General features: G+C 38.3%; 6 protein-coding genes, 1 long non-coding RNA gene and 2 pseudogenes across 8 annotated transcripts in view; 7 read left to right on the top strand and 2 right to left on the bottom strand.

The window, feature by feature from the left end:
* Positions 1–432, top strand: part of LOC103433990 (protein transport protein SEC23 G-like) — a 3,503-nt gene extending 3,071 nt beyond the window's left edge. The window contains exon 2 of the mRNA XM_070820862.1: positions 1–432. This exon is cut by the window's left edge and continues 1,482 nt beyond it. Within this exon, the coding sequence (XP_070676963.1) occupies positions 1–177 (177 nt within the window). The 3' untranslated portion in view covers positions 178–432.
* Positions 433–7,427: 6,995 nt separating this feature from the next.
* Positions 7,428–9,437, bottom strand: LOC139195203 (probable LRR receptor-like serine/threonine-protein kinase RKF3). The gene has a single exon (XM_070820349.1). It carries the CDS (start codon positions 9,387–9,389, stop codon positions 7,584–7,586), a length of 1,806 nt encoding a protein of 601 aa, XP_070676450.1. The 5' UTR covers positions 9,390–9,437; the 3' UTR covers positions 7,428–7,583.
* Positions 9,438–23,403: 13,966 nt separating this feature from the next.
* Positions 23,404–27,644, top strand: LOC103433992 (receptor-like cytosolic serine/threonine-protein kinase RBK2). The gene is made up of 10 exons (XM_070820863.1): positions 23,404–23,620; positions 23,715–23,812; positions 24,485–24,591; positions 24,670–25,053; positions 25,197–25,448; positions 25,538–25,695; positions 26,511–26,590; positions 26,673–26,808; positions 26,904–27,053; positions 27,226–27,644. Exons 2-10 carry the CDS (start codon positions 23,775–23,777, stop codon positions 27,394–27,396), a joined length of 1,476 nt encoding a protein of 491 aa, XP_070676964.1. The 5' UTR covers positions 23,404–23,620; positions 23,715–23,774; the 3' UTR covers positions 27,397–27,644.
* An 844-nt stretch (positions 27,645–28,488) lies between these two features.
* On the top strand, positions 28,489–29,709 carry LOC139195372 (uncharacterized). The gene is made up of 2 exons (XR_011580217.1): positions 28,489–29,377; positions 29,501–29,709. It is a non-coding gene; the product is annotated as an uncharacterized lncRNA (long non-coding RNA).
* Positions 29,710–36,140: 6,431 nt separating this feature from the next.
* On the top strand, positions 36,141–47,087 carry LOC139195097 (uncharacterized; annotated as a pseudogene).
* A 2,178-nt stretch (positions 47,088–49,265) lies between these two features.
* On the top strand, positions 49,266–51,053 carry LOC139195204 (peroxidase 9-like). Its single transcript, XM_070820350.1, has 4 exons — positions 49,266–49,540; positions 49,621–49,812; positions 49,916–50,081; positions 50,589–51,053. The coding sequence occupies exons 1-4, from the start codon at positions 49,286–49,288 to the stop codon at positions 50,936–50,938; spliced, it is 963 nt and encodes a 320-aa protein (XP_070676451.1). The 5' UTR covers positions 49,266–49,285; the 3' UTR covers positions 50,939–51,053.
* A 2,859-nt stretch (positions 51,054–53,912) lies between these two features.
* On the top strand, positions 53,913–60,549 carry LOC103433993 (autophagy-related protein 18h-like). Of its 2 annotated transcripts, XM_070820864.1 has the most exons (10): positions 54,009–54,466; positions 55,123–55,247; positions 55,492–55,944; positions 56,266–56,706; positions 56,980–57,225; positions 57,319–58,107; positions 58,192–58,367; positions 58,680–58,816; positions 58,912–59,427; positions 60,167–60,549. In XM_070820864.1, exons 2-10 carry the CDS (start codon positions 55,242–55,244, stop codon positions 60,169–60,171), a joined length of 2,769 nt encoding a protein of 922 aa, XP_070676965.1. In that variant the 5' UTR covers positions 54,009–54,466; positions 55,123–55,241; the 3' UTR covers positions 60,172–60,549. The 2 variants fall into 2 exon arrangements, with proteins under 2 accessions (XP_008370528.3, XP_070676965.1); XM_008372306.4 differs by lacking the exon at positions 55,123–55,247 and having other exon boundaries at positions 53,913–54,466.
* Positions 60,550–65,536: 4,987 nt separating this feature from the next.
* On the top strand, positions 65,537–67,563 carry LOC103433995 (histidine-containing phosphotransfer protein 1). The gene is made up of 6 exons (XM_008372307.4): positions 65,537–65,922; positions 66,060–66,190; positions 66,333–66,401; positions 66,925–66,996; positions 67,107–67,179; positions 67,276–67,563. Exons 1-6 carry the CDS (start codon positions 65,830–65,832, stop codon positions 67,318–67,320), a joined length of 483 nt encoding a protein of 160 aa, XP_008370529.1. The 5' UTR covers positions 65,537–65,829; the 3' UTR covers positions 67,321–67,563.
* A 1,785-nt stretch (positions 67,564–69,348) lies between these two features.
* LOC103434110 (nucleoside hydrolase 3-like) overlaps positions 69,349–71,002 on the bottom strand; it is a 3,281-nt pseudogene continuing 1,627 nt past the window's right edge.

The raw sequence follows: 71,002 nt of genomic DNA on the forward strand, positions 1-71,002 counted from the left end.
CCAAAGTTTATTAAATGTGATCAGCATGGTAGCCAGGCAAGGTTTCTTCTTGCAAAGTTGAATCCATCTGTTACTCAGAATTCAACATACACTGACAGCTCGGATATTATTTTCACTGATGATCTGAGCTTGCAAGTATTTTTAGATCACTTGAAGGTCCTTGCAGTGCAAGGCTGATGTAGAGGGGCACTGTAAATAGATTTTCGATTTTCTGATGTGGTAGGTCTCGGGTTCGAGACTTGGGAGCAGCCTCTCCATAAATGGGGGTAAGGCTAGCCGACATTCACCTCTCCCAGACCCTGCGTAAAGCGGGAGCCTTGTGCACTGGGTACGACCTTTTATACAAAAGGAAGTTTTGTGTATAGTTTTGAAGAGAAAAAGGCGTACTTTTGATAAGAGTATATCAATACATGATCGACATTATCGACAAAATGGCACATTCAAATGACTAGAAATTCTACTGATATTTAAACGAAATGGGCAATTGATGCTTGTATTTCTTCTACGGTTCTCTCCTTGGTCTCCGGCACCAGCTTTGGGTAGAAGAAAAACGTTCCTGAAATCGTTTGAACAATTATAAGAATACCGAAAGGGCAGGGAAGAGAGGAAGGATGCCGAGCTCCAATCCATCATAAAACTGGAGGTGTATGTTGTTACCTAAGGACAAGACCGGTACACCAAACTTAACAGGCTTCTGGCCGAACCTTTAGTGTTTACTGGGAATATCTGAAAAGAAACTCATCGAATCTTCGTTATAAAAATCGATTTTTTGTCAAGTTTCGGATAATAAATCGATAGAGATATACCTCTGACATAATAACCCATGATAGTCCTGACATTGCGATCAAGTATGTTGAACCATAACCCTGAATGCAGCACCAATCAGTTCAAAAACTACGCAAATAACTTCTTACAAGCATAACCATCTTATACATTAGTCTGCTAAATTTCTAACTCAAAAGACATGGACAAGTCCTCGTAAAAACTGGCTTTTTTGGTTGCACTCATGGTTATTGCATCTGGTAAAATATTATATCTCATGATCCTCTCATTATTTATTTGGGAATGCGTACATTTGTTAAAATATAAATTACAAATAAATAAACTGTTTGGCATGCAGGTCTGGAGCTATGTGCTGAAGCAAGGAACGTACAGGATCCTTACTGCAAACCAAATCAAGTCTGCTTAAATTGGTGACAAATGTGCAGAACTTGCCGGTGCTTGAAAATGTTTTTGCTTCGAATCCGAGTCCAAGCAGCTGATCCCAATTTCTTTAATTATGGCCGGGACTGAAAGTTCGGACGACATGTGTTGTCTTCTAATTCTTTTGCCGGATTTAAGACTTGATTTTTAATCCACTTTGTGAAGACAACAATGATTGTCTTCGAGGATTTCATTGACCGTAAGCGACGTCGAGTCGTATGTCATAGAAAGTTAAGGTTACACTATAAAATCAATTGACAATATGAAGAGTAGTTTAACCTCTTATAAGCCTTACATTGTTTGGTCTCTCATCGATGTGAGACTTTTGTCTTCATATTCTCACACGCCCCTCATGTTTGCTTTTAGTTTTTACTCTGTACTAGATGACTTTCTCCTTTCCTTCCAATAATAGAATATTGATTTTTGCTTAGAATACCTAGTTAGACAATCTTTAATCACGCTCTTTATTTTATAACAAAGCGTTAGCTAAAACTATCAAAAAGTGAGCTCTTCAAAAAGTTTTTACTCTAATCCTTCTTCCGACTTTAGAGAGTTATAATGACTACGAGTCAATAATTAATCAATGTGTTAAATAATTACTTATTTAAAATAACATTAAAATGTTAGCATTAATATAGGGAATTTTAACGAAAAGCTCCCGGTACTGTTCACTTTAACGATAAACCACATTTTTACACTAAAAAGTCAATCATTGTACTATTCACTTTACCCTTTATTTTGTCCTTATCATTAAAACTCAAAGTTTTCAAGCCATTTTCATTAGTTTTCCTTTAATTATAAATAGTCACTATAGAGAAGAAATATAACTATATACACAATATATAACATGATAGGAGTGATAAATTATAAGCATCTTTTATTATAAACAAAATAGATTTTTCAGTCAAAATGATTTCTAAGATTAGCATAAATTATCATTTTGGTCATTTGTGAAAAATTATGCGAATTAAGGACCAAAAAAGAAAAAAACATACCCTCAGTTTAACAAACAATGAGCCAAAATGATTTGATAAAAATATAGACTATTTCGTCATTTTATCCGTATTTAATTTTCACAGATAGACTACAATGATTGATGGTGGACAAACTTAAAGACCACTTTTATCAATTTCAAATCTCAGAAACCAAAGTGAGAAATTATAAACATCTTTTTATTACAAAAAAATAAAAATTACGTGAAAAATACATATGGAAATCAATTGAATGCATAAATCAAATGGAGTTTTAACGAAACACTTCCAGTACTGTTCAATTTAACGAAAAATAACATTTTTACTTTTTCTTGGTACTATTCATTACACCTTTAATTGTCATTTTTTATTAGAACTAAATTTTTTTGGACTTTTCATTAGTTTTCCTTCAATCAAACTAGCAAATGAGCATGTGGAAACAATTTCATTTTATTTTTTGTTTTTTATTAAGGAGTGTGATTAGTTTTTTAAATTTTAAAAAGAGTATGAAATAATAATGATGTGACCGTTTCTTTTAATAAGTGTGTTGGTACCGTATATTGGGCCTCGTCTTTAGGCCTCGTCTTTGGGCCTCATCCCTAAGCCCATGATTTATGTAAAAGGGGAGGGAGCCCTTATTCTATAAAAGGGACTCTACCTCACCCTCATTAGGAGAGCCTGACCTTCACAGAGAAACAAGGTCTCACATCCAGAGAGCCTTACATCCCTCACAACAATAGAGGGCAATACCCTCTCAGCCAAACAGAGAGCAAAATGGCAAGGGCTGCATCCACAGAGAGTTCTCTTGCCGATCTATTGTAATCTATACATTCATACAGTGAAATGGAATCAACATCAGTGTGGACGTAGCCCAAACATTGAAGTGAATCACGATACATCTTTGTGTTCTTGTGCGTTTGTGTGATCCACGGCCGGATTTACGTTGGTCCAAAATCTTCCGGATTTTGTGCATCAACATTTGGCGCCGTCTGTGGAAAACGACACGAAAAGCTATGTCTGCTCTCTTTCATTTTTTCATCTCACCACCGTGAAACCTCACCACAATATCCACCGTGAATCCGCACAACCCAAGAACTTAGAACCTCCCTCTTTGGGGCTTTTCCAGAAAACCTTCGCGGACTCTGTGCAGTTTAAAAAAAAACCTCCAAAAACCTACTTTTCTCTCTCTCAAATCTTCCGCCCCATTTTTCTCCCAAAAACTGCCCAATTTAAAGACAAAGACTCATCGCCTTCACTATCATCTGCAACTTTGGCAACAACACAGCTACCACCATGTTTGTCGGCCATCTCGGAAACCTCCAGCTCTCTGCCATTTCCATCTCTCTCTCCGTCATCTGCATCTTCTCATTCGGCTTCATGTCGCGTCTTTTCATGTCTCTAACTCCATATCTTACTTTTTCTCTCTCTCGATATGTGCCGCAGGGATCGGATCTGCTTTGCCTCTAAAGTTTCTCTCTCATACAAAATTACAAAACGATTGCCACGGAAGGGAAGAAGAAGAAGACTGTCAGTCGCTGGGTTCCCTTTTATTTTCCATTAGGGTTTTTGATGACATGATCAAGTTATGAGGGCATAATGCTTTCCCTTTTTCGATTCTCTGCAACAATTTACTTAAATTTATCGCATCATCAATCTCATCACGGGCAGATGACAATGGCAGCTCTCCTCCATGAACAACGAGCTCTGCAACCCCACCCTGTGGCCCACCGCAGAAGGCAAACGAAGGATCTTCGTGGCCATCGACGAAGGCGATGAGAGCATGTATGCGCTGTCGTGGTGCCTGAAGAACATTGTTGCGCAAAATTCCAAATATACCCTTATCCTACTCTACGCCAAGTCCCCGTGAGCAGTGTTCACCTCTCTGGACGGCACATGGTATTTGATTTCGTCTGAGACTTGGACGACAATGGAGAAGTACGTTGTTGATGTGGCGGACTGCGTGATGGAGATACCAAGAAAAGCAAATGGGTGGTGTCGGAAAGGTTTTCATTTTGGCTTAAGTCTTCAAGCACTCATGAATAAAATAATAAATGGTGCAAAGTTCCCATTACACTGCACCAAGGTTCCCCATCTCCACTTTCTGTTGGACCAGAAGATGCCCACCAACAATGAAACTTTCATCATGAAAAGGCTTTTCTGAAAAAGCCACGGGAACAGCAAGATAAGATTCTTTTTTTTTATTATTTTATTACTTTATTATTATTTTGATAAGATCCTTTTGCTTTACATCTGTGTGTATATTCTTTAACATAAGGCCACATCATTTCTATCACACCTATATAGTGCGTTCTCGATTTGATTTGCTTTACAATGTGCATATGCTTTACAAACGTTTGTCTGCAATCTTCCTTACAATTATTTTATTAATTAATATTTTATTATTGCATCTTTAATCATTCCTAACTTCATTATTTAAAGTGGTAGGGTAAAACTTTATTATACAATATTTATTGGCCTAGAGTATTGTGACTGCCATTAAACTATGTCACTTATACAACATGTGATTTACCACATGATTGAATAAATTATTTATTTATAGAAGGCACATAGCACAATATTTTGCCTCGACAAACTTTGTCAATTTGATTTATTCATTATACAGTCATACTTATACTGTCATTTATTGTCAGGAATTATTGAGCAACTAGATCCACTGATCAACATTGTTGCTGATTAAAGAAGTCTACTAACTTATAGACTAATGAGCCACGTGCTCATGGTAACAAAGATTTAGTCCGAACAATGATCTCTTGTCTAACCTGACAAGCGGACCCGAGTCATGTCGAGAATCAACTCATACTGAGTGCATGTCGACAAAAAGTAGATACTTGTAATGAGGAATACCACGAGCCGAGCCGCCTCGCAGCGAGCATAGCCTCTAGCCGAGCAGCCTCGCAACGAGCATCGCCTTCAACCGAGCCACCGCCTCGCCGCGAGCATAGCCTCTAGTCGAGCAGCCTCGCAACGAGCATCGCCTCCAGCCGAGCAGTCTCGTAACGTGTGATACCTCTAGCCGAGTATTGCTTTAGCTTGAACATTGTCTTGTGTGGAGTACCAGTTCTGGACGACATCTAGTCACTTCGGCCTGTACATGGATTGGATTTGAAGTCTCCAGCCAAAATATTCTCTTGACTGAAGACTTGGGGGACCCCTGTTGGTACCATATATTGGGCCTCATCTTTAGGCCTCGTCTTTGGGCCTCATCCTGAAGCCCATGATTTATGTAAAAGGGGAGGGAGCCCTTATTCTATAAAAAGGGACTCTCCCTCACCCTCATTAGGAGAGCCTGACATTCACAGAGAAATAAGGTCTCACATCCAGAGAGCCTCACATCCCTCACAACAATACAGGGCAATACCCTCTCAGCCAAACAGAGAGCAAAATGGCAAGGGCTGTATCCACAAAGAGCTCCATTGCCGATCTATTGTAATCCATACATTCATGCAGTGAAATGGAATCAACATCAGTATGGACGTAGCCCAAACATTGGAATGAACCACGATACATCTTTGTGTTCTTGTGTGTTTGTGTGATTCACGGCCGGATTTACGTTGGTCCAAGATCTTCCGGATTTTGTGCATCAACAAAGTGCATATTTTTTCTTAATATTACATAATTAATGTTTTGTCTTCCTTATCTAAATATTGTGTATCAAAAGTTAGGGTAAAATAGGAAAAATAGTAATATAATTGTCATTAAAAAAAAAGGTAAAATAGGGATATGGTTGTCATTTTGTCAAAAGATACAAAACTACTATTTTGTCCTCCTCATGTCAACATTGTGTATTCAAAAGTGAGGGAAAAATTGAAAAAAAAAATGGGGGCAAAAAGTTGACAAATTCTCTTCTCGTAATAGAATAGATGAGGGATATTGTGAGTAATGACCATGACAAGTGTTTACTACATAAGTCGATTTGTCACCCTACGTTGCATCCTAATTAGCATTTCCCGAAAAAAATGTAATTAAAGAGAATGACAAGTGTTTACTATAAAAGTTGAGACGGACAAGACATTGTTCACGCATGGGAAATTTTAACGAAAAATTTCCGGTATTGTTCACTTTAACGAAAAATTATATTTTTATACTAAAAAGTCAATCATGGTACTATTCATTTTACCTTTTATTTTGTCCTTATCGTTAAAACTTAAAGTTTTCAAGACTTTTTCATTAGTTTTCCTTTATATATATTGATGCATGCTTCACCGTATAAATATACGCTACAGGGTTTAGGGTTCCAAGTGTTTCAGTGCAGCAGCAAACACCACGGCCATCTTTCGACATTCCTGGTACCTAATTACAAAGTCAAAAAGATAAGGACAAGTCTTCATCCAAAATGGCTTTTTTGGTGATTGTGCTCGTGATTATGGCATCTGATAAATTATTATTTTTCTCAAAAATTTTATTGTGCTTCAGAGTAAATCTTTTATATTTTGAAGTTATTGATGGATATATTTTGATCATTGCATCTTTGACTAAGCGTCTGACAGACGAGAACCCTATAGCATATATAAGATACCATGCACAAATGACAAAGCCTACTACATAATCCCTAGTATTTAATTTGGAACAGCACTGTAAACTTTCTATTTGTTAACAGTAAATAAATTGTTGGCAGGTCTGCAGCAATATGCTGAAGCAAATTAAGAAGTTCTTACCCTATTGCAATAATGATTAATGATCATGACTGCATGCTTATTTGCCCTATATGCAAATCATGTCAGTGCACACCGGAGAAGCAGTGTCGCTACGCTGCGTCCACCCCAGCTCTAATAAGCCAATTCTTTTTGGGGTTTGGCTAGAACTGAAATTTCAGACATGTTGTCGCTCTTGTTCAATAAAATTGTTAACCCTTATCAATAAAACTGTTGTTGTTTGTTGCCCTAACCATGGTCAAGATTTGACCCTTTCTCTTATTAATTTGTTTAGAATCTATTCTTCTAAAACAAAAATTAAAACTGAAGGCTTTTGAAACATTTCTCTAAGTTGTTTTGTTTATAAATATATTGACACTAAGAGAGGATGGAGGTTTGGGCTAAATTATACAATGGGATATCCATAATAATTTGATTTGAATTTATCTTTGACGAGAATCGGATCTAAAACATGTCACTTATAAGAAAGAAGTCATTAGACTGTTGTACTAAGTAGCGAAACATTTCTCTAAGTAAAAAGCATCATTCATGAATAAATTAAACAATTTCTTACTCACCGTCACAACGATATGACAGCATATCAAGCCAATCACATGCTACTACAATATCATTCTGGTTGAGGAAGTGCTATTACAAATGGATGTATAAAATAAAATGTACATTCTTGGTCAGCCGGGTTTGATTTGTAAACACACACTATTGAAGCTCATTCATCTCTCTGCATCATCAGATTATGCTACAAGAGCAATGGACGATCGGGGATGGTTGGAATTGGGATATCATTTTCCAGAATTTTTACAATCTGGTCCATTGATGGCCTAGCATTTACAACTGGATGAGAAGCAAGCACAGCAACCAAAGCATACTTCTCCATTACTTCCGGCGGGCCTAATTCCGGCATGCATTCATCAATGACATCCAAAACTCTGCCTTCCCTGACTTGTGACCATGCCCAATCTGACAACAACAAAGGCCTATTCTCGTCGTTGAATTCTATAACTGCTTTTTTCCCACTTAAAAGCTCAAGCAGTACAACCCCGAAACTGTACACATCGATCTTTTGAGATATTTGGCCATACAAAGCGTACTCAGGAGCAACATAACCTAGCGTGCCGGCAACCCTAGTGCTCACATGTGTCTGCCCCTCTGGTGTGAACTTTGCAAGGCCAAAATCTGCCAGTTTAGCTTCAAATGCTTCATCTAAAAGCACGTTGCTCACTTTGATGTCACGCTGAATGATAGCAGGCTGTACGCCGTGGTGTAAATAAGCCAACCCACGAGCCACTCCAAGCGCAATCTTTTGGCGAATTGACCAGCTAAGCTTCTTGAATTTCGGTTGGAACAGATGGTCATAGAGGCTTCCATTTTGCACCAATTCACAAGCTAGAATTCTCCGGTGGTCTCCTTTATACACGGTCGCAATACAATAGCCTCTCAAGGACACAAGATTCACATGCCTTACGCTTGCGATCACCTCCACTTCGTGTGCGAAAACTTGGTCTCCGGCTGCAGAGCAGTTCTTGAACCTTTTCAATGCAACTTCAGAGCCATCTTGCAACATCCCCTTGTAAACATTCCCATATCCTCCCATACCAATTATGTTCTCCCTTGCGAAATTCCTCGTAGCCTTTTGTATTTCCTCGAAGCTGAACTTTATTGAAGAAGTACTAATTCGACCACTAATTTCCATCTCCCCACTCGAAACTTCTTCAATTTGAGCCAAATTTTCCTTGTTCTTCCTCTTCCATTTCTTGTTCCATATCCAAAGAAACCAAACCACAACCAATGCCCCTATAAATCCATAAAAAGAACCCGTCACAATCCCCCACATCACCGGCTTGGGATCTCCGGACTTTTTATTAGACGGTGAGAAATCAAGCAGAAACAAACACTTGGCAGTCCCCATATCTGTTGGTCCGAACCTGTTGGAAAATGCCGCAGCATATATAAACGGGTAGCCATTGCAATCAGAAACATTGCCATCATTTGAGACTCTGAAATAAGATGTGCGAACTCTTGACAAGCGATCCACGCAGGAATTACAACCAGAATTCTTCTTCAAAGACTGATCACAAGAGCCCTTCATTTGTTGCAACTCATCTCCAGAAACTAAGGTTTCAAAATCAGACTTTGTTGTGATGTTCTTACAAGTTTGTGACATGAAATTGGTCTTCAAGCCACATTTGGACTTAATATCAAACCTGGGAATGAATCGATCAACTAGATTCACATACGAAACCCAGCAGGCATCCAGAACATCTGGAGACAATGAAAACAATCCGGTGGTCCGAAGATAGTCTGATCGAAGGAGACGGATTCCTTGTAGCACGTACTGGCACTTGGTAGCAATATCTAGCAAGGGCAATGGAATATCGTTTTGGGTGATGAGTTTTTGGATAAGATCGATGTTCAATGGGCATGGAGAATTAGCTGCACTACCCAATTTTCTATGGAAATTTTCATGGGAAATTGCTTTAGAATTGGTGAGGGGTAAGACCAATCCAAGGAGGAGAAGAAATTGAGAGATCAATAGGGTTTTCATTGATATTTGCAGACTGCAGCATAAATTTTGTTTTATTTTGGAATGGAATGGGAAGTTTTATTAGTGTATAAGCTGTGAGCTAAGTAAAGTTAAAGTAAATAAGCCTTGTTTTGAATTGTGTATTCACTTAGTCTTAGATTATGACAAGTGTAAGGCTGAGATTGTATTGTTGGTTATGTGTATGCAGCTAAGGTTAATAGTTATGTACTTATGCCTTAGTGCGTGTGTTAAGTTATATATATGAAAAATCACATCTCAGACTTTGAGAGTGAGCAGAGAGCATTTCTTCATATTGCATCATTTCCTATTCTCTCAGATTTATTACTTACATAGAAACCCAGCTAATTCAAATTACTCTAACATGGCCTCAGAGCCAGATTCGATCATTTGAGATCTGGGAGTAAACTGTGAAGTAATCGAGCTACACTCGAGCTCGTTCCGATTCAGGCGAAGACTCCAAAACACCATAGAATCCGATTTCGGTTTGTGTTCGTCTCGTCTAAGCTAAGAGATGGCTGGATCTGGAAGTTCTGAGGTGAGAACTCCGATCTTCTCCGGTGAGAACTACGAGTTCTGGAGAATCAAGATGGTGACGATCTTCAAATCTCATGGGTTATGGAAATTAATTGAAAAAGGGATTACGATCTCAGAAACAAAGAAGAAGAAGAAGGCTGAAGGAAGCTCAGATGAAGAAGAAGACGATGAGAAAATGGTCGTAGCATATATGCAAGATGCAAAAGCTCTGGGTATTATTCAGAATGCAGTCTCAGATCAGATATTTCCTCGGATAGCTAATGCAGATTCTGTGAAGATGGCATGGGATTTGTTATATGGTGAGTACCATGGTGGTGATCAGGTAAGATCTGTGAAACTACAAAATCTGAGACGTGAATTTGAGTATGCCAGGATGCGTGATGATGAAACTCTGTCTGGATATCTTACTAGGCTAAATGAATTGATTAATCAGATGAAAGCATTTGGTGAGATTCTGTCTAATGAAAGGCTTGTACAGAAAGTTCTGATTAGTCTCAGTAAACCATATGATCCCATATGTTTAGTCATTGAAAATACAAAATGCTTGGAGACTGTAGAATTGCAGGAAGTTGTAGCAATTTTGAAAAGCCAAGAATAACGGTTTGATTTACATACTGTTGATGCAACTGAGAGAGCATTTTCTTCACTTTCTGTGAATCCAAAGGAACAAAACAGGAGTAGTGCATACTCTGGTTCATCCAAATCTCAGAAAAACTGGAATTCTAAAGGCAAGAAATGGGAGTCTAAGCCTAAGTTCCAACAGAGATCATTTACTAATTCTGCACAGAATTCATCTTCTTCAGGATTCATGAAGCAAGATATAGTTAAACCACAGTGTAAAGTGTGCTCTAAGTTTCACTTTGGAGAATGTCGATACAAGGGACAATCCAAATGTCACAACTGTGATAGGTTCGGGCATTGGGCTAGAGAATGCACAGCAGGCAAGGTTGTTCAGAAGGCAAACTGTGCTAATCAAGCAGAAGTGACAGGCAATTTGTTTTATGCTAACAGTGCAATTACTGAAGTCAAGGTGAATGAAAACGGGTACATTGATAGTGGTTGTAGTAACCACATGACTGGAAATGCTGAGCTACTTATGGATGTAAGGACAAATGTCACTGGAAAAGTACAAATGCCCACTGGAAATCTGGTAGATGTTGCTGGAATAGGTTCACTTGTGATTGATACAAATTCTGGTATTAAATGCATCAAGGAAGTCATGTTTCTACCTGGTTTGAAGGAAAATCTGTTGAGTGTGGGACAGATGGATGAACATGGATATTATTTGCTATTTGGTGGAAGAGAGTGTTGCATATTTGATGGTCCTTCACTTGATTGTCTGGTTATCAAGGTTAAGATGAAAAGTAATAGGTGCTATCCTTTGTCTTTAATGCAATTTGATCAAGTTGCATTGAAGGCTAGTGTAACTGAATGTACCTGGACGTGGCACAAAAGACTAGGACACCTAAATCTTAGAAGCCTCAAGCAGCTTAGAGAAAAAGAAATGGTGCATGGTCTTCCACATCTTGAAGATGTTGATGGTGTGTGTGTAGGATGTCAAATGGGAAAACAACACAGAGATTGGTTTCCAAAAGAACAAGCTTGGAGAGCTAAGAATCCTCTAGAATTAATACACACAGATTTGTGTGGTCCCATGAATAATGAATCAATTGCTGGGAATAAATATTTCATGTTGTTTATTGATGATCACACAAGAATGTCATGGGTTTATTTCCTACGACATAAGTCTGAGGCACTAATCTGTTTCAGAAAGTTCAAAGCTATGGTGGAGTTACAATGTGGATTTAAAGTGAAATGCCTAAGGAGTGATAGGGGGAGAATTTCTCTCAACTGAATTCAGCAAGTTGTTGGAATCTGAAGGCATACAAAGACAGTTATCCATTGCTTATACTCCACAGCAAAATGGAGTAGTGGAGAGAAAGAATAGAACAATTGTAGAGATGGCTAGGGCAATGATTCATGATAAAAGCATGCCATACTTTCTGTGGGCAGAAGCTGTACATACAGCTGTTTATATTTTGAACAGATCACCTACAAAAGCTCTTGATAATATAACTCCTTTTGAAGCCTATAGTGGGAGAAAACCAGGGATTGGTCACTTAAAAGTGTTTGGATCACTCTGTTATGTTCATGTACCAGCAGAAAGAAGACAAAAGCTTGATGCAAAGTCTGTCAAATGTGTGTTTGTGGGTTATGCAACTTGTGAGAAAGGGTACAGAGTATTTGATCCATGTTCAAGGAAGTTAATCATATCAAGGGATGTGGTCTTCGATGAAACTATATCTTGGAATTGGAAGCAGAATTCAGAGAAATCTATTGCAATAACTGACATTCAAGATCAGTATAGGACTGTGGGTGATTTCAGTCTACAAGAAGTGACAGAAGTAGAAAATAGTAATCAAATGGAAGAACAAGATAGAGATGTCTCTGAAACTGTTGAGATCACTAGTCCTTATGATCATACACCAGTTAAATGGAGAAATATCAGTGATATCCTAGCACAATGCAATCTCTGTATTGTGGAGCCAGAGAAGTATGAGGAAGCTGCACAAGATAAAGCTTGGATAAAAGCTATGAAAGAAGAATTATCCATGATTGAGAAAAATAAGACTTGGAAGCTTGTAGACAGACCAAGTGATAAGCAGGTTATTGGTGTGAAATGGGTGTTCAAAACCAAACTGAATTTGGATGGCTCAATACAAAAGAACAAGGCAAGGCTAGTTGCTAAAGGATATGTGCAGAAACCAGGACTCGATTACAATGAGACTTTTGCTTCAGTTGCCAGATTGGACACCATCAGAACACTGATTGCACTTGCTGCACACAGAAGCTGGAAGCTATTTCAATTAGATGTTAAGTCTGCTTTCTTAAATGGAATATTGCAAGAAGAAGTATATGTTGATCAACCTGAAGGGTTTGTGATTAATGGCAAGGAAGATAAGGTTTACAAATTGCACAAGGCCCTTTATGGCTTGAAACAGGCGCCTAGGGCCTGGTATGGAGAGATTGACAGCTATTTTGCTAAGTGTGGGTTTGAGAAAAGCTTAAGTGAAGCAACTCTCTACACTAAGACAAGGGGAGAAAAGGATATACTAATAATCTCCATATATGTGGATGATATTGTGTATACTGGAAACAATCAAGATATGCTGGATGAGTTCAAAGAAGATATGAAGGAGAAGTATGAGATGTCAGACTTGGGCCTTCTTCACCATTTCTTGGGGATGGGGGTAATTCAAACAGAATCTAGCATCTTCATTCATCAATAGAAGTATGCCTCTTCCCTGTTGGATAAGTTTGGATTGAAAGAATGTAAATCTGTCTCTATACCTCTTGTGGCTACTGAAAAGTTAAGTAAAGAAGATGGAAGTGGTGCAGCAGATGAAGAGAAATACAGAAAGCTTGTAGGCAGTTTATTGTATCTTACTGCTACAAGACCAGATGTGATGTATGCAGCTAGTTTGTTAGCTAGATATATGCATGGTCCTTCTAACAAGCACTATGGGATAGCTAAGAGAGTGCTTAGATATATCAAAGGAACACTGGATTATGATTTGCATTATATGAAAGGCAAGAAGGCAGTTTTAGTTGGTTTCTGTGATAGTGATTGGGGAGGATCAATAGATGACAGCAAGAGTACCTCAGGCTATGCTTTTTCTTTTGGCAGTTGAGTGTTCTCATGGGCTTCTGTGAAACAAAATTGTGTTGCACTATCCACAGCAGAGGCTGAATATATTAGTGCTGCCGAAGCAACATCTCAAGCTATATGGATCAGGTTTGTTCTTGAAGATTTTGGAGAGTTACAAGCTGAAGCAATCTCAATAACTAAAAATCCAGTGTTTCACCAAAGGACTAAGCACATTGACAGAAGATATCACTTCATAAAGGATGCCTTGCAGCAAGGAATTGTTGATTTGGTATACTGTCCAACCAAAGAACAAGTGGCAGACATTTTTACCAAGGCCTTACCAAAAGAGAGATTCAACCATCTCAGAGATAAGCTTGGAGTTGTATCAGCTCAAAGCTTAAAGGGGAGTATTAGTGTATAAGCTGTGAGCTAAGTAAAGTTAAAGTAAATAAGCCTTGTTTTGAATTGTGTATTCACTTAGTCTTAGATTATGACAAGTGTAAGGCTGAGATTGTATTGTTGGTTGTGTGTATGCAGCTAAGGTTAATAGTTATGTACTTATGCCTTAGCGCGTGTGTTAAGTTATATATATGAAAAATCACATCTCAGACTTTGAGAGTGAGCAGAGAGCATTTCTTCATATTGCATCCTTTCCTATTCTCTCAGATTTATTACTTACATAGAAACCCAGCTAATTCAAATTACTCTAACAAGTTTGACTTCATTCTTTGGGAGCTCACAAATGCCTTGAAGCCTTGAAGGTGGAATGGAAGTTTGGCAGTTACTGTTGTAGGGAAGCAATTTAAATTGACTTGGGGATGTGTTCCTAACTTCTAACTGAATTTTAAATTTGCGGGTCTTGGGTGTGTACACTCACACCTATAGCTTCTCTCCTATATACTATATAGAGTTGATCGGAAGAATATTTTTACACTTTTGCTATAATTAACGGGAAAAAGAGTACATTTAGATAATTGACCGAGTACATTTGTTTAGTCCGACATGTATAAGGTTTTATCATAAAAGATCCCGATATTAGTAAAAGTGGAGTTGAAACTCTTTTTTTTCTGTGTCTTAACCAATGTGGGATATTTTAACAATTAGCACTGATTTAAGAGCTATCTGGGAATATTTAGAACTTCATTGTTCTAGAATGTAAGACTTGGTCTAACAGTCAAAACAAACAAATAAATGAATAGTTGACAGAAGAGGCCTGGTACTGATAGGCCTTAGGTTTATCCTAATGTTTCTTGGTTGGATTAGGGATGTCCTATTCTAATTAGCAGATTCAGTTGTCCTAATACAAAGGAATCAATACTTTTGCTATCAAACCTAACAAAATATGCTGTGTATTTTTTAAATCTCTTCCAACTGTTGAAAAATATGATTATAGATATAATTAAAGGAAAACTAATGAAAATAACTTTAAATCTTTATATTTTAACAAAAAAACCATACATTAGATTTTATTTAATGATAAAGACAAAAATAAATAAAGAACTTAAAAAAACCCAGGTCATCGTCAATGATGTTTATGGTATTCTTCATTGCGATACAGAATGCATGACCAACTGGAAAGGTTTCTGCATCTTTCCTTTTAGTCTCATGCTTGGGAAGTGAAGAGATGAAAGAAAGAGTATACATGTATTCCCCCCCTCCCCCCCCCTCGGCGGCTCTTTGTGATGTCTCTTGCCTTTCCCCTCTTCCCCCCCTCTCTGTAACTCCCTCCCTTCCCTCCCCCCCCCCACCCCCGTAATTCCAACCCTCTTCCGTAAACCCCATCTCAATCCCCTCTCCCACACTTCATCGTCAACTCCATCCACAAAAGCACCATCCTCTCTGTCTCCTCGCCTCCCTCCACGACAAAGCCTAGCAAACCTATACCCTAATTGTAATTGCCTACAAATCAAACCCAGTTTCCTCCGTGCCTCATTTTGTGGAAAGTCATAGCTTGATGGAACGAGGTTGCATAAGGGAAGGTTTGCCAATAATAGAAGGGAACAATATCAAATCAAATCAAGTCCATTAACTGCCTTTTTCAATACAAAGTGAATTGTTTGAGAAAATTGCAAATTCTAATTAATCCATGGTATTGCAGGTTTTAGATGGTTGCTAACTCTGACTGTATTTTTATAAACAGTGTAGTAAGTTTCATAAACAGTATCGTAAGTTTTCATAAACAGTGTAGTAAGTTTCATAAATTGTATCGTAAGTTTCATAAACAATGTAGAAAGTTTCATAAATAGTTTGTGCGCATGTCAGATTTTTTTTTAATATTAAAATTATGTCTTTTTCATTAAAATTTAAGCTCTTTTGTCCTTTTGATTAAAATTTAAGGGTTTTTCATTAAATTTTAAGTCTTTTTAATTAAATAAAATTATAGCATGGTTTTTTTATTAAAATAAACTTTGTCCAAGCCCTTTTCATGAAAGTTCCCTATAATTAAGGAGCTTAAATCCAAAGTTAACGACACACATATATTAATCCGGAAGAAATAAGAAATTATGAATGACCATGTCAGCGCTTGAAAGTATTATTTTAGCATAATTACATTAATTCTTTGTTCAGTTAAGTTTCCGACGTCTCTCCCCGCGGCTAGAGACAAGCAAGAGGAAAAAAAAAAACAAAACTTGCTGCCGACCTTTGCTTTTTGCATTTGAGTCAGCGACGATCTTTCTTTTATCTCTTTTTTATCTCCTCTTTGTTTATATTTGTAGTCACTCTCTTGTTCTACTGAGGAGAGCCTTCAATTTGTGGTTGTGGTTGCTGTCTCGCTTTGTCGATGAGAGATTTTGTGGTTGTAGCCATGATCGTGGCTTGTTCAATCTCGTTCAAATATGCGGTGGTGGTGTTTGTGGCTTGTGCGCTCAACAAATGACTATGAGAAGGAAACTCAACGTTTGTCAGAAGAAACTCATAGCAGGTCTTCTCTACTAACGATTGCAAAATCATTGATTGGTGTGATCTTTTCCTCATGGAGCCTCTACATTATTTCTCGGGCTTGCAATGTTTTGGTCCTCGTGACTACTGGGGTTTAGGACTAAGGTCCATGATAGAAGAATCATTTTTTATGTTGAGTGTTTGTAATAGTAGGGTTGTGATGTATTTTTTTTATTTGTTCTAACTTTTGAGTTGTTCTAAGAGGCATGCCTGTCATATGTATATTTTTTACTATTTTAATGAATTTTTTTCCAAAACAAAGTTTTCATTTGACATGATCAAGTCAATACACATGTATTACACCACCAAAATGTGAGGTATAAAAATTGGCCATCATTGCTCCATATTGTGACCCAAAATGCATGATTTAATTTGTACTTTTGTTACCAAGTATTGACAATAAGGTTAGGGACATACCGATCAAAGAAAGAATTTTAAGGAACAAATAAGAAATGGGAGTTCTAATGGAATTATTCAAAAAATCATTGTTCTACATTGTAACAAGTTCAGGAATTAATACTCAAGAATTTTTAGTTAAAAAATCAATCAATACTCACTTTGTCTCTAAAGTGGTGAAGAACTCAAAATGTACATGTCCATTTAGAAAAAAAAAAAAAAAAACAAAGGTTTGATTTGATCCCCATTTGGAGCCACGGATAATGGAACTTCCCTTTGAGAATGAGTAAGTCTCTTAGTTACTTTGGTCTTGTCCAAAATCTTGTTTTAAATCCTAAACCCTAAAGATCTCACCCCATATACTCCACAGTTTTCCTCATACGTTGGCCCAACTTTTATCAATCATATCCGTTTTAAATTGTGGTCTAAAATAGTTAAGAGTGGAAAAATAGGAAAATTTGCACTCACTTTTTTTTTTACAAGAAGGGGGGCAACTGGTGGCATTTGCACCCACCTCTTGGAGTGCACCACCTTATCCACTCCACCTCTTGTGATTGCTGTATTTTACCGTACAAACAATTCAAATTATTAATTTATATAGTGAAAATACATTAATCATAAATTTATGGAGAAACTGTTATGGAATGAATGTAAGTATTGTCCAAAAAAAAAAAATATATATATATATATATATATATGTATACGCATACAAATGATATTATGATAGTATCATGTGTAAATAGATCACATTATTTGATCGTACAAACGCCATTATTTGACCTACTCATTCATTTTGCTCATTCAGATGCCAAAACGAATCAAGAAGACTACAAAGTTTACTCTTTCAGAGTGAGAATCCGCACTAATGTTTTCACTATCACCTTCCTGCACTCGGCTTCCATCTCTTTCTTTTTTTAAGCAATGAGAAATTAAATTCATTAAAAGCCAAACAGCCAAGCAGACAACAGAATCATATAGAAAGTGATGCTACGATACACAGCAAGCTCGCGGGCGAGAATTGCAGTCTTGAAAATAGCTTGACTACCATTTACGACATGTAAAGAACAACCATTCAAAACTGCTGACAGATGTCTGCATTCTAATGGCTTATAACTGCATATGGTTAAGGAGCTGTAGCTTTAGAGCTAAGCAAGCTCTGTATTTTGTATAAATCGATCTCTCTCTCTCTCATTTTCTTGTAACTTTGGTCACTTTCTCAGAAGATTATACGAGTTTCATTGTTCTCTAAAACTTCAGTTCTTATATTTTCTGCAAACTCCTTCGCATCTCATTTTCTTTTCTATCTAAGACAACAGAAATAAAGGATGAAACAAAGTTCACAGGGAGAGAAAAAGAAAAGGCAATGAAGATCAGCCGAGACGATGGCTGGTACCACTGCTTCTGCTGGTGAATCACCAAATCCAAATCGAAGAAGGTAAAGAAGAAAAAAGAAGCTTCACCAAAAAGCAGCAGAATCTGACGAAGGAGCAAAGCCGGAAAGGCGGTGCATGTGGTTCTTATCGATGTCGCTGTACTCATCCTCGTATTCGCGTGCCAACCTCAATGAGGTGCTCTTAGTCATATCCCTAATGGCAATATTTTCGAATCATCTAAAGATACATACAATTACAAAGTAGTCTATAGATTCGGATTTCGTTATGGTTGGTGTAGTACACATTATTCGCTTTTTGATATACTGTGGTGAGGAATTTGAGGCTATGGACCTCAGGTCAAAATTAGGTCTCAAAAACATGATTAATTCTCTTCAAAACACATTAGCTCGTTACTTGAAAATAAGCTGGTAATCATGTTCTTGAGACCTGAAGTACATGGGCCTCAATTCTTCACCATACTAAATCAAAATGCATTATATCGTTACGTAAAAGTTGAAGAGTATTGTTGCGTGATGGCTCTTTCTAACCTTTGGAAAAAAAATCAATATTGGTATTAAAAAGCTTATGTATTAACCCCCTTATTTTACTAAATAAAAAAAATAAAAAATAAAAAAAAGCTTATGTACTAAAGGACTGTGTGGGCTCATCAGCAATCCCCAACCCAAACAGACCACTTCCATAAGATTGGAGTCCATTGCTCGGATGCCAATATCTTGGGGAAGTACTAAGCCAATCTATTAAAATGTAAAAAGCCCACCTCTTTTATATATAAGCCCACCTTCTTTATATTGTTTCTACATTTCAAATTTGTGATTCAAACTTGAGGACATATGTGACACATTGTCTTTATTATCTAACTTGGCTAGCCTCAAAGCCTATTCCTAAGAAGAAAATACTTGGCTCCTTATGTAAAGAGTGATTTTTTTTTATAGACAAATCATAAGTTGACGTATGTGCATAAACTTTTACTTTTGGAGTTTTAGCAAGTTACTTTTGTATATATGTACGGTTAAAAATGAATATCTCATAACATCTAAGAAGTTAAGTAGTGCCTCCTCTAAAATTCATTTGTCATGTTTTCAAATTTACCCTTTTCTTTTCCATATTGTCAATGAAGTTTTCGTCACTTCAGCTTTTCAACTTTACTCTATAGTACAATAGGATGTGCTAGGATTCAATCGTGTGTCGCATTCTCACTTGCAACTGATGCTAGCATAGCTAGTAGTCTATCACCAAGCGGAAGTACTAGAATCCTCCATATGGATGCACAAGTAAGAGAGGCTCACGATACCATCTTTACAGAAAAACAAGAGAGATATCGAGAATGAAAGAAAGTATTTTAGAGGGAGAAACAAAGAAAGAATATACTCTGTTATTTCATTAACTGAGAAATAAATGGTACAAATACAGTATTTATAGTTTGTGAGTTGCTTACAGATTAAGCTATACTTCACTAATTAAACATTCAGCTGACAAATCAAAACTTTTGTCAGGAAATGACTCATCTTCCAACAATAAATTTGTTTTGTCAGCTTAGAATTAGTCGGCAAAATAACATTTTTTAGCAGTGAACAAATTTAATGTGTATAGTTTGAAAGTCTACATCTCCATGGCCAAAAGCATAAATCCATCATTCATAAAGAACCACGACTCAAGACAGTGCACATCAGCCAACCGGCATATATCGGGTCCATTTCTTAATTTGATTTCACTACTCAAACACCATACCTAACAGATACACACCGACACTTCAAGGCCATGCAATTTTAGCCTCATTTCATTGTCACTAATAAATAATTAATATGCAACTATGCATTGGTAATAGGAGTGTACACTTTACGTCAACAATGAGAGCAACTTATATTACGTTCATAAAATTGATCACATTACTATAGCGTTTCGAACACAATTTTTTTGGTCAACTCGTTAACAATTTAATTTATTATCGGATCATTAGTTAATTAAAATTTGTTTACGAGTCGAGTTGTTATCAAATTACTTTTTAATATCCAATAAGATATCGTTGTTTTCCGGATCTAGACATTAGATATCACAATTTCTCGCATGTTCATTAACCCGATATAACTCTTTAACGAATCGAATCGTTATCGGATCATATGTTAAGAACCCGTCAAGATAACGAGTTTGATATAATACGATTCATTGAGATAACGAATATGATACAGAGAGACAAACACAATTTGCCAGACTTAACCTCAGCTGTAAAGAAAATATTGTAAGCTGCATATTGCAAGAAAAGGAACAACATCATACTATATATTTCGTGTAGGTTGCGAAGTATTATTTTATTTTATACTATATTATATATAGCATTTTTTTAAAGCACTTTATTATTTGGCCAATATTACTGACCCTATTGGGGTTGTCTTCGATGGGACAACACAACATTCCTGCGCAAATATTATATCATGTCGTTTTGGGGCCTCTCCCTCCGTTACATTGGGGGTTCATCTTTTTTTGGTTTCTCAAAAGCCCTTGTGTTGTTCTCTATTTACTCCCATTCCTCTTGTCTTGTGTAATCAAAACTCAAAATTTGAATACTTTTTTTTGGTGTACTTTTAACAATAACATTTATTTATATTAATTTCTCTAAAAAATCTAGTTTCTAGGTGATTAAAAAAAAAAGAAATTTCCATTAAACTCATAACGACTTGTTGTTTTTATTTCAAACATGAAAGTAATTTCTGTTGAAATCATAACTACTACATATCATTCTGATTTTATTCAGGATGTCTTTATTTCATATAATATTGTTTGTTAGTGGTTGACAAAATATCGCTTTCTTGTAAAAAGAAGTGAATACTATTAGAGATATTGCTTGCACTTTCTACTATAAATGCAGCATATCCAACCGTATGTGGTTAGGTTTCTCGAAAATAATTACACAAGTTCAAATTAGTTGGTGTAACTTTTGCATTTGGAGCAATGTTATCAATGCATAAAAGTTTATAACTTTGTATTTGTATGGATGGAATACCAAAAAATGTATAGAATTCAAGTATGCACTTGACCATTTCTAATAGGTTTAGCATTTGTTTGTAGATTCTTCCATAAATATGAACCCTCAGAATCAACAAAGTTAATGAATCATTGCCAAAACTATAGACATGATCTCACGTATTTAACAACTCCCAAATGTTCAAAGGAAGATCCAAAAAAAAAAAAAAAAGGTTTCTGTTCGGGCAGGAAATCTAGTTGAACGAGGTCCCTAGCTCGAGCACACAGCTCCTCGAGGAGTTGGCACTTTGGTTGATTGTCGGGCTCCAGCTTGCCAAGATGCTGCAAAAAGAGGGCAAATTTAGTTCTGAAATGTACCTTTGTGGGGCCTTAGGTGTAGGCATTGAGGCTCGCAATCAAAACTAACTAAGTGCTAAGGCGTGTCATTGCCATCTCTGTATGGCAGATGTAGAATAAGTGTATTTAAGTTGATTATTTGCGTCCAAAGTTATTTTGACTTCTTGTTATCAAAGGATTGTCGTAGATGAGTTAAGTTTACATTAAGTTCTTTTCTATGCCTTGAGATCAATGACTTTTAGTTCTTTATCTTGTATGCTTAAAGGGTGGAGATCCATATCTGATCAAGTCATCAACTTTAATTCACTTTTAATCTTTTTATGACAATAAAACCATTAAGTGAAATAGATCTGAGAACTGATGGAACTTTGGATCATCAAAAGACTGGAAATGACTTGAATATATACTAGGGAATACATTACAACACCAGATCTATTAATTGAAAGACAAAACAAAGAGAGGCGGGCAAGGTTAAACGTCTTACAACGTTATAGTTCTAAAGGGTTAGGTATTGAAGGAAGGATGAGTTGTAAATGAGTTTACACAAGAGAATCGATACTAAAGCATTTGGAGAAGGTAGCAGAGCTTTTACATAGACAAAAGATGTCTTTCTAAATGAAGTCTAAGGCTAAAAGGGTGCAAAATTTGGACAAAACACAACTTTCTGGATATTTGCTTGACTGAGAGATAAGTTGTATATTTGTTTGTTTGATTGGTTGAGTGTCCTTGTCTCTGGGCCCTCTTTCCCTATTTATAGGCGAATTAGCCCGACTGCACCATTTATGCTCTTATCCAAAAGCAACTGAAGGGTAGTGAGTCATCAGCATTTTTACACGTTTTGCCATTCGGAAAAGTGCTTTTGGGCCGATAGTTAGTTGATTTTCATTGGTTGTCACTTCTCTTGTAAGCACCTAACCCTTGCATTTAATGAGGAATCATTATATTGTCTAGAGATGGGTATCCGGGCTTGGTGCTGGGCTTCAGGCAAAATCTCCTTTATTAAGCTCTGTTGGGCTTTTATTCCCTTGAAGTTTTAAGTTAAATATTAACCCAAACAATTTCCATAGTTTATGGTCGATGTAACTGAATTTTGAGCAAATATAATTACTCAAAAGTTGAGCTAAGTCACGAATTGATTGGCTCGCCTGATCCAAGTTGTGGGTTGGGTCATGTGGCTTGGAGTCACGAATGCGTCAGGCTAGGTTCACATAGCAGCGAAAGCCTCCTGCTCTCAACAATGGAAGGATTATGGGTTGGTGCACAGTTGGTCTAGATTGCCTCATTGGTTGATACCGGTTGAACAATCTTTTTTTTAGAAGCCACTTAGTACGAAGATTTAGTGATATTCCTATTCACTTGTAAGTGGGAGGTCTTAGGTTCGATTCTCGCCAAAAAAGGATTTGAACCACATTATTGTTAGCCAATTGTGAAGTTAAGCCCATCCCTTCCCCCTAAATAATATCGATTGTTAAAAAATAAAAAATAAAGAAAAATAAATCGAAAAGCCCCCAAAGTTGAAAACTTTGGCATCTTAATTGTGCAATAGTGGAGATATCTCATAAACCATGGCCTACATACTAAAAAACTTGGATCCGGATCCCTTCCGGATCCAATAAAGCTGAACCTGCTGAGCAGGTAATTCGGACCGTCGAAATTTGATTCAATAGTTACAAACATGAGATCCTCTAAAAATTACAATAATTGTAACCGTTAGATCAAATTTTAACGGTCCGGATCGCCTCCTCAGCAGACTCATATGTAGATCCCAAAAATGCTTTATTAACACCCACGACCAACGTCCACCCTCTCTCTCTCTCTCACTCACTTTCATTCAAGGTTGTGAGCAGAAGTCGCTGTCCTAATCTGAACACTTGTCAGTAACCCAGTTCGACCCAGCAGCGACTCTTTCGGACCGATGCAAAAAACACATTGAAACCGAAAACCATACAGTGTGTCAAACAGGAGAGAGAGAGAGAGAGAAGGAGACGAGACTCCGTTCAAATGTTTAGCTTCTAGATTCCTTTCTCTATCAATATAGATAATAACAATCATCCTTGTAGCTTAAAATATCAGAAATTTTGGTTTATAAATTTGCAGGGCCTCCTTTGTTGAGGAAAGCAGCACAGCAGTCTCTGTGCATCTGGTGGGAGAGTGTTGATGGCGAATGGTGAAGTGAAAGGACCTTATTCTTCATGGTATGCCTCATTTCTCCTTCCTGTTCTCTCATTTCGGTTTTTTTTTCTTTATTTTTATTTTTATGTATTTAAAGTATACGTTTTTTGATGTTTTATATTGAGGTGAACTTCTGGGTTTTGTAGATTTCGTATGCCAATCTGAAAAAGTTTGGTCTTTTCAGCATCTGAGTTTTTTCTAGAACTTTTTTCTGAGCTTTTCTGTTGATTGTTGTGGTGGGGTTTTTGGGTTTTCAATGCTATATTTGCATATATGTATGTATATGTGTGTGTATACATCTGGAAAATTTCTACTTTTTCTATGTTTGTTTAGCTAATGGAAGACTTGCCGCAAAACTGAGTGAAATGAAGTTCTAGGATTCATCCGGCCGACCCCACTTAAGGCCTGGTTGTTGTTGTCTGTGTTTGTTTGAGTTTGAGAAAATTGGGTGTGGGTTTTTAATGTCTGTGCAAGCAATGGCAGTAAATGGTCTAAAGTTTTTACCTTTTTGGCATTTGAGGAAGTTGGTAAATTTTTATTACCTTAACAGAAAAGTTAAAAGATATATATGGATTTTGTAACTTGTTTCTGAAATTGTGACATATAATCCGTAAGGGGGTTTCTTCGCCTTTTTAGTCCTTCATTTGTTGTGATTCTTATATTTTGTGCCAACATTTTTATTAATTTCTATCCAGGGGAGCTGGAAATGAACCCAAAAAATTATCACTGAAGGTCCCAGATGAGATTTCTAAGGTGAAACAGAGAAAACAGAAAGCACTACTTACTTCTGCTTCTGCCCAAGGTAACTTCCTTTTTGGTTTGTTTATCTGTTTTCGTGTTCTGATTCCTATGTCATAATGCTCGGGTTTCTTCTTCGTAGATTTGAGGTATATCGACATGGAAAAAGAGAAGGACGATGTCCAAACTCCTAGAGGAGTTTTAGAAGCTTGCATGAGAGGCTTTGAACCCGAGACTAGCTCTTCTGAAAACAGCACAACTGAAAATAGCACGACTGAGTCATCAGTGCATTGTTCAAGTTCAAGTTCACTTTCTCACTGGCATAAATTCTTTAAACAATGGGGTAAGAGATCGCTTAAGCGCTTAGTCTCCTTCCCTCCACTTGGTGTGCCAAAGATATCATCACGAAGAAGGATTGGGTGTGCAAGAGAGAATCCAGCATTGACTAATATATCCAACTTCAAGTCTTCGTTGGTGAATTTTACCATTGCCGAGCTCCAAAAGGCGACCGATAATTTTAACAGTGGTCAGTAACTTCCGCCAGATATTAAGACCTACTAACCAATTCCGATATGTGGACTCATATGTTTAAAATAAATAGCAGAATTCACAAACCTTTTTAATTTCATTTTGATTATGACATTTTCTCTGTGGGGATATTTCTCGCAGAAAACACAATTGGAAAGGGTGGTTATTCAGAAGTTTACAAGGGTCGCTTGAAAAGTGGGCAGCTAGTAGCAGTCAAGCGGCTGACGAAAGGAACAGCAGATGAGAAAACAGCAGGCTTTCTATCTGAACTTGGCACTATAGCTCATGTTGATCATCCTAATACTGCTAAGTTGATTGGATGTTGCGTTGAAGGAGGAATGCACCTTGTTTTCGAATTATTTTCACTTGGAAGTTTAGGATCGCTCCTGCACGGTAAGTTCATGACTTCTGGATTCCTGTTCTTAGTTTCAAACTGCCTATTCGTTTATGTGCTTTCTTTTTAAGTCATCTGCATATTCCAGGTCCGAAGGCTAATGAACTTGATTGGAGTAAAAGATACAAAATTGCTTTGGGGACAGCAGATGGTCTGCTGTATCTTCATGAGAGTTGCCAGAGGCGAATCATTCATAGAGACATCAAAGCCGATAATATTCTGCTCACAGAGGATTTTGTGCCGCAGGTATTTTCCAAGTTTCACAACAAAAATTGCTCAAACATTGAAACTTGAAAGACTTCCGTATTTCCTGGTTTATTTTGTAGAGTTAATTTACAATATGCTAACAAGTTTGGCTACACGTTACAATTAGATAGTCTTTGCGGTATCTTGAAACATAAAGCCACCAACAGTCTTTGGTTACTGACTTCATTGTCTAGCTTCGTCGATTGTATGCAACCTTTTTTATGCACATAAACGTTACAATTATCTATTTGCAGTCAGTTTTTATCCTGGGGAGAGAGCGTCCTGGAACAATTTTATCATATTGTGTTCAATACCTGTTCAACATAAATGACAGGCATGTGCCGACAGCTACAATTCTTAGTACATAAGATCTCCCCGGATATAGAAAACTATGCATTTTAGCCGCATTTTAGCCGCTGCATTTAAGAATCAAGTTCGCATTGTTTAAATGCATATTTGATAAGCCTGGCCAGGGGTGAACTTTACGGTCATGAGATAAATAAGCGCATAAGCTTAAGGATATGCTTTCAAATGTTTAATCATAAAGAATTTTAATGAATCTCGATACTTATTTGCTCTGTTTGCCATTTAGCATACTTACTCAGGCTCAATCCGGTGTTTCTTATTGTGCTAAAACGGACTGTGTTTTACATCTTTTCCTCTTGCCTCCTTCATATTGACAAAGAGAAATTGACAAATTGTATACGAATCGTATTGGCCTTCTCATGTGCGTTACCTCACTGGACCTAAACTATGTGCCCTTTTTGTTTCTCTTTATAATCAACTTACTGATCTGTATAGCCAATTTATGCTAGATATGTGATTTCGGGCTTGCAAAGTGGCTACCCAAACAATGGACTCATCACAATGTCCCTAAATCTGAGGGTACATTTGGGTATGTACGGTAAACTGTTTTGTTACAATTAAATAAGATTCTTTATTTTTCAATGTCTTCATTTCTTACCCTTGAATGTCAGGTATTTTGCTCCCGAGTATTTCATGCATGGAATAGTAGATGAAAAAACTGATGTTTATTCTTTCGGAGTCCTACTACTGGAGCTTATAACCGGGCGTCCAGCTTTGGATGATCTTCAGAAAAGCCTTGTACTTTGGGTAGGTTTGCTTCTGTATAATTAGAACATTACCATCTATTGTTGTCGATATATGCAAGTCCTTAGCTGCGGATGTAATTTTTTTACTCTTTGTAGGCAAAGCCTTTGCTTGATAACAATGAGATCAAGGAGCTTGTCGATCCTAATATTGGTGACAACTATGACCGGAAAGAAATGGATCACATGGTTTTGACAGCAGCTTTATGCATCGAGCAGTCTTCTATTCTACGTCCTCGCATGAGTCAGGTAAGTACAAATTCCAGACAGATATCCTGTTATTTTTCTGAGTTAACTATTCATGATGACTTGATTGAGCGAGGTCATCATACCTTGTTTCATGAAGTTTCAGCCTCCTAGTTTCACTAAAATGTTTGAGGTATTGGATAGCGGGATGATGACACATTTTGGTTTGGCGCAGGTTGTGGTGCTGCTAAGAGGCGATGATTATGTATCCAAATGTGCAAAAGAATCGAAAAGGAGGTTTCTGCAAAGAACATACTCAGAAGAACTATCAGATGCACAAGAATATAATTCAACTAAGTATCTGGGCGATCTGAACCGACACAAGCAGGTCGCTTTCAGTTCTTGAATAGGTGGATAGATAGAACATTTAAACAATGTTAAATCTAGTGGTTCTTGTAGACTTATCAGTTTCTGGGGTGCTTGCAATTCCCATGGGAATCGAGTCGTTGTAGATGGATTTCCATGGTATTTGAAAGCACAACCAGCTCAAATTGTGGTTCTGAGAGAGTGAGGGGAAAGACTATTAATATGTAGTGTTTTCTTTTCTACAAACATCATCTTAGATCTCACATATATTAATGGTTTTATAATCTACACGATATTGGTTTTTCTACTGGGTGGGAGGGATTTAGGTTGTCCCGACCCTAGTTGCACCCAGGTGTGTTGAAACCAATTGTCCCACATCGGACAGAGGGAAGGAGAAAGAGTACTTTAAATAGAATTACCCTACTCTAACTAACACCGAGGCTTTTTGTATGAAAACCCCACACTTGACGGATTGAGCAGGTGGCCAAGTGGGGACAGTATCGGTGTTGTTGAAGTGGGCTCATGGCCCGTCTACCTGAAATTTAAGATGGTATCAGAGCCCGGGGACGGGTCCGTACATCCACGTGAACGGGTGGGTCCCCTTTGGCCCAACGCAAATGGGTGAGCAATGACTTGGCTCCACGTAGGCCAAGAGATGCCATGTGCATTGGCCCAGCGCGAACGGGTGAGCCCCGTCTTGGCTCCACGTGGTTGCCGATGTGTGGAACTCCACGTGTGACCCATAAAAATGGGGTCTCACGTGCGGGGGAGTGTTAGAATTCATTTGTCCCACACCAGTTAGAAGGCTTGAGAACAAGCTATTTATATAGAATTACCCCATTCTAACTAACACTGAGGCTAAGTGGGGACAGTATCGGTGTTGTTGGAGTGGGCCCATGGCCCGTCTACCTAAAATTTAAGAAGGTGCAAATAAGTTTCTTTGGCTCAACCAAACTACTAGGTATGAAATTTACAATGAGGCCTGTTTTCGGCCGCAAGTAAAGATGTACAAAATATTCGTGGGTATGGATAACCGCAGTTACCTATCCATTTAAAATTGATAGTTACAACTATGAATAACCGTTTTAAAAAAATGCAGAGTTATAGATATAACCATTTTGCTGCAAAAAACTAATAATAATACACTACTATGAGCAAATCTCGAAACGAAGCCAAAACAAAATTTTCTTAAATTTTAGCATCACAAGGTCGTTTCAATAATCAACATTCAACACTCACTCACTAATCGCTATAGCACAAAATACACAAAACATGTTTCATGTAACATGCTTCGTATAAACCAGTATCATCCAAGCCATCCAAACTAATATTCATGTCTTAAAACTAAAAAAAATTAGACTAGAAAATAAAAACTAAACGAACTACAAAGCAACACAATTGCCGGTGTGAGACTATATTCTCCAAAACACCCACTCACGAGTGGCACCACACAGTGACTCATGGAAAACCAATTCCCGCATTGGCAAGGTCAAGTATTTGACGTTAAAATCATTACAAAATTTCAATGAATCATCCCACCCATTCAATGATATCTCTAAAATGGTACAAAATCATTAGAAATTAATGTGATTTCAGAAATTGTCCTCGATTATGAGTTGAGCATAGAAGAATAAGGAATATTTTCAATAATAATTGTTCAATATATGTGATTATTAATTATGGAAATATCATATGGCATTTGGAGAAGCAAATCAAAACGTACTAATTGAATGCGTAATAGGCTCAATGCTGTATATATAAACTGTTTTGTATTTGGAGTTAATAGAGAAAGGTTAAGGTTACATATATATTTAGTTTGTTTGTGGATCGATCAAAGATGACAATTGGAATGAACAAAGTTTTGGTGATTGGAATCGGCCTTTTTGTCAGCTGTTTGCTGCTCCAATGCGAACAAGTTGATGGAAAAGAATATATAGTGGGGGATGAGAAAAGATGGAGCCCTGATGCTAACTTAACCCAGTGGACTGAGGGCAAGAAGTTCAAGGCTGGAGATGTTTTGGGTAAAATTACTGAAACTTTGGTTTTCTTTTCAATTTCTGTTCATGCATCCGATTCCTCAAATATTACTATATTTGATTAGCAGCTAGTTTGTTTACTAATTCAATATCGTTTTTTGAAAACAGTTTTCAAATATAAAGATCCGCTTCTCATGGTTGCTGAACTACGGGACACCTATTTGTTCGAGAAGTGTGCGTTATATTCACCGGGCCTCATAGAATTATACACTTCAGGAAATGATCATGTGGTTTTGGAGAAGGGCACAATCCACTTCGCACCTTATACGCCTCCCTATTGTGAAAATGGAATGAAACTTACAGTTCATGTGGAGTAACTATATATATATATAGCTATAAACATGCATGATGCAGTCTGTTTATCAGGCAGGCTCCATTGTTAATTATGTCATACAAGAGAGATGCCATATATAATGAAAAAAATAATTGGAGCTAGTTGTATTGTTTTTCGTCCTTGTTCATCCCCAAAACCAGTGATTGATCGCTAGCGTCACTAATATTTGATAAATATGTCAATCATTTTAATTATTTCAACAATCATAATTTGTTAATTCTACATTCCGGCCATTTCCCAAGAAGAAATAAACCTCGGTTTGACCATACAACACACTAATAATTTGGGGCATTTTGATCTGGATGTTTGGTTTTTGGATTTCTTAACCATACATCTAAGGTTTTTAGAGATTTGATCAAACTACTTTTTACAATTTTAATTCATTTACTAATTAATTCAAATTACATAAATTGTTGTTATCCAAAATAAATTAAACTCCTAAAATCTTGCAAAAGATCTTGTTAACCAAAAAAAATAAAATAAATCAAACGGTGATGTTTTAAACATGACAGTGTACTCCAAATGATAAATACAATGTGAAACCCCACCCCCGTTATTAATTTGTAATACCATAATGTCCCTAAAAGTTTATAAAAAAATTCAATTTGGTCCCTCATTTCTTACCCTATCCGGATCCACTTTTTGGATTCTCTCAAACCCCTCATCCTCTCACAGCTTGCCACGTGGCAAGCACTGAACTCTCTCTTCTTTTCTCCCTCGAGTCAACACTTTTCTCTCTCCCCCTCTCAGCTCAACTCTCACTCTCTCTCACTCTCTCCTCATTCATTTCCCCGATTGACACACCCATACCCACGCACACCCACACCACTACCCCGACAAAGGCGCAACATCACCACCACCCCGAGGACTTTCATTATTTCTCTCTCATCTTTGTGAAGTGGGAAAATCCCCGACGAACTCTCGTGGACTTTGAACGAGATCCCAGCCAACACCGATCGTTTCACGGCGAACCCCAAATACCAACTTACTCATCTCCCTCTTCATTTTTATGCTTAGATCAGACCCTAAGGTGTTTGGTCATCGTCGATCGGAGCTGGGGAAGCTCCGACGTCTTTTTTATAACATCCCACATTGTCCAGGGGAGTGGAGCCTTATATGTATATTCTTATCTCTACATAGCACGAAACCTTTTGGGAGCTCACTGGCTTTAGGTTCCATTGGAACTCCGAAGTTAAGCGAGTTCGTGCGAGAGCAATCCCATGATAGGTGACCCACTAGGAAGTTCTCATGTGAGTTCCCAGAAACAAAACCGTGAAGGCATAGTCAGGGCCCAAAGCGGACAATATCGTGCTACGGTGGAGTCGAGCCCGGGATGTGGTGGGGGCCCGACCCAGGATGTGAAAATTTGGTATCAGAGCCAATCCCTAGCCGGAGCTGTGCCAATGAGGACGTCGGGCCCCTAAGAGGGGTGGATTGTAACATCCCACATCGCCCAGGGGAGTGGATCTTGTAAGCCTTATATGTATATTCCCATCTCTACCTAGCAAGAGGCATTTTGGGAGCTCACTGGCTTCAGGTTCCATCGAAACTCCGAAGTTAAGCGAGAGCAATCTTATGATAGGTGACCCACTGGGAAGTTTTCATGTGAGTTCCCAAAAACAAAACCGTGAAGGCATAGTCGGGGCCCAAAGCGGACAATATCGTGCTACGGCGGAGTCAAGCCCAAGATGTGGTGGGGGCCCGACCCAGGATGTGACAATTTGGTATCAAAGCCAATCCCTAGTCGGAAGTGTGCCAACGAGGACGTCGGGCCCCTAAGGGGGGTGGATTGTAACATCTCACGTCGCCCAAGGGAGTGGATCTTGTAAGCCTTATAGGTATATTCCCATCTCTACCTAGCAAGAGGCATTTTGGGAGCTTACTAGCTTCGGGTTCCATCGGAACTCCGAAGTTAAGCGAGAGCAATCCCATGATGGGTGACCTACTGGGAAGTTCTCGTGTGAGTTCCCAGAAACAAAATCGTGAAGGCGTGGTTGGGGCCTAAAGTGGACAATATCATGTTACGGTAGAGTCGAACCCGAGATGTGGTGGGGGCCCGAACAGGGATGTGGCACTCTCCCCTATCGAAACCAGGCTGTTGGGCCGGTTTACCCAAACCCAGTCAAACATGGCCCTTTTGGCCATTTAGGAGTTGGGCCTTGGGCCCGTTAGCCACTAAGCCCAACCCAACCATTTCCTTTTTCTTTTATTTATTTTGTTTTCTTTTAAAACCCAAAGGCTATGGGCCGGACTTTCAAGCCCAAGCCCCCTATTCAGAACCCAGGGCCCTTGGCCATTTTAAACCCTAAACCCATTTGAAATAAGGCCCTTGGGCCGTATAGAAGTTGGGCCTTCAGCTCGTTGACCTTAAGCCCTAAACCCAGCCTACCTAAAACCCTAAGCCTAACCTGGCTAACCCACTAGGCCCAAACCCATAGAGCCCAAACCAACCCAACCCAAACCTTGGGATCTAACCCGAATCTAACCCTAAATCGGTCCGACCCGGTTGACCCTGTTTGACCCGTTAACTTTGACTTTGACCGGTCAACGGTCAACATTGACTTTTTTACCGTTTTTCGGGTTTTCATCCAGAACAGTTCCTAGGCTAACTTCAACGTCCTGGACCCGTTTCTGACGTCCATTTTCCTAAATTAAGTTGTTTGAGCAAAGTTTGATTAATTGAACCCTTTATGTGCTTAGGTGCATATCTTGCGGCGTTATGTCTTAGCTAGTCTGTGCAGCTTTTCGACGGCGAAGTATTGTTTACGTTTTATGAAAAACTCGATTTACTGATTACGTTATATGAAATGTTTTATGAGATATTATGCTTACTTAGAATATTTTAGAATACCATATTTTATATCGAACTCATGTTCTTATATGATATCTGATGGATGACGATATACTATTTAGAACATGTTTTCACACACTTCTTTATAATATAGATGATGGATGACTTTATACTATGAAGATGCTTTTGTAATATATATACCTATGTTTGGAAAGTGTTACAACCACACCCACTTTCTATTTAATAAAATGATTTCTTTAAATTTTAATTGGTGAGCCATGGGGCCCGTCTTATTTTTTTTATATCTTGGTTTCCAGTCTCTCTCTCCCTCTAATGTCTGATACTAACTCTCTCTCTTTCTAAACTATCGAAACCTTTCTCTCTAAGCTCCGGGAACTCTCCCAACCCCTCTTCTCCTCGAATCAACAACAAATCAAGCCCAAATTCTATATATTTGGAATCCTTGAGACTTAACGAACTCAATGGTACCCTTGCATGCGCCATCAGAGGATCGTGGAGTTTTCTGCCATTGAAGCCGAGATCTTCAAAGCTCTAAAACTCGAACCCAGGTGAGAAGTGTGTTCCTTCTTCAAATTTCTGGGTTATGCATGTTGGTTTTATGACAAAACTCAAGGGTTTTGATCTCAGTTTTTCCCTATGCTAATAATCTAGCTCCGATGACGAACTCCGGCTAGTTCGAGGTCCATCTCTTCCCAAAACCTGCTGCAGTGCGTCCAGGTGAGTTCTTAGGTATATTTGTGAGGTTTTAGAACCCTTTATTCAAGCCCTAACCCTTACCATCCTTTGTGCATGCATGTCCGGTTCCGACGACGAACTCCGGCGAGTTCGTGGGTGTGTGTGTGTACGGGGTGCAGGTGTGTGTGTGTGTGTGTGCAGGTGTGTATGCATGTCCGTGTGTGTGTGTTTGGTATGTTTGGTCCGTGCAAGTGTGTGTGTGTAAGTATTTGTGATGATGTATGGTGCATGTGTGTGTTGTGTATGCTATGCTTTGTGTGGTGTGCGTGTGTATGTCGTGAGTGTGTGTGCACATGCCGTGCATGCATATGCATGATGTGCAGGTGTGTGTTTGTGAGCTTGTGTGCGTGTAGAGTGAGTGTATAGTATGTGCGTATGTGAGTGTATATGTGTGATCTTGTGTGCATGTGTTGTGCACGTGTGGGTGTGTATGTATGTGCTGTGCAGGTGTGTGTATGTGAGCTACATATGTGTTGGTGTAAGTGTGTACGTGTGAACTGCGTATGTGTATGTGTGTATGTGTGTGTGTATGCAGTGCATGCTTATGCATGCCGTGTGTGTGTGTGAAATGCATGCTTATGCATGCCGTGTGTGTGTGTGTGCAGTGCATGCTTATGCATGCTCTGTGTGTGTGTGCAGTGCATGTGAATATGGGTTTAGGCTTAAGCCCAAACCCCTTTTTCACCTATTAGACCCTAACCCACTCAACCCAAAACTCATTTCCGTTTCCTAAAATTCCATCTTTTGGGTAGTTTATTAAATTGTACATTTTCGTGCTTAGGTGAAGTTGCTAGTGAAGACTTCCTTAATCATTTTCCGCACAATTCTGCTGCTTCGGAGTATCTGTGAGTGGACCACCTTCAAAAATTACATGTTTTATTTATAGAATTGCATATTTAAATAGCATGCCTTGCAGATTGATTGATTTGAGGAATACTTTACAGGAAGCATGATGATTTGATTATACGTGATTATATATATATATATATGTTTTGAATTATTTTCATTATATCGTATTTTCTATAGAACCCTCATTCTGATAGACTATCTGATCGATGAAGATAGGATGCTAAGAATGTGTTTCAACTGATTTTCGAACACCTCTTCATAGTATAGAGGATCGATGAATCTATGCTACGAAGTTGTATTTTAGAGATGAATTGTGTTTTGTGTGTACCTAGTGAATACCATGCCGCCTGGGGCGAGGATCTGGTGTTGGCATTGAGGCCGGGAGAAATAATCCCTAGCGGAAAGCTGAGGGACCACGGAGACTGGCATTGGGCCGAGAGGGAGTTATCTCATGGTGAAGGCCATAGAGATTCAGGTGCAGGCATTGGGCCGGGAGATATTATTATTCGGTGCACTCACTAGCAGCACAACTTGTGTTATGCTTCCTGATATGATTTTCTGAGATTGATTTGCAGATGGATATATGAATTGTTTTATGGCATGCTAGAGTTAAAAGCTTATCTCTTATTATTCTAGTAGTTTTCATTATTAAACTGTGGGGGTTAGTATGTTCATAACTGTTTTCGTACTATGTATGTATATAAACTTGGTCCACTCACCCCTGTTTTGCGCCCCCATTCGGGACTTAGGATCAAGGCACATAATCCCGTCATCAAGGCACTTCCGCAGCGGTATCTTCGAGTCCTCTCGGAGTAGGACCCATCTTTTTGTTTCATTTAATTTTATCTTAATTCTTTTAGTGATTAGGTTTAGTTGTGTGCTCTGAACACCTTCCTAAATTGTTAATTCATTATTTTTAAATTCATAACCCGTATTTATTCCTTATTCTCAGCTTTTGCATTTAATAAATGGTTTTCTTCACCCTCGGGTGTCGGCCAGCACGTGCCTACCCTGGTATTCCGGGAATATCGGGGCCTGGGGCGTGTCAGAAAGACTTTGTTCAACGGTTTTGTGCGTATCTAGTGGTCATTATATATATGTCTTGGGGTGGGTGTTGTAGGATCCTTCGGGCGATTAATACTTTATATGCCTTCGGGTGGGTGTTGTAGAAACGTGCGGGCGATTGATATTTGTGAAGAAAGTGTTCTGAAGGAAGAGTTCTATGTTCTGCCTTCGAGCGATTATGATACCACTAGTTAGCACACTTTATACGAGATATGATTTATGACAATTTTTATGGCATGCTAGGGTTTTCGGAAAACCTATTACATATTATGCTATGAGTTTTCATAAAACTTTGGGGGTTAGTATGTTGATAATTGTTTCAGTATTATATATATATATTAACTTGGTCCACACATGTTTGTTTTGTGCCCCCTCAGGACATAGGAACGAGGACTACGATCCGACGTATGAGGCATTCCCATACCAATGACATCGTGTTATCTCCTCTGCTTTGACCACTCTTATAATAATACCTTCCGTTGTAATTTGATTTAGAATATGCTCTGAACATGCCATGCATCATCATTGTGAATTCATTGATGGCAGTTGAATATTATTTATATCACTATCTTCACGTTATGAATTGTCACATCTTATTATCTTGCTACAATTTAGGTGCATGTTTCACATGTTCTCAAGATTTGCATTCATTAAATGGCTTGCGTCACCTTCGGGTTTCGGCCAGCACGTGGCCATCCCGATGTCCCTCAGAAATCGGGATCGGAGCGTGTCATACTGTTGAGAGTTATCCCACATCGGTAAGGGACAATGTTTGTTATGTGCTTATATGGTCTTGGGTTACTCCCCATATTGCCAATTGGTTTTATGGTAGAACCTTTACTTTCTTCATGGTATCAGAGCATGTTGTCCCACGTGTGAAACCAAACGGCCACATGAGCTCCACGTCACCCTGTTATGTTGATCCATGTGTTAGGCTAAAAAACTCGACACACATGAGGGGAAGTGTTGAGAATGAGTCCCATATTGATGGGAAGAGGGACCTTGCATGGGCTTATAAGAGATTGGGCTACTTCCCATATTGCCAATTGGTTTTATGGTGGAACCTCAACTTTCTTCACCTACAAGATATTCAATTCAAGCATAGGAATGGAAGGGAGGTCAGTCTCATGCTTTCTTTCTTTCTCATTGTACTGTGTTAATTGTGAGATTATGTTTGTTTCTTGAGAAAAAGATAGAATATGTGATTTGGGAATAACCATGTTTTGGCCAAATTTAAACGGATTAGTTTGGGGGGAGAATTATTTGTGGTAACTTGGGGGTAAAAGTCCTAGTTTTGATTGATGTTGGGAAGGCTGAGCACTCTCTTTTGTGTTTCTTCATTGTCATTTTTCGCCTGGTTTTCGAAGAAAAAACTTACATTGTGGGTGTTGAGCACAAGCGCAATACAGCGGATTAATTTGGCGTGGAGGAATCACTCAAGGAATTGACTCAGCTAGCTGATACTGCTGGACTTATGGTTGTTGGTTCCACGTATCAAAAGTCAGTAGTTTTTTATGCCTTCGTGTTTCTTTGCTAGTATAGTGCTGTTCAACCTACTTGCTAGTCTGTGTGCTCAATTATTTGATGCTGATCACCTAGCTTCAAATTGCTAATGCCCATATGTAATGCAGACTCGTTTCTCCAAACTCAAGGACATACATTGGATCCGGCAAGGTTGCAGAAATCAAGAGCAAAATTAACGCATTGGTAGTTGAGAATGTGATATTTGATGATGAGCTCTCAGCAGGGTATGAAACATGACTTTATAGTTATTACGTACATGCTTATGGTCACTGTAGATGAGACTGACTCCCTTTCCCCCGCATCATTCAATTTCTGTTTAAATTTTATTTTCTCCAAGAACCTTTCAAGCACTACTATGTTTAAAGTTTTTGTCCTTGTATTCAAATTTTACTGTGCGTTTGCGCAATTTGGAAAAGGCTTTTGGTGGGGAGGTTAGAGTTTGTGATTGCACTGCCCTCGTTCTGGATATTTTAACCAGCGGGCTGCAACACATGAAGCAGCTTTACAGGTAATTTATCATTGTGCTTTTAATTCTAGGTAATAATTTGTTTCGTTATATTTGAATATACGACAACAGCTTACTTGGTACAGTTGTAGTAACTAGTAACGTAATAACAAAATACAAATTTTCCAGAATTATCATGCAGACAATATTTCATTTGTGATCTTCTAGGTTGCATCGGCACAAATGGAATACCAGTTACCTCGGCTAACAAAAATGTGGACCTATCTTGAGCGTCAAGCTGGAGGACAGGTTAAGGGGATGGGAGAGAAGCAAATTGAACTGGTTAAGCGTATCTGACGCACTCAAGCAAAGCCCTTCAATTGAATCGACAATATTCCAGTAATTCATTGCATGATAGAGATGGATGTTTATCGTAATGTGGAGCCGTTCTATAGCATTTGTTGATTACAAACTAAAACGAAGATTTTTGTCTGGAAATTGATTCGCTGTAAGTATGTCTCTAATGCTAGATTGGTGTCCTTAAGGAGGAGTTAGAATCTGTCCGAAAGCATAGAAAGCAGTATCGTAATCAGCGCCTTTCGGTACCTGTCCCTGTAGTATCTTTGGTCAGTAAATACTTTGACATTGTGGAATCCACATTTATTTGGTGGTGATTTTTAGTTTCTGCCCGGTTTTGCATGTTTTGCTCTGAGAAACTAGGTTGGGTACACCAATGCTGGCAATAGTACTCTTTTAAATCAGTTGACTGGAGCCAATGTGATTGTGAGGATCGATTATTTGCAACCCTAGATCTAACCACAAGAAGAGTTGAGGTAGCTTGATCATACTCTGGCAGATTTCTTATTACATGATCATGAGTTATCTACCATATAAACAACTGAAAAGTCAGAGAAGCAAAATTTTGATTTTGATGTAGTACTGAAGAGAAACTCCGTCTGTGTAAGTTTATCTTACATTGCCGGTCCAAAGCCCGGATAAAGGAGGAAGGGGAGGGCGTCAGGTAGTCGACAACCGGCATTCATTGGTTACGTCAAATCCTTATGAAAATGAATCCAGAATGAAATCACGCTAAAGCTAGGGCGTCACCCGTAAGTGGCGTGCTGTGTGGCCTGAACACAGTGATAAGTGAGCAAGGGTCGCTGTATCTCCATCGGCACCCGGATGCAATGTTAAATGAGCAAGGGGGCCATAGAAACTTATTTTCGAACGACTCTGCTCAAAGTTGTTTGGGAGCATATGCTCCTATCAATTTTACACAGGACACACAAAAGAAGTACTTTGATCCTATTAGATGGGGGAGGGTGAAGAAGCTAGGACAGAAAGGTAGAGTTCAAGAGAGTAGAATGTGTTTAGGAACGTGGAATATAGGAACCTTAACGGGAAAATCTATGGAAGTAGTGGAAGTTATGGTGAGGAGAAGGATAAATATTATGTGCCTACAAGAAACTAAGTGGGTTGGTCTTAAGGCAAAGGATCTAGAAAACTCAAGGTTTAAACTTTGGTATTCGGGCACAAATAAAACGAGAAACGGTGTTGGCATCATTGTGGACAAGACCTTGACACAAGATGTTGTAGATGTCAAGAAGGTAGGAGATAGAATCATAGCAATCAAGATTGTAATAGGACAAGAACTCATCAATGTGATTAGTGCGTACGCACCTTAAGTAGGGTTGGATACGAGTTCGAAGGAGAAATTTTGGGAAGACCTTGGAGACTTGGTACAAGGAATTGCTCAGACGAAGAAGTTATTTATAGGAGGATATTTAAATAGACACGTGGGCAGGGAGACAGGCAACTATGGAAGTTTTCATGGTGGCCATGGTTTTGGAGAGAGAAACGAGAATGGGGAAGCTATCTTGGATTTTGCAATGGCATATGATCTCTTATTAGCCAACACCTTCTTTAAGAAGAGAGAAGAACATGTGATCACCTACAAAAGTAGGTCGTCAAAAACACAAATAAATTTTCTTCTAATGAGGAAATGGGATCGTATAACTTGTAAGGAATGCAAAGTTATACTGGGAGAGAGCTTGGCTAATCAACATCGCTTGTTGGTGATGGATGTACATATCAAAAGAGTGAGAAAAAAGAACAAGACTTGGAAGTGCCCAAGTACTAGATGGTGGAATCTAAAAGGAGAAAAACAGGTCATTTTCAAAGAGAAAGTAATCACCCAGTGTGTGTGGGATAGAGAGGAGGAAGCTAGCCAAATGTGGGATTCCATGGCTAGTTGTATCCGAAAAGTAGCAAAAGAGGTATTAGGAGAGTCCAAGGGCTTTGCTCCACACCAAAAGGAATCTTGGTGGTGGAATGAGGAGGTACAAACAAAGGTGAAGGCTAAGAAGGAATGTTGTAAAGCCTTATACAAGGATAGGACCAATGAAAATGGTGAAAGGTATAGAAGAGCGAAGCAAGAGGCAAAGAAAGCTGTGAGAGAAGCTAAGTTAGCGGCTTATGATGATATGTATAAGCAACTAGATACCAAAGAAGGAGAGTTTGATATCTATAAACTAGCTAGAGTAAGGGAAAAGAAGACAAGTGACCTAAACCAAGTGAGGTGCATCAAGGATGAGGATGGAAAAGTTCTTGCTACAGAGAACGCGGTCAAAGACAGATGGAGATGTTATTTTCATAATCTTTTCAATAAAGGACATGAAAGGATTACTTCTTTAGGGGAGTTGAGTAACTCAGAAGAATGTAGAAACTACTCATTTTATCGTCGAATCAGGAAGGAAGAAATGGTTGTAGCTTTGAAGAAGATGAAGCATAGAAAAGCAGTGGGCCCAGACGATATACCGATTGAAGTGTGGAAAGTCTTGGGAGAGACACGTATAGCATGACTCACTGACCTTTTCAATAGGATTTTGAAAACGAAGAAGATGTTAAATGAGTGGCGAAAGAGCACTTTGGTGCCTATCTACAAGAATAAGGGCGACGTACAAAATTGCATGAACTATAGGGGTATTAAGCTCTTGAGTCATACAATGAAGCTCTAGGACAGAGTCATTAAGCATAGATTGAGGCAAGAGACACGGGTTTCGAACAACCAATTCGGGTTCATGCCAGGGCGCTCAACCATAGAGGCAATCTATCTCTTACGAAGATTGATAGAAAGATATAGAGATGAGAAAAAGGATTTACACATGGTCTTTATAGATTTGGAAAAAGAGTATGATAGGGTCCCAAGAGACATTCTTTGGAGGATTTTAGAGAAGAAATGAGTACGAGTAGCATATATCCAAGCTATAAAGGATATGTATGAAGGAGCAAAGACTGCCGTAAGAACTCATGAAGGACAAACCGAAAGCTTCCCCATAACTATAGGATTACATCAAGCCTCATCCTTAAGTCCTTACCTTTTTGCGTTGGTAATGGATGAATTAATAGGACATATTCAATATGATATTCCTTGATGTATGCTTTTCGTAAACGATATAGTGTTGATAGATGAAACTCAGGAAGGGGTAAATGCGAAGCTTAACCTTTGGAGAAAAGTGTTTGAATCTAAAGGTCTTCGCCTAAGCCGATCAAAGACAGAATATATGGAGTTTAAGTTCAGTGCAAATGGAGGCCAAAATGAGTTAGGGGTGAGGATCGGAGATCAGGAAATACCAAAGAGCGACCGTTTTCGCTACGTAGGATCTATCTTGGAAAAGAACGGAGAATTAGATGGAGATCTCAACCATAGAATACAAGTTGGATGGATGAAGTGGAAGAGTGCATCCGGCGTGTTGTGTGACCGTCGTATGCCACTGAAGCTCAAGGGAAAATTTTATAAGACGACAATAAGGCTGGCGATGCTGTATGGCACAGAATGTTGGGTGGTGAAGCATCAACACGTACACAAAATGGGTGTAGCAGAGATGAGAATGCTTCGTTGGATATGTGGGCACACGAGAAATGATAAGATTAGGAATGAGGATATCCGAGGTAAAGTAGGAGTAGCCGAAATTGTAGGAAAGCTGAGAGAAAATTGGTTACGGTGGTTTGGACATGTGCAAAGAAGGCCTACTGACGCTCCGGTTAGAAGATGCGACTACGGAACAGAGGTTCAGGGCCGAAGGGGTAGAGGAAGACCTAGAAAATCTTTGGAAGAGACTCTAAGAAAAGACTTAGAGTACTTGGATCTAACGGAGGACATGACACAGGACCGAGCATAATGGCGTTCTAAGATTCATATAGTCGACCCCACTCAGTGACTTGGATTTTTCAAGTCTCCAACCGAGAAGTTTTCCTCACTCGGGAAATTAAGGGAATACTACCTCAACCTACATGCTCCACTCATAAAGCTTCAACATACAAGCTTCAACAAAAGAAAAATTCAAAGAACTTAGTGAAGAAGGCTTTGGTGTATTTAACACAATATGTTGAAATCAAGCAAAGCTTATTTATTGATATCTCCGATAAGTTACAAATATGTACATATACATGAGTCAAAATAAACAAACAAGAGGGAGCCTTCACAAAGGTTGCTTAGGAGAAGTTTCAGCAGTCGGTAGAGCCCCAAAAAGAGAAGGCACCGGAGGGGGATCATTCGGAGCCTCAGTATTGGACAGAACCCTAGAAGGATGAGGCATCGTAGGTTGATCATTTGGAGCTTCATTACGCGGTACAGCCCTAGAAAACGAAGGCAATAAATGCCTTTGGAACAAACCCACAAACCTTTGATGATCAAGTAAAATCTGACCATTAGATTTCTTCATCTGGTCAAGCTTCCTCTTCATGTTTGTAGCATAGTCATGTGCGAGCCGGTGCAGCTGTTTATTCTCATGTTTGAGCCCTCTAATCTCCTGTTGAGACTCATCACTTCAGCCGCCAATGATTCAACTTGGCGAGTTCGAGCAAATAGGCGTTGGGCCATATTAGACACAGAACCTGCACACTGAACACTGAGAGCCAGAGAATCCTTAACAGCCAACTCATCAGACCGTTTGGAAAGTAGTCTATTATCTTAGGGAGTGAAAAGGTTCCTGGCCACCACCGCAGCGGTCATATCATTCTTCATCACGGAATCCCCAACGATAAGAGGACCAGTAGGGGATAAGAAGGATGAGCGTCATATATTGTCTGGAGAAGGCGTGGCTGCCTCTTCAACAAGGTTCAAGTCAAAACGACGGTCGGAAGGGCCAGACATTTTCAAATGTGTTGAAGAGAGAAGAGGTCGGACAAATCAAGATATTAGAAGTGCAAGAATAGAGCTTCTACTGGTAGAGATTCAAGTGTGCTTTGGAACTTAATGCCAGCCTCTATAAAATTCTGCACTCGACGGAGCTTCAGAAATCGAAGAGGCGCCTGCTCAGAAATCGAAGAGGTGTTTGCTTTCTCAAAAGCTGGGCTGCTCAAAGACCACGAGGGCCGATCTTAGAAATCGAATCGAATACACGTTTGCTTTCTCAAAAGCTGGGCTGCTCAAAGACCGCGAATGCCGATCTCAGAAATCGAAAAGACACCTGTTTTTTCAACCTTGTCAGCACCTGTCACATGCACACTCAGCTTCGTGGAAATTACGGGCATTCTATCGAAGATTTCTGGTGAAGTAGAAAGCACGTGAATCTTACTGTTCAATAATCCATTTTCCACACGCAATATCAGCTCATGGGTACCATAGATAACTTTGCCAAAGATCACTGACAAAGTTTAGACGCGTGAAGTTTGCAGCTTCCACTATATCGCTATGACCAAGAAGGGTAAAAGAATAGCAAAGAAACAGCACTAACAAAGTTTAGACACATAAATTTTGAAGGTCTAGCTACCATATTATTACCCACAAAGGTAAAGGAACAGCACCACTGCTGGATAATTGGAAAGTCCCTGTGTGTCAACCTCTGTGCTCCATGGCAAGGTAGACTAGTAAACATGCCCAACCTTTACTCACATTCGAGAAAACACTCCCAACAAGATTGCTTGCTCCAAAATCGAAAAGGCACCGTCCTCCGAATCTCGAGAGCCAGACTCCTAACATGCTTACTTTCTCAAAAATCGAAGAGACACCACTCTCCGAATCTCGAGAGCCAGACTCCCAGCAGGATTGCTTTCTCAAAAATCGAAGAGGCATCGTTCTTCGAATCTCAAGAGCCAGATCCCCGACAGAATTGTTTGTTCAAAAACCGAAGAGGCACCGCTTTCTCAACTTCGAGAGCCAGATCTCCTTGGATAAAACTTGTCTGTAACTTCACACGCAACATCAGCTTTCCAGATACCACATACCACTTTTTCAAAGTGCTCTGACAGAGTTAAAACACGTGAAGCTGGAAGCTCCCACTACTGTGCTATGACCAAGCAGGGTAAAGGAATAACATTACTACTTGTTGTTAGGGATACTCCTATATATGTCGACCTTCATCCTCAACTGACAGGTTGCAAAAATCCTCAACCTTTCCTCATATCTGAGAGGACACTCCCAACAAAGCCTCTTGAAATACTCAGTTTTCTTTCCCCCCGATAATACCTCTGTAAAAAAGCTACACCAGAGCAAGAATATCTCATATCATCAGGGTTAAAAGCAAGAGTATCTCATATCATGCTTTTTCCCTGTCTTTTCCTTTGGCCTTGTTCTTACCTGCAAGATAAGGAGAAAGAAAGCAATCAGTCAGCACTTGGAATCAAGCTTCCAGTCAGGAACTGACTGCCTGGAACCCCTTACCTGATTACTTACCTGGCATTGCTCTCGAGTACTCATCTTCAACATCTTATGCTTCCAGAGAAGATACCACATCTGCCTGAGGAACAGATAGGGCAAGTGAGAAGGATACAAGGAAGCATGTGGAGACAAACGTAACAGAACACGTGCCGATACATCCACTACTTTGTCAACAGCAAAAGTATCCCATATCAGCAGGGTCGAACGTACTCTAGATTTGATGGACTTGTTTTAACTCTCAAATTCTTCAGTCGGCCTTATACTCTGGAGGAAACCAGAAAACCCTCTAGCCCAGTTCAAGAATAAGCCTGTGGAAAGTTACTTCTTCAAAAGCAAAAGTATCTCATATCATCTCTTCTCATTTTTCTTCTCTTTATCCTTCATGCTGCCTGCAAGATAGGGAGAATGAGAACAATCAGCCGGAACTCGAAATCAAACTTCTAATCTGGGACTGATTGCTTGGAGCTCTGATTGCTTACCTTGTCTGTCACCTCTTTCAGCAGATCCCCTAGCTTGGTGACTTGAGGGACTCCTACTACATGGTTTGTATCGCGCTTGACCAAGCCTGAAACTACATGCAAGCTTCAAGTGAAATTGATACATTACCTTGTGCATCTCCACCAGTTAAAGATACCACCCCTAGATGGAGGAAGAGTACTTCCAGAGAAGATGCCACATCTACCTATGAGACAGATAAGGCAAGTGAAGACGATACCACACTTCGGTAGTTAGAAGTTTCGTGATTACGAGATCATTCTCCCATAATATTTCCTAATGTCATTTGTACTAAATCATTCACTTGTACTCACTAAAGGAGAGTTTGAGCCTATGTACTTGTGTAAACCCTTCACATTTAATGAGAACTCCTCTATCCTGTGGACGTAACCAATCTGGGTGAACCACGTACATCTTGTGTTTGCTTTCCTATCTCTATCCATTTACATACTTATCCACACTAATGACCGGAGCAATCTAGCGAAGATCACAAACTTAATTTTTTCTGTTGTACCAAAGTCCTCACTGATTTTGTGCATCAACAATCCTTAAGTCCTTAATGGATGAGTTAACAAGACATATTCAAGATGATACTCCTTGGTGCATGCTTTTCGTAAACGATATAGTGTTGATAGATGAAACTCGGGAAGGGGTAAATGCGAAGCTTAACCTCTCGAGAGAAATGTTGGAATCTAAAGGTCTTCGCCTAAGCCGATCAAAGACAGAATATATGGAGTGCAAGTTTAGTGCAAATGGAGGCCAAAATGAGTTAGGGGTGAGGATTGGAGATCAGGAAATACCAAAAAGCGACCGTTTTCGCTACCTAGGATCTATCTTGCAAAAGAACGGAGAATTAGATGGAGATCTCAACCATAGAATACAAGCTGGATGGATGAAGTGGAAGAGTGCATCTGACGTGTTGTGTGACCGTCGTAGGCCACTGAAGCTCAAGGGAAAATTTCATAGGACGGCAATAAGGCTGGCGATGCTGTATGGCACAGAATGTTGGGCGGTGAAGTATCAACACGTACACAAAATGGGTGTAGCGGAGATGAGGATGCTTCGTTGGATGTGTGGGCACACGAGAAAGGATAAGATTAGGAATGAGGATATCCGAGGTAAAGTAGGAGTAGCCGAAATTGAAGGAAAGATGAGAGAAAATCGGTTACGGTGGTTTGGACATGTGCAAAGAAGGCCTACTGACGCTCTAGTTCGAAGATGTGACTACGGGACAGAGGTTCAAGGCCGAAGGGGTAGAGGAAAACCTAGGAAAACTTTGGAAGAGACCCTAAGAAAAGACTTAGAGTACTTGGATCTAACGGAGGATATGACACAAAACCGAGCGCAATGGCGTTCTAGGATTCATATAGCCGACCTCACTTAGTGGGAAAAGGCTTTGTTGTTGTTGTTGTTGTTGTATGTAGTACTGAACAGGCTTCAGGGGTTGCATGAAATTTGGTTAACATGCTATACAACCTTTGATTCTCCACTGACAATGAACTACTTTAGGTCCTATTCCCCAGAATTTGGGCTCCATCAGTTAAGAGTTTCTTCTCACAAATACTGTTGGTTTCATTCAGAAGTTACCAACTACAGTGGTAAGATGCTTGTACAATTTATTCATGAATATGCTACCGTGGAGTTTAATTTTTCTGTCTCCTACTGTTCATTTTCAACTGCATTGCAAGAAAAATGTTTCGACGAATGTCAGTCAAGCTGATCATGTCTTGCACTTCTTTCCACTAACTGATCTTACAGGTTGCTGCCTTCAGAGCAACACTGGAGGAGATATCAGAGTCATCATTGTTGTATGTGGTGGATATCAGGTACAATATATTTGGAAACCTTTGAAATGATGCATTCGTGATGGAGAACATTGTTACCTTATTAGATGTTGATATCAACTTCAGTCATCCACTGGCTGAGCAACAGGTAAAAGCTGTAGACAAAGTTTTGTCAGAACTAGACGTGTCTGCAATTCCAAAGTTGCTGGTGTGGAACAAGGTACAGTGAATGTACAGTGAATTTCCTTGATGGCTCAGTTATTAATCCGTGAGGAACTCTATTTTTATCATCATATCTGTGAATTCTGTGGTGGTGGTTGTTCGTTTATTTGCGTGGAGTTCGCATGGGTCTTCTTTTATAAATACTGATGATCATGAACCGGGTTTCATTCGTGAAGCGTATACACAAGATTGATGATACACGACTAATATTTTGCAGGCTGATAAGTTAAGTGATCCTGAAAGCATAAAGTTTAAAGCAGAAATGAGAAATGATGTAGTTTGCATATCTGCTCTGGCCCTCTGGGTGGTGAGGGCATAAATAAGCTGCAGAAAAAATTGAAGGTACGAGGGCTTGTTTCACTGTCCACTTTTGATACTCGAGAGTTGAGTCTGTACTTACATGAAGTGACAGCAATATGTTGCTTAACAGGACTCTATGGTATGGGTGGAAGCCTTGATCCCGCTCAAGGAAGGGGAGCTTCTTAGACCATACATAAGGTTGGAATGGTGGAGAGAACGGTAAGTATGCAGTGGATGTTGATTTTTAGGTAAACTTTTTGGTATGTGAGTATGATAGACGATATCCGACCCTTGCAAAGCAGGAAGCTTTTGTTGGCTTGGGTACGTGCATGCGTCTCAGTTTCATTATCGTTCTAAACATTTTGTATATTTATAGGAATATACGGACAAAGGAACGCTGATAAAGGCACACGTACCGCTGTGGTATGCAAGGTTACTAACACCAATGAGGCAACTGTGCATATCATGATCGCAATTTTATTCATCGACAGTCCATTGTAATTCTTCTGTACATATGTAGCATACCATCTTTCTGTCCGGTGTAAAATACTAACTAACTTTGTATCTTGTCCGATTAGTTGATGCAGCACGAAGCAAGAGGGAAACATAAACCCTCGTAGAACATTTTTTTTTCTGAAATCCACGAGAGTTTGAAAGAAAACCCAAAGGTTACTTTGATTAATCGATGATTGAATGATTACACTGTAACATCCAAAGGCTTTAAATAAACTGACTACAACTCCTAAAACAACTCAAATGACTGAAGTAAATAAAATGGTATTAGACATTAATCCAGTTGTAACTCAAATGTCCAAATTTTATTGCGAAAATTAAAACTACATTTGGAGGCTGAAACGACTTCGGACAACCAAAATTCATCATACGTCACAGAGAAGCGATAAATTTGAATTGTGTCATCATTCCCTTTCCAAAAAAATATCATGGGCCCAAATTTGCGCTCCGGACACCAAATGTGCAAATTTCCATTGCGTCACTTTACCTTCGGTCCATTTTCTCTTCAATTCATTTGGTCATTTGTTGTGTGTCATTATTTTTCTTACTAGCATCTCAAAATGTGCAGCCTTTCACTTTTTGCATCTTATTGTTTTAAGTTATCGAGTTCACACGAGTTACCGTGTGGTTTGTTTGATGTACATCGCGGCAGGCAGAAGACACTGTCCAAACGTAGGTTTTCTGTATATAGCAGCCGAACCCTAATCATCGTGATTGAATCAATCAAACTTACCTAAAATCACAAATATGAAACAATTTCGAGGAGTTGTGCTATCATCTAGTCATGTTGTTCATCTTCTGCAAAACTGAAGCTGCAGTGGTATACGGTTCAAAGTTGAAGCTATTTCCAATTTTAGTCTGTTTAGCTGCTAATGGCATTTTCATAGGTCACCCTCATCTATACCCTAAACCCAATATTCAAACCGCGTTGGGATTTTGCCCAGCGTAAGAAACAGTGAGGAAACTTCATACGTATCCCTAAAATGGGATGGGTATTTTAAGCCTTGCGATGGTCCATTTCCTCTTTTAATCCATTCAGCCATTTGTTCCATATCATTAGTTTTCCTACTAGCATCTTAATTATTGTTTTAAGTTCTTGAGTTCACACAAGTTACCGTATGGTTTGTTCGATGTACATGCAAATCACACCTGGCAGAAGACACTGTCCAAACGTAGGTTTTCTGTATATAGCAGTCGAACCCTAATCATGGTGATTGAATCAATCACACTTACCTGAAATCACAAATACGAAACCATTAGTCCAATCAATCTTAAATCCATTTTGAGAAGTTGAGCTGTCACCTAGTCATGTTGTTTATCTCCTGCAAAACTGAAGCTCCAGTGGTATTTGGTTCAAAATTGAAACTATTCCAACTTTAGCATGTTTACCCGCTAATGGCATTTTCACAAATAAATTAATAGGTCATCCTATCTATACCCTTAACCCTATATTGAAATCGCGTTGGGATTTCTGCCCACGCGGGAGAAGTAGTGAAGAAACTTCGTACGCCTAAAATGTGACGCCAAAATAGGTATCATATTAGTAGAAAGCCTAAACCACTAGCGCTGGAAGGAAACTTTGATATTACCTTACACATTTTAATATATGTACACATGTAAAAAAAATTTGGGGCCCTGTGCGTAAAGAAAATTTGAGGGCTTTGTGTGGTGGTACCTTTTCCACACCCTCATGGCTGTCTCTGTAGTGCAGGAAAGTTATCCTCAGGAACAGAGTATAGAAAAGGTTTTCAGTAATAGCGTCTAACTTGAGTAGCTCTCATACCGCATGAAAAAAAAAAAGTAAGGTTAGGTGGAACCAAAACTCAACTATCGTATGCTTTTGTAGGAAATGCCTACAAATGATGTGGTGATGACACCCCTACCCCTTTTTTTCCTCTTTTAAGAGCATTGCATATTGATTGATTAAAGTGATGCAAACTCTATTAGCCAAAAGGGAAGAAAAACAAAATGTCAGAGAAATATTCTTTCTTGGAGCAGGTGACACCAGAGAATAAGTTTGACAATGTGAAAAGGTCTTTATCCACAGTAGTTGGGAGTGGTTCCATTTCTTCCATTAGTTCACCTCTATAAATTAACTAGACACCATGCAGTGAGAGTAAAACATACACTCGAAGCCTTGGAATTGAATTATCAATGGCAGTTTTCAGAGGAACTTTCTTAGGTCTTGTAGTTCTGACATTGGTGGTCTCAGCCACGCTCCCCGCTGCTCACCTGGAGGGTCCCAACTTTGGGTCGAGTGAACCTCACGGTCTTTTCCCACAGTTCTATCAATCGTCGTGCCCTCCGGTTGACAACATTGTCATCTCCGTGTTACAGCAGGCCATCGAGAAGGATCCCCGGGTGGCAGCCTCTTTGATAAGGCTTCACTTCCACGATTGCTTTGCTCAGGTTCGTTTTGATCAAAACTTACTTTGCAATGTCAATAAAATATGCATGCCTAAGGCTTATATGATATGATTGGACGACAGGGTTGTGACGCCTCGGTGCTACTAGACAACAGTACGACAATACGGAGCGAAAAAGGGGCAAAAACAAACGTGAATTCTCTGAGAGGGTTTGAAGTGATCGATGAGATCAAGGCCAAACTAGAAGAAGCATGTCCCCTGACTGTGTCATGCGCTGACATTGTCGCTCTTGCTGCTAGGGGATCCACCGTACTAGTAAGCAAACTAATTAGCCCTAACTATTACTTAATTATGACTTATTTAATTTACTAATAAGTGATCAACTTATTTGGTGTATGTATGTGGTGCAATGGAACAGAGCGGTGGACCTGATTGGGTGTTGCCACTAGGAAGAAGGGACTCCAAAACTGCAAGCGTGGAAATCTCTGAGAGAAACATTCCAGCACCAAAACCCGATCTCTCAGCCCTAACAGCCGCCTTCGAGCGACAAGGTCTTGAAGAAACTGACCTAGTTGCTCTCTCAGGTACCCAATAATTACTCAATTTTCTCCTTTGTAGTCATATTATATATAAGCGATCCCTCAACTCCCAATAATTACTCAATTTTCTCCTTTGTAGTCATATTATATATAAGCGATCCCTCAACTTCATACGCTCTTCTGATTTTCCTTTCGACTTTCAAGTTAGTTTTGAGCTTTCTAATATTTGTCCTATGTTGTCAAAAGTGTTAAAATTTTCAGACAAATTGATGGTTATTTTTGTCCATTCAAATGGGCAAAAAGAATAGAAAATTTATTGAATTTGACAACTAGGCACAAATTCAAGACTAAAGAGACTCGAAACGAATTGAAAGTTTATTGGCAAACTGAAAGATGCTTATGAGAAAGTGAAACACTTTGGCTTTTAGTTAGGATGTGACACTATTATTAGTAGTGTAAAACTAACTTGTTTCACGAATCACGACCATCTAAACGCGACACAAATTCAAGTTGAACATTTATGGTATTTTTATATAAACAATATCAATGCAGGAGGGCATACAATTGGCTTCGCAAAGTGTTTGTTCGTCAGGCAGACTCGGAAATCAGTTTGCCCTAGAAGAGATAGCGACAACACACCTGCTCCCTTGGACTTTGTTTCCCCTACAAGGTTCGACAACAGCTACTTCAAGCTTATACTTGGGGGACATGGACTACTCCCGTCAGACCAAGTGCTTCTGACTGGGAATGGAAGGCAAGCAGCTGAGCTGGTGAAAACCTATGCAGCTAATGAGAGCTTATTCTTTCAGCAGTTTGCCAAGTCCATGGTTAAGATGGGGAACATTAATCCTCTCACTGGATTAAAGGGACAAGTCCGGAAGAATTGTCGCCGCGTTAATTAAGTTATTTACTAGCTAATTCAGTTTATGTGTATGCTTAAACTTTAAACTAAATAAGATACCTTTTGGTTTTAGCTTTTTAAATGTTTCTGGAAATAAAACATGAACTAGTTAAGAACTTTCTTAATTGCCCCTTTAAATCATTTGTACTTTTCTTTCTTCATGGTTGATTGATGCCTTTCCCAGGAACATATACATGTTCTTGCTTTAGATTTTCGTACTTACAACTCAACATTTCTGGATAAAACTCATTCACCTTTAAAAATCCACTATAAGCCCAAATTTAAAATCTACAACCACATCGAAACAGTATTGATCTATTAATACAATTTATTTACACTCATGTCACTCGTACTTTAGGGTCCGTTTTTCAAATTCTTAAATTTATGCCAAATTAAAAGTACTAGAAAAAATGAAATAAAATATATAAACTATTTGCATTAATTGTATCCATGTCATACCAGAAACTTACATTTTTTTGTGATATATTTTGTAGTAATTTTATCCATATTAATTGGTAGGTAAATTAGTTCGTTCCAATTATTGAAAAAATTTAAAACAAAATACAACACCTATATTATATATTTTGAATCAAATAACATTGCTTTAACTCGTACGTAAATTATTTTGTTCCAATTATTAAAAAAAATTCAAAAAAAAGACTACACCTGTATTATATATTTACGGAATGAATGCGTAAGGCTCAATGTTGTATATATAAATTGATTTGTATTAGATGGCAGTTGAAACGAACGAAGTTTTGGTGATTGGAATCGGCCTTTTTGTCAGTTGTTTGCTGCTCCAATGCGAACAAGCTGATGGAAAAGAACATATAGTGGGGCTGTCTATGCTGCAAATCATTTATGTCGAAAACAGCATCATCAGTGTGTTTTCTGACGTCCCCGAAATGATCAAATCTGCATAACTACCTTGCAAATTCATGTCAGATGGCGCAAAAAATATGAAAACCAGGATCTACTTGTTTGCATGTAAAAAGAATTTCCTTTCCTTCTGGACGCCGAAACGACGCCCTTTGTTCTTCAGTTTTTACATTGTATACGGCTCTAACTTGTATGGAAGAAAAAAATTTCAACTTCATGAGTTCAACTCTACTGAATATTTTGCTTTGCACTACTCTGATTTGCATGAACGAAGGGGAATGTAACCGGAAACCACACTGTTCTGACCAAGCCAAACCCGTAAAATTGAAACGGGCTTTAGGTTTAAAAAGTTTCACTTTTGTTTGTGGGTCATCAAACATAGTCCATATCCAAAACCTAAATGGGCTTACCATAAGTGGGCCTGACCCAATATAATCTAGAAACAATTTCTTATATATTATAGCCTTTTTATTTTCAAATTTAGGTAGATCCAAGTATAAAAAGTCAATCAAATGTTAGATTTCTCTTCGAGAGTTCTAGGGTGCTCTGGAATATCTCGTATATATACTTTAAAAGTTTTAACCATTAGATTTTACATTTTGTATTTCTAAATAAAAATTTAGTAGTTAAAAAAATACAAAATATTTATATTAAAAAATGTTATAGAAAATTACGTCACTGTAACGGTATCTCGTATCTCAGTGCTTTATAGATGTCATCATTTGAGACTCATCTTGTGTAAACAAGATGTGCTCATCTTGGACTCGCCTTGTTCAAAAATAAAGAAAAAACAAACGTGTTTGGTCGGCATCTTTGCTTAAGATATTCTCGTCCCTTGTTGTCGTAAAGTCACCAATGTCCTTCAATTTTTCAAACCATTTAACGCCGTACGTTAAGCCTACAATTCATAGGTCTACCCCATATTTCCCCGCTATTCTCGCTTGGCGTCCTCAACTTCCATCAAATACTGTTTGGACCCCCCGTGGCCCTTTCAAATAGGATGCAAAAAGACTATTTTGACCCCATAATATACAAGCTATCCAACCATATGAAGTAGTACTGTTCTAAATCATCCATCTAGGCACCAGGAGAATGACCATCGTCATGATTAATTGCCTCCACGATTAATCTCTAGCCTTTTAAAAATAAAAAAGGGGTCTAGATCTTTCTAGTCGTCCGCTTAAATTGGCACAGACACCCACCTAGATTGCGACTGTCACTTTAACAAAAAATAGATTGCTTCTACTTTGCATTTATTCTTTCAACAAATTGTAAGAGACTTGTTAAATATATGAACACTCATTATATGTTTATAGTCATTTGCCCACCGTGCAACAAGTGCCTAACTTCTTTTAGAACTTTGTAAATTAGTTTGATAGGTGAATTTGTAAATTTATTGAAATTTTATGTTAAAGCACAAAAATGTATAGGTTACAGGGACATTGGTTACTTTACGATATATGGCAAAAATCATACTATATCTAATCCACCAATCAAAGTAATGTTTGAATTTTTTTGGTATGTAACGAGCAAAAAAAGATATCCTCATCTTCCTTAAAACATTGCTTCGTTTGTGCAAAGTTTCTCTCAATTGCAAAAGTATATTCTAACTAATATACAAAAGCAACTTGTTCAAATCACAAAAGTATTTTACATAAGTAGACATTGTACCAAAGTAAAAGATAAGAGATGCTAATAACTCATATTTATTCAACCTTTATGTAGTACTGGTTCAGTAGTTGGGACGAATTTCAGACCCATATCCTCCACGACTCGTTCTGAATTCAATTCCTAATGCTGGTAGATCACACAATGATGATCAGAGAAAAACTGAATACTGTGTCAAAGCTCTTTAATTTGACTACTACACCGTTACATAATACTACTAGTCCACATGCTATCACGTAAACAAGCAGTACATAATTGTAACAACACATGACGTTGTAACAGTAATAGTTGGTTACTCGAGCATCTCTCAATTTGTACCTTATCATTGTCCTTCTGCGTTTTGAATGAGAAAGCGGGCGAGGGCAAAATCGTAAAGTCCGAAAATCAATTTTCGAATATACTTTGGAGGGGGTGCCGACGAGATTATCCAAATCCCACCGCGATACATTTGACATTTCCCAAATTAGCCTCCACTCCAATTGAATCCGAAAGCAAATAAATAAAAATATAAAAATATAAATCCAGAGAGAGACAGAAAATCAAAGCAAAAAAGAAAACGAAAATCGGATCCGTTTGTCAAAAATCCAAACCACCGCACCCACCGGCACCGGCACCACCGAAAACGACGCCGTTCACCACCCTTGCTTCTGCACCGGTGTAATTCTTTTTTTTTTTTTTTGCTATTGCTGATCGACTAAAGGGGGCGACTTCCGTCGGCGGTGGGGACCACTCCTTCCGGTGACTCTCCGGTGGCCGGTTGCATTCTCGGGGGACTTTTTGCCTGACTATGAAGAAGAACCAAAACGGCGGCACCAAGGTCGTTCAGAGTAATCATCACCATCACGCCAATAACAATGGCTTCCTTCCGAATTCTCTCAAATTCATTTCTTCTTGTATTAAAACTGCATCTTCCGGCGTAAGGTCGGGCGCCGCCACCGTCGCCGCCTCCATCACCGCCGACCCTCACGATTGCCGAGACCAGGTTTAATTTTATTTTTTTTACTTGAAAATTTATTTATTTTCGTATGTTTGATTATGAAGCTTTTGGAATTGGATTATCGGCTTAGCGATTGATTTTTGAATAATTGTGTTTGGATGCACGGAAAATTGGAGAAGAGAGGGATCGAAAGCGAAATTTTACTAAATTTGGGGGAAAAAGAGAGGAATTAGAAAGTTGGAGTTTTGAACTTTTGTATTGTTGTGGTTGTGAGTTAATGTGATTAGATTTTTAGTCCGTAGCGAGGAAAATGAGTGACTGAGAGTGAAATGTAAAGTTCGAGCTTTGTGTTTGGCTGATGAGAAAATTTCAGGACAAAGAAGAGAAATGTGAGGAGAAGTCTGAATTTTTCGGCTAGTGTGGATGTTTGGCTTAAAAATTTGAACTTTCTTCAGTTTATGTATGTTTTGTTGAGTAGGGTTGTGTTTGTAAGAGGTAATGCTTTCTACTAGTTTAGTAGTTTGAGGCGGAGTAAAATAAATGAAGTCCTGGTTAATTAATTAATGTAGAAGTGGAAATATAACCCATTTTACGATGCTCACTAATATCAAATTTAAGAATGTGGACTGATACTGTCAACTTTGGATGATTGCAATCATCAAAATTTAATGAGGTTACCGGATTGATAATTGTATATTTAGTGTGAAGGATATGGGATACGGTGTAACGTTATCAAGTACCCTGTCCATGAGGTTTTGATGCTCTTCAAAGAAGAATCCAATTAATGTCCAGTGGACCATTACCATTTCAGAAGTAGCATATGCATGTAAGAAATTTGTGGGGTTTTTTCATTTCCAAATTCCGCAATCAACTGAGAATTTAATTCTAGTATAACCAAAAAAAAAAGGTTTTCGAAACCTGGAAATTTCTGTATATTGATGGTATGTGTTTCATGCCCTGAGATCCGAGTGGTTAAAAATTTGTGAGACACGGAATTAGTTAGAAGAGTCATTAGTGTCTCAGTGTATTATTACGTGTATCACTGTGATTTAACTTATTGTGGCAAACAGGTGTTGTGGGCTTGCTTTGACAAACTAGAGCTTGGTCCATCTTCCTTCAAACATGTTTTGCTACTCGGTTATTCCAATGGCTTTCAAGTCCTTGATATTGAAGATGCCTCGAATTTCAGTGAACTTGTATCAAGGCGTGATGATCCAGTTACATTTTTACAGATGCAGCCCCTGCCTGCAAAGTGTGAGGGTCAAGAAGGATTCAGATCCTCACATCCTATTCTCATGGTTGTTGCATGTGACGAAAAGAGCACGGGTATGATGCAAACAGGGAGAGATGGGTTGGTCAATGGTCATTCTGAGCCTCAAACAGGAAACTCTTCTTTGTCTCCAACAGCTGTTCGGTTTTATTCGCTAAGGTCTTGCAGTTATGTTCATGTTCTTAGATTCCGTTCAACTGTGTATATGGTTAGATGCAGTCCTCAAGTAGTAGCTGTGGGTCTTGCATCACAAGTAAGCATTAACTTATCCCATGCTTTCAATGTTATTATACGCATTTAGGAATGAATTGCTTTTCCGGCCAAACTGTAGAGGCTGAATTACTTTATCATCCTATAGATGTTTTCTGGGTGTGTGCGTGTTTGTGGAAGTCACCATGTTCCTGTAACAAATCAGAAGAGTTAGACTGGATGGTTGTAGGCTACGGGTTTCAAAAATTCACTGGGGAAGCTACATCATTTAAATATGAATGTTATACAATTCGTATCACTAAATAGGTAATGAAGTATTTAAACCTGTCTTTGAGTCCCTTTTGTTTTCTAATTTTGCTGGCAGATATACTGCTTTGATGCTGTCACTCTTGAGAACAAATTCAGTGTCCTCACTTATCCTGTCCCCCAATTGGGAGTTCAAGGACTGGTTGGGGTCAATATCGGGTATGGTCCAATGGCTGTTGGTCCCAGGTGGTTGGCTTATGCTTCCAACAACCCTCTGATGTCAAACACAGGCCGCCTCAGTCCTCAAAGTCTTACTCCTCCTGGTGTAAGTCCATCAACTTCGCCAAGTAGTGGGAATCTGATGGCTCGATATGCAATGGAATCTAGTAAACAGTTAGCTTCTGGGTTACTTAATCTTGGAGACATGGGTTACAAAACTTTGTCCAAGTACTACCAAGATCTTGTACCAGATGGTTCTAGCTCTCCTGTGTCATCAAATTCTAGCTGGAAAGTTGGGAGGGTTGCATCACATTCAACCGAAGCAGATATTGCTGGAATGGTAAGTATTCTTTTTAGCGAAAGTTATATTTTAATTTCACTCTGGAATCATCATTGTTTCATTATACTTACAAGAAGAGAAAAGATTTGGTAATGTTTCATTTTGAGACAATCTGTTTGAGCGATCGCATGAGAATAAGGATATTCTGACACACTCAATATTGTCAATAGTTTAAAAAACCTGATTCTAAATAGCAGAGGGGATGAGGTTGTTTTTTATTACCTTGAGCAGTTTTGATTGAACTGTATTTACTAAGTGAAATGGCCTTTGCAGGTTGTTATAAAAGACTTTGTTTCCAGAGCCATTGTATCACAGTTCAGGGCACATACTAGTCCCATTTCTGCCCTGTGTTTTGACCCAAGTGGGACTCTTCTAGTTACTGCCTCAATACATGGAAACAATATAAACATTTTTCGAATAATGCCATCCTGCTTGTGTAATGGATCAGGCACTCAAAGCTATGACTGGACTTCTTCTCATGTGCACCTTTACAAACTACATCGTGGCATAACATCTGCTGTAAGTTTTGGTCTTTTGTTGTTTCATCTTATGCTATTACTATTATGTTCCTTATGTTAATGTGGCTTCTTTTTCCTTGTGCTTATTAAACAGGTGATCCAAGACATTTGTTTTAGTCAATACAGTCAATGGATCACTATTGTTTCATCCAGAGGGACTAGCCATATTTTTGCTTTGTCTCCATTCGGTGGTGAAACTGTTCTTCAAATACAGAATTCTCATGTTGACGGACCTACTCTTTCACCGATTCCATCTGCACCATGGTGGTTTACTCCATATTTCACAAGAAGTCAGCAACCCTTTTCTCCACCTCCAGCAGCTACCCTTTCTGTAGTTAGCAGAATAAAAAATAACTCTGGGTGGCTCAACACTGTTAGTAATGCTGCATCTTCTGCAGCAGGAAAGGCTTCCTTTCGGTCTGGGGCTGTTGCCTCTGTATTCCATAGTTCTGTACCTCATGATATGCAATCTTCCCATGCGAAGGTCACTGCATTGGAGCACGTATTGGCTTATACTGCTTCTGGTCATGTAATTCAGTATAAACTACTGCCTTCATTGGGAGGAGAGCCAGGCGACGCTGCTTCGAGAGCAGGGCCAGGTTCTTCAGTACAGATACAGGATGAAGATTTGCGAGTGAAAGTTGAATCTCTTCATTTTTTGGATGTTTGCCGAAGAAATGATTGGCCTGAAAGAGAGGAATGCATTTCTGGGGTTATACTTGGGAAACAAGAAGATATTGACACAATTGATAGTTCTGACTGTGATGATAGTGATGTTGGGGATAAGGAGTTGGCAAAACCCCTTGAACGATCTCATGTGTATCTCTCCAATGCTGAGGTTCAGATCAATTCCGGAAGGATTCCAATCTGGCAAAAGTCGAAGGTACCTTTTATATTTTGTCAGTGAGATCTCTTTTGCTTATCACCATTGTCAAACATGTTTGTGATCCTTTTATTTATGTCTTAGATATATTTCTATACAATGAGTCCATGTGCTGCTGGTGAGCTAAATTTTGGTAAAGATCTTACCCGCGGAGAGATGGAAATAGAGAAGGTTCCTGGTCAAGAGGTTGAAATGAGGCGGAAGGATTTGCTACCTGTTGTTCATCCCTTTCATAGATTTCGGTCTGACTGGAATGGCAGGTAATGTTGCTGCTGTATTCATGTTAAAATGAAAATGAATTCGCGGCTTTATTGTTTTGTAGCATTTTGTATGAATCCATCTTGTATCTTTTTTCTTGCTCCTGGAGGTTGTTAAGATTCCTTGAAAATCTGCATCTTTGCATTTCTTATATGCTTTGTGTTTGTGGTTCTATATGGTTTGATGACCTTTTCTGAGAGGCTAGAGGTTTCTTGAGCATGCTTTTTTTTTTTTAAATAACAACTAAAATGTATCACAAAAATCGCTTTTGAATGTTTTCACCATTAATTGAATTTGTTGGGCGCCTTATGCAGGCATCTAATTGGAGGAGGATCCTCGAGTTCATCTTCTGATTCTCATGAAGATAAAGAAAAGTTTCAGGAAAATTCTGGTATTTCTGGTGAGAATTTGACACCTATTGGCTCAGCTGAAAATGGTAACCCAGATGCTGGTAAGAATCCTGGTAGTTCTGATGTAATATTGTTATTGTTTTATGGGTAGAAGAGGATTTTCTAATGCAACCTTTTTTCTTTAACGAATGGTTAGGTAATTCCTATCCATATATTCTCCAACCTGGAAATGGACAGAATGGCGAAAAAAGAGGGAGATCATTTTCGGTATCACCTCACTTGAACCATATATCCACAAAGAAAAATATTACTTCAGTATCCCTGAAACAACCAACCTCAGGTGTTTCTACTGGTGATGATAGTAATTTTTCAAAGTGTCTATCCACTTTAACAAGCGGCTCCCCTTCAGCTGATAGAACAATTGCAGCAAGGGTTCAGTCGGTAAATAGTGGTGGGGCCAGTGAAGGTTCCAATGTAAGTTCTAACCATTCTGATCTTAGTATGAACATGCTCGATGAGGGACCAGTACATGAATCACCGGATTTTGAGCCTTTTTTCCAAGAGGGGTATTGTAAAGCATCACCTCTGAGCAACTTTCGTGAGTCGACTGAAGGTGTAACTGATGTTGACAGCCCCTGTGATAGGGAGAAATGCGAGGAAGATGGTGATAGTGATGACATGCTTGGTGGTGTATTTGCCTTCTCCGAGGAAGGTGAGATTTTGACACATTAATCACTTTGATCACTTTTAATTAGAAATTGTCTCATTTATGGAATGTTTACAACTGAAGATGAATGCTTCCAAGTGCTGGTAGCATATTATATGTGGAGCAATCACGTAGTATTGTACTAGATTTCACTAGTACTTTGTTGACTTCTCATTCATGTTCTAACACCTTTTGCACTCATCTAGATTCCCCTCTTGTGGGATGTTAGGTACACTAAGTTGGGCATACTAAATTTTAGACGGTACGGTTTCTTAGACTATATAAGCTATCCTTGTCAGATTGTACGGGAATGTTGTAAAGACGTTGAGCAATCACGTAATATTACATGACTATTCTAATGGGTCCACAGATCAGTCGAGTAAAGTTTGCCGAACATGTTGCCTTGAGGTATACAAACTTTTTTCTCCTCTTGTTTTGCTAGAAGTGCATTTTAAGGGCTTTTTTGGGAAGTCGTCGCAGATTTGTGTTGTAAGGTTTGGGTATTTTGCATCCAAGAAGATTTTCGGATGCTTTTCTAATGACAGTTGTATATCCATTCGCATTAGAATGTGATGATGATTCTGCATATTAACATTAGCATGACAATTTATCGCCTTTCATGTTCGTGTGTTATATTTGTACACGTTATTTTATTGTGAGTAGCTTTACAATCAACGGAAGGTGATGGAACCTGTTGGAAAATTGGATCTGTAAGCCACTGATGTTTCCACACTTTCTGTTGCAGGATGATGTACCTCCCGGTGCCCGAATTGCACTGAAGGAATCCGAACTTCCCTTATTTTCCACGAGTATTGTAAGAACGATTGGTCAAAAGATCGGCCAAATGCCAGATTTGAAATTTAATTGATGAAGTTTCAGGTTGTTTATTTTCGACATTGGAAACGCTACTGACCAATTGATGCACGCGATGTAATCTTTGGATCGTCGCCGTCGCAGTGCCGCTGGGGCAAATGCCTGGTACTTCCCTTCTAATTCTTATTGTATACGTTGTAAATTGAGATTCATAAATGGAAATGATGTGTGGACAGGTTCTTTTATGTGTTGTATAACATTGTTCATTCTTCAAGGAAAAGAAAAATAAAAGAAGAAAAGAGAATTTAAAGAGAACATATATTTTTACAAATTGCTTTAGTTTTATGATTAGTTTCTATACAAATTGCATTTTATTTGGTCAAGGAGTTGGAAGACTCGTTTGGAAGTGCTTTTAAAGTCACTGAAAGTACTTTTGGTGAAATTAATTTTGCGTTCCAGAAGCAATGTTTTTTGGAAGATGCATCAGGTATGTTTTTTGTAGAAAACACTTAAAAGTGTTTTTTCAGAATTCATTGAGATTTTTATTAAGAATTGGTTTCATGATTATTTTCACAAAAAACGCTTTTGTTATTAGGATTTGGTAATCTTAAAAATCCATTAGACTAAATGAAAGTACCTAATTGGCAATGGCCTCTTAGGTTTGCATTCTTTAGTGCTTATAATTTATCAGGAGATAAAACTTGTCCACACTGGGAACAAGGCCATTGCGATGGTTTTTCAAGTCAATTACGCATTATGATGTGTTTTTAACTTTCAACAATGACTTTGCATAATTTACCACCACATTGACATCTCGTTGCAAAGAAGTTATCTGAATTCATAGGTTTAGAGCTCGTTCGGTGCCTAGGATTGTATTGGATGAAGTCGTTCATAAACTTTAAGGTATATAGAAGGTCAAGGCGATGTATTTTTATTTTGAGAGGATTAGAAGGGGATCAGACACGAATGGAAACTTATTTTTTTAATCCTTGTCATTTCTTCTTTCAAATAATGAGTTAACTAATCAGATCCAGTCTTACGCACCAAATGAGGCTGAAAAGTAAAGAAATAATTGATCGAGTAGCTTCTTCTCATGAACTAAAATTTAAGAAACACAGAAAAAGTTCGAACTCGAAATAGATAAGGATGGACTCACATGCACAATAGCTATAGACTAGCGTATGGATTTGTGTGTTGTATATGGCGTGCATATGCTTTTGTTTTCAAGGCAGACAAACAAAAGGAAAAAGATTGTTGAAAAGCCTGTGGCTATTTTTCAATATTTCTCAAATAGTGAGAATAATGCACTATCATAATTGATAAACGTTAACATGACTCTTTCAAAAGCGGAACTCTCTGTCACGTTAAAGCGAGACTCTCTATCATATTATGTTTTTTGCACAATATTTTATAAAGTTAATACGAAAATTAACGTTAAACTATAAGGTGACAGACAATCTATAAAGGATTCCACTTTTGTAAGACTTCCCGTAGCATTTCTCAAACTTTTATGGATGTACAATTGTTTGGTACAATAACTACTTATTACTTAACGAGAAAACATGGAGGCAAAGCTTTGATAGATTCATGGCTTTGGATACCCCAAAAACATGCTACATTTTTGTACTTTTGTGGCCTACCATTCAATTAAATTTTAAATAATGGGGGCAGTAGGAACCTAGATCCTATTAAACATTGTGGGTCCCACTTTGATGCCCTTCATATCAAGATGGAGATTTGGGGAAGGAAATGGAGAACGGAGTGGTCCCTCCCTTTTGTAATTTCAATCTCCTACCAAAAATGGTGATCCAAATTTGATTGCAGAATTTACCGTAATTGTAGCATTTTGGGTCAGTAATACAAAGTATCGAGAGTTTTTGGAGGAGGGACAGGCGAGAGTTTCTGGGTGTAATGGTTTTCTTTTTTTCGGGTGAGAGTAAGTTCTTCGCATACGACCGTTGATGAACAACTAATCTCATCTAATCTTTTTCTATTTGAAAAAAAATAAAAAGAATTTTTCTTCCTATAACCTTACATTGTTGAAGCGAGATGCTATGTGACAATAAATCCGTCCAATGCAAGATACTCTGATAGATTTGAAGAGCGTGATTGTGTACAGAAGCCACAAGGGAGTTAGGGGTTTGGGCCCTATGGCATTGGAACCCCATGGCATGCTCGGTCGGGTTGAAAACGTTCTAGAGTTGTCCTTTGTGGAATTGGATTTGTCCTCACCAATAAGGTTGGGAATGAGTCACTTCCTTCATGTGGTCTCTCTATTGTCCTTGTGTTTAGTGATGCGATAAAATTCCAAGCTAAGCCCTAGCTATCTAGGTTGGGGGGGTAGAGTATGAACCTGTGTCATGTAAGTGTTTTTTAATGGGGTGAAGAAGACAATATTCTCAGTGGTGGAGGGGCTAGGGGTAGATAGAAGGGTATCTTAATGCGGCATTGAAATTTCTCTCAGTTGGGCGTCGAGGGTAATAAAGAGGGAATTGACCGTTATTTGACAATTACAAATCTTTTCAGCTGTAAAAGAAAAATCAACACGACTAATATGACTAAAATAGAACGTAACACGTGAAATGTCTTATCGACAACTTTCAATTCAATTTAATCATTCGTGTACAACCTTAGTATTATCTATTGTACTACTTTACGTGGTATATATACATGAGCATTTTAGATATTTCACGTGTTTTCTATTTTTGTCATATTAGTTGTGTTGGTTCTCCTATCTCATCAAGAGGAATTTGTAATTGTCGGCTAAGTCCCAATATTCTAAGCTTGTGGCTGGTTTTGAGTTCACTACTTACTATTTAAAGCAAACCTAATCCTAATAATGTTCTATGAGGGGGTCAAGGTGCCTTTGGATCACCAATTCCTTGAAGTCTTTAGGTATGGGAATCGGAAAACTTACCAATGCCATGTCCATTGGCCAACTCACTGAAGCACTTTTATGAATAACAATGCTTGTACAGAATGCTTTTTTGGTTGAAATAAGGTTGTAGAAAGTGCTTGTTGGTAAAGCAAAAGTTAAACGAAATTTGGGTCAAGGCAAGAGACTTGTAAATCACGCGAGGCCCCACGGTAATTCTACCACCAATCCATTTGGGTTAGATCTTTGATTGATGGGTATAAGATATTAAAGATTGAATGAAAATTTCACAAAGCAGATCGAAGCTTATCCAAATTCCAAAGTCATAGGTTTCCAACCAAGTTGATCATCACCAATGGGACTGAATGACAACTCACATTGAGGTTAATCCAAATTGAGCCACAAAAATGGAATATGATCATCTTCGGATCCCTTTCATTCGGATCCTTCAATCATGTATGTTCAACCGAAAATTGAATGGCCATCATTAATTAACTTTTTTTTTCTTTTTTTTTTTTTTGCTTTTTCATGTTTATCTTCTTCCCTCTTCTCATTCTCTCTCCATCTCACTTCTCTCCCTATCTTGGAGGACTTAGTCAGTTTTTGATAACTGGAGGCCGGAAGACGACAGGGTGAGCGTGGTGGGTCGGCAATCGGAGAGAGCTTAACAAAAGGTCATTTCCAATTTGAATGAAATCGTGCCAATGCACCCATTGCAATGAGAGTGTTTTACGCGAACACAAACATCAAGAGGGTGATATTCTAAACCTATTATGCATCATCTTGTGTTCTAACCGCTAATTGTCCCCACGTATAATAGTTTAGAACACAACCATCTCGACATCCCGATTCCATAAGTAGCAAACATTATTGTCATGAAACCATTCTCATTTCTCACAAAACCCTAACAAAAAATCATTTATCATTTGAATGAAATCATGCCAACGCACCCCTTGCAAGAGAGGGATAAAAAAGGATTCAATGGGATAGAGTTACATACCATTCATAACCACATTCTCTCACATAACATCGTTTAATTAGCTTGAGACACGGTCATATTAGCGTCCTGGTTTATGAAGTTCTCACTTCGAACATGTTACGTGTAGATAACAAAATCATCCTCAACCCAAGAACGATGCCTCAAAATTTGTGACACCTGCAACCACTTGCACCAAAATCCCATACATACAGGCATTGTCCAGTGTCCACCCTTACACGGTGCTTTGAACTACTCACACGTGTCTTATGCCAGAAAAAATTGAAGGATCAAAACGACTGAAACCACATGGTTTGTTGAAGGAGTAGGGCCAGTTTAAGACTAAAACCAGAGAGAGAGGCCTTTGTGCTGAATGAATTGTCCCTGTTTGTTTCCAGTTACCTGGTATTAACCAATTATCCACACCAACGGCAGCAGCCAATCAAAATGCAACAACTCAAACAACCAACAAAGACAAGACCAACATCCAATTAATTATAAAGAATCTTCAAAAGATTGAGGGATCAACGTGTTTAATATTGTGAAGGGAGGCAAGTGAAAAAGAAAGGTGGAGAGGTTAACTTGAAGTGTGCAGTTTCTTTGAGAATCCAGACAACAAAAGTTCAGTACTTTATCGGAATCCAGGGTCTCCTCTCCTGATCATTTGGCGACTAACGATACATATATAAACACTAAAAATACGTTTATTTGTTGTTCATTTTTCATATCAAATTCAATATATAGTTAGGGATCATACATTTTTTTAATCACCGGATGACCAATAAAGTATTTTCGTAAAATTCAAAGAAGAAAAATTTAATACTTTATTATACCAACTTCTATAAATTATAATCTTGGTGCTTAGAAATGTTAAAATTTCGCTTTTATTGTTAATGTGACGAGCGATGCCCTCTTATTTACAAATTTTATTATTATTTTTAATTTAGGAATAAGACAAAATCTATCAAAAATAATAAAAATCCAGAAGATATGGATGCAACATTGTCTGAGGTCACTTTCACTTGAAGTTGGCTCAAATGTGGGTAAAGCTCTCTTCAGTTAATAAAGTAGAAGTTGGCTCAAATGTGGGTAAAGCTCTCTTCAGATAATCTCAAATGTTTGCATCATTGCACTAATAAGGTAATAATCAATGTAGAAATAATCTTGCCCCCACATATAAGAGGGTGTGTGAGAAGTAAAAATGAGTGTATAGATAGCACACCTCAGAAAAAATTGTGTATTACACTAAATAATATGACTTCCTGTAGATTTACTTTCTAAATAATATGACTTCCTGTATTTTGGTTTTACTTAACACTCTCTCACAACGGTTTATCCAATATTGGAAATGACCTAATTAGGCAGTCATACTTAAATTTTTTACGGGGAGGGAGAGAGGGAAATAATTACTTAAAAGAAAAAGAAGGGGAAGGTGAACGGTACATGGCAGGAGGTTTTGGATCTTGTGGTGCTTTTAAAAAGGGAGAAAAAGGAAAGAGAAAATGAAAATAGGCTGGCAAGTAATCAAGGAAGGAATACTAGAAAAGGTGAGTTCATGTACCACGCATTTATACAATTTAGAGCCCACAAAGGTAGGAATCTTAATTTAGAGCTTCTCTCCTCGCACTCCAAGATAAAAATTAGAGCAACCCCTGCATTGAGTTTTCCTCTATTTAAAGGGGAGGAAAGGGTGCAATGAATTCATAAATCCTCTGAAAATTCAAATAAAAGAAAGAGAAAAAAAATGAATGTTGAAAAGCTTGGGAGTGATGCCATGGATGGCGTTTCTCAGTTGCAGAAGCAGTTGGTTGACTACACAGCTTCACTCTTTGATGAGGTCAGTATACATACATACATATATACATATGATATATAGATATATAGGTGGATTTTGTGTGTTTGTATTTGCAGATTATTGGGTTGGATTTTCTTTTTCTTTTTTGGTGATAAGTATGTTTCTTCTTTTGTGTGAAGGCATTTCTGGATGAACAGTTCAACCAACTTCAGCAACTGCAAGATGAGAACAACCCAGATTTTGTAGTTGAAGTGGTGTCTCTTTTCTTTCAAGATACTGAGAGGCTTGTTAATGAACTCGCAAAAGCTCTGTAAGAATTCATAAAAACTTTCCCATCATTGATATTCTAAGTTTTTAATCTTTTTTAAAGTAGCTTTCTTTCCTTGGTAGGGTTTCTACAGTCAGGATCTCTTCATTCTGTTTTATTTTATTTTTTTAATTTTTGGGTGCAGAGATCAGCAGTGTGTTGACTATAAGTTTGTGGATAAAAGTGTTCACCAATTGAAGGGTAGCAGCTCCAGGTCTATACATACATTTATATATGCTGTTTCAATTGAAAATATATTTGAAATATATATAGAATAGGCCAGTAAATTTCCCAACAGTTTTAGTTTTGATGAAATGAAGATTAAAGTAAGACTCAAAAGTTCCAATAATATGAGTGAAATATCTTTTTAATTTGGAGGGTTTGTCAATTATCATAGAGCAGATATGTCATATCAAAAAATAATATTACTTCTAGTTGTGGAAATAATCTCTTTGCAAAATAAAGGTTAAGGCATAGATCACCCCCCTCTCTCCTCTTGACCCTTGCAAAAGTGGGGAACCTTGTTGGCTCTGGGTTGCTCTTTAGTCATCCCAACTTTGTTCCACATGAAGGAATGTACATTGTTAAACATAACATTCCCAAAGTATTTCTGAGCTGAAAGTATAAATTTTTCGAAGAAGAAATTTTATTTTATTTTTTATTAGTTTTGTGTATGCTGTATATATGTTTCTTCTGTTGGTGTTTGATGAAGAAAACTGGTTCTCTTGAATTAACAGCATTGGTGCTCAGAGAGTTCAGAGGGCCTGCATTTCATTCCGGAACTTCTGCGATGAGCAGAACGTCGAATGGTAATCTTTCATGATTGTGCAAATATTCAGATTCTGAACCCTGCTTGAGTAACATTGGGAAAATTTGCATGTATATCTGAAATTTTGAATGAAATATAATATTGGCGTAGGTGCATAAAATGTCTGCAGCAGGTGAAGCATGAGTATTTACTTGTGAAAAATAAACTGGAAAATCTTTTCGAGGTAAGTAGTTGAAATATTTGTTTCATATTAAAACAAGCCTTTTTGCTAGGTCTTAGTATCAAAGCCTTGATCATGTTCTACTTCGTTCACCTGTAGCTGCAGAGACAGGTTGTGGCGGCCGGCGGTTCGCTTCCAAGGTAATGCAAAATGGTGAGAGATCGATCCAGTGACGGGAAGTTTATGATATCGGCAGATTAAATAACTGAGGGAAGCACATTGTGGGGCTGTTGCTGGATATGCATTGAAGCTTTTCTATTTTTACTTTCTTCTTTTTGTTCATCTCCTATTTGGTTGAGCCTCCAAATTGCTTGGGGCTCAAAAGAAGTTGAGCTGAACTGAGTTATATGGCAAAGAATGTGAATTAATGAATCCTTTCTACCTCAATGTTCATCAAATTAAAAGAGGAAATTGGTAACTTCTCTGCCAAAAAATATTGAATCACTCATTATTCTCTAAATTTTCACTCTAGTTTACAACTGATTCCTAAACTAAAATTCATTAATTGAGGTCTACGAATTTAGTAAAACATGCATCATTAGTCACTTGATGTTAACTTTTATAAGAACTAATAATAATATGCTGATATGACACACATATGGGTCCTACTAATTAATATGTATTCAAGGATTAAATTTAAACTAAGGTGAAAATTTAGGAACCAAATCTAAACTAAGGTATATATTTAGGGACCAATTGCGGGTCCTTGCTCATGACATGTAATCAAATTGACAAAAATGTCTAACAAATGGAGAAATTGTGCACGTTTTGTTAAACTCATGGACCTCAAACTAATTTTTAGTTCAAAGATCAAATCTGAACTAGTGTGAAAAAGATCAAGAACCGATTCTAAATTTACTCTAAATTAAAATCCACCAACCATTTTATTGGGTTGTTGGTTAATTACTAATTAGCATGTTTTTTTTTTAATTGTGCTTACATTTAATTAGAAAATTATGAGGGAATATATACCTAGTGGTAAGGACATTATATTATGGTATCAAAAAAGGAGGGCAAATCCAGTTTGTTAGGATGATTAGTTGAATGAGAAGTACTAATTAATTTTTAATTAACTTGTGGGATAATCGACAGGACACTCTGGAAGTCTGGAGGAGGAGGGTAATGCGGAAACAACGGCCATTAATAATATATACATGCATGCTGAAATGCCAAAGTATCTTCTGTGTATGATTTTATTCTTCTTCGTCCAACCGTATCTTATATTTTTGTATTCCTTTTCTTGCCTCACGATTCACTAGACCACACTGCTTATTGAACTAGAGAAATTTCGGTAGCGCTGATTGATTAGGGAAGTTTTCAAATCAGAATGGATCAAAATATAGTTAGGTATGACCAACACAATAGATACATGAAACGTCATACTTTTAAAAGTAGTTTTGATTATCACATTTGTTACATCCATGATACAAATCATGGGTTCGAGTCGTGGAAACAACTTATTTGCAAAGCAAAAGATAAGACTGTGTACAATGGACGTTCTCCCCCCCCCCCCCCCTTCCTTATGACCCTTGCAAAGTGAAGAGCCTTGTTGGCTAAAGATCGCCCAAAGATGAACCCACTTTTTTTTTTAATTTAAACATTGAAAAATAGAGTTCTGTTCTAAATATTTTTGGATGAAGTGAGGTGTTGGTATGGCTCTTCCAATTAATAATTGTGATAACCAAATTATTGTGGAAGTAGCAGGATTATTGGAAAGATAATGATCAAAACAAACCATGCTTCTGAAGTAGGGATAGCCACCCTATACGTTGACAAATATGCACCTACATTTGAATGGAAAATAGTAGGAATATATTATGAACTCAACCTAATATTCCACATAATTCCACGATTCACTTGCAATCCTTATTCAAGATTTGGCTGAGTAGGATGATGGAGATATCTTCCAACTAGTGATACTAGGTTTAACCAAGTTGACTAAAATGGTTTGCTTTATTCTCTGCACTGGAGTTCGATTCCTTTTTTAGTAGTTTAAATTAGATTAATTTAAATATCGTTGTAATCAAATAAGGGAAAACAAAGGGGGGAATGAAAATGAGAGTTACAAAGGAGGGTAAATTATTGTAAGCTGGCTTAGAGGATGGACCCCTGTCGAGAATTACTTACATGAAATAGTAAAATCAAGGTTGAAAAAATGGAGAAAGAGTACTTTCAGATTTCTAACTTTCCTTGTAGTTTTTCTTTACTGTCAAACAAAAATGGCTTAGAAAGATCAAGAATGTAACAAAACAAGTAGGAATTATCAAGGAAAAAACCCATTTTCCTTTTTTCCCACATAAAAGTCTGCTGTTGCTCACTAAATATTTTAGCAAATTTTTCATAATTTGCATCTGGATTTACACTGCTCAATATCTTAACCATATTTGTTTGATTATTTTCATCGATAAGCAGCTGCCGGATTTATGACACATCTCCCTCTGCGACCGACGAGACATTTTTTAATATGTCGAAAACATGATTCTATACACTTAAGTGTAACATACAAATGATTGGAAACTTGAAAAATAAATGTCAACCAATTGTATTATGACACTCGGTATACTGCGCCCTATTTCCAGCACACTGAAAAATTTCTCCTTCTCGACCACCTTGAGGGGTTTAAACTCATAGATTTGGTTTAACTGAGATTGCTTGCTGCCCAAGATTACAGCTCCAAGGATTTCCCCCAGAAATGTGTCCTGTGAAATGACAGAATGGAAAGAAAGTGAGTTCTTCGAAGTCATGTAGTGTAGTTGACAAATGTAATGAAACTTCTTATTTGGTGATGTGGGAGCATATATGACCGTTAAATTTGATACATGGATAATCTGCTCTATGGTACATTACGATCGATGTGAACATCCATCATTCGATATAGAATTAATACGTATCTACTCAGTGCGGAACTATAGAAACTTGAATTTAATCAGATGGAAAGATTAACAGAATAAGAAAAAACTGACTTTATGGAACTTTACGATGTGAGGGTATCTATGATGATTCAGTTTCAGTTTTCTTAGCCTCGAAAGTAGACGCTGGGCGAATACAGCTTCAGGAGTCCTATCTGTTAGCTGCAATTTATCAAGCATATCCTGGAAGGAACTGACTTGCTTCTGGGTTCTCAAGGAATCAGTGTTATGTTCAGTTTCGAATCGAAAACTGCCCTTGCAGCCAAAGGGTTAAGAAACATGTTAAATTCTTCGTATTCATTTGAAGGAACAGTGAACAGATTTCCCTTTTCGTTATCATGGCGAATGTGTCCCTCAACGATATATACATCCTACAAGGAGAACAGTGAAAATGGCATCCAACTTAAAATGTCAAATAAAAAATTGAGACTTAAATTTCTCAATCAACAAAAACCAAAGTTCCTTTTGACGAAATAAGCGTATCCAGTTGCATGATCATAGTGACAATAATTACCTAGATCATTGAATCTGCCTTCTCAGAAAGAATGATTTTGGCTAAATTTGTCAAATGTCCATTGTGTGAGAATGTGAGGACCAAAGTCCCATATTAGTGAGGGATCAAATCATGCAAGGGCTTATAAAAGGTTAGGTTATTCTTCATATTGACAAATTGATTTTACGGTGATAAACAGTTAATGATTCGTGGAACAACTTTCGTATACCATCTTTTGTTTGAAGGAATGGTGAACAGATTTCCTTGTTCGTTACCATGGCGTATGTGTCCCCCGACGATATATACATCCTGCAAGGAAATCATAACAATGAAAATGTCAATCCAGTATCAAAGCGTGACATAAAAATTGAGGCTTAATCTTCCATAGCGACAACATTTACTTGGACCACCGAGTCTGCGTTCT

The sequence above is a fragment of the Malus domestica genome, chromosome 04, assembly GCF_042453785.1.
Source record: "Malus domestica chromosome 04, GDT2T_hap1".
In the NCBI taxonomy this organism is placed as follows: domain Eukaryota; kingdom Viridiplantae; phylum Streptophyta; class Magnoliopsida; order Rosales; family Rosaceae; genus Malus; species Malus domestica.

Excerpts from the sequence above, each read along its gene's own strand:
- LOC139195203 (XM_070820349.1), bottom strand. The coding sequence starts at position 9,389 with ATGAAAACCCTATTGATCTCTCAATTTCTTCTCCTCCTTGGATTGGTC.
- LOC103433992 (XM_070820863.1), top strand. The coding sequence starts at position 23,775 with ATGGCGAATGGTGAAGTGAAAGGACCTTATTCTTCATG. Across the intron at positions 23,813-24,484 it reads AAAGGACCTTATTCTTCATG|GGGAGCTGGAAATGAACCCA; the intron begins GTATGCCTCATT and ends ATTTCTATCCAG. Across the intron at positions 26,591-26,672 it reads AAATCTGAGGGTACATTTGG|GTATTTTGCTCCCGAGTATT; the intron begins GTATGTACGGTA and ends CTTGAATGTCAG.
- LOC139195204 (XM_070820350.1), top strand. The coding sequence starts at position 49,286 with ATGGCAGTTTTCAGAGGAACTTTCTTAGGTCTTGTAGTTCTGACATTG. Across the intron at positions 49,813-49,915 it reads CTAGGGGATCCACCGTACTA|AGCGGTGGACCTGATTGGGT; the intron begins GTAAGCAAACTA and ends GCAATGGAACAG. Across the intron at positions 50,082-50,588 it reads TGACCTAGTTGCTCTCTCAG|GAGGGCATACAATTGGCTTC; the intron begins GTACCCAATAAT and ends ATATCAATGCAG.
- LOC103433993 (XM_008372306.4), top strand. The coding sequence starts at position 54,272 with ATGAAGAAGAACCAAAACGGCGGCACCAAGGTCGTTCAGAGTAATCAT. Across the intron at positions 58,108-58,191 it reads CAATCTGGCAAAAGTCGAAG|ATATATTTCTATACAATGAG; the intron begins GTACCTTTTATA and ends TTTATGTCTTAG. Across the intron at positions 58,368-58,679 it reads CGGTCTGACTGGAATGGCAG|GCATCTAATTGGAGGAGGAT; the intron begins GTAATGTTGCTG and ends CGCCTTATGCAG.
- LOC103433995 (XM_008372307.4), top strand. The coding sequence starts at position 65,830 with ATGAATGTTGAAAAGCTTGGGAGTGATGCCATGGATGGCGTTTCTCAG. Across the intron at positions 66,191-66,332 it reads AATGAACTCGCAAAAGCTCT|AGATCAGCAGTGTGTTGACT; the intron begins GTAAGAATTCAT and ends TTTTGGGTGCAG. Across the intron at positions 66,402-66,924 it reads TTGAAGGGTAGCAGCTCCAG|CATTGGTGCTCAGAGAGTTC; the intron begins GTCTATACATAC and ends TTGAATTAACAG.